Source organism: Thermobia domestica, chromosome 18 (assembly GCF_964235325.1).
Source record: "Thermobia domestica chromosome 18, izTheDome1.hap1.1, whole genome shotgun sequence".
Classification (NCBI taxonomy): domain Eukaryota; kingdom Metazoa; phylum Arthropoda; class Insecta; order Zygentoma; family Lepismatidae; genus Thermobia; species Thermobia domestica.
Genome location: NC_137471.1, coordinates 180,471,871 through 180,543,959, shown reverse-complemented (window position 1 = coordinate 180,543,959; position 72,089 = coordinate 180,471,871). Strand labels below are relative to the sequence as shown.

At 36.1% G+C, this 72,089-nt stretch overlaps 1 protein-coding gene across 7 annotated transcripts; it reads left to right on the top strand.

Annotated features, from left to right (window-relative positions):
* The first annotated feature begins 22,725 nt into the window (after positions 1-22,725).
* On the top strand, positions 22,726-59,933 carry LOC145675770 (uncharacterized). 7 transcript variants are annotated; one of them, XM_081746449.1, is made up of 4 exons: positions 23,051-23,870; positions 45,224-45,390; positions 45,550-45,661; positions 51,670-59,933. In XM_081746449.1, exons 2-4 carry the CDS (start codon positions 45,237-45,239, stop codon positions 53,678-53,680), a joined length of 2,277 nt encoding a protein of 758 aa, XP_081602575.1. In that variant the 5' UTR covers positions 23,051-23,870; positions 45,224-45,236; the 3' UTR covers positions 53,681-59,933. The 7 variants fall into 7 exon arrangements, with proteins under 7 accessions (XP_081602574.1, XP_081602570.1, XP_081602572.1 ...); XM_081746448.1 differs by lacking the exon at positions 23,051-23,870 and adding an exon at positions 22,726-22,887 and having other exon boundaries at positions 45,224-45,661; XM_081746444.1 differs by lacking the exon at positions 23,051-23,870 and adding an exon at positions 22,726-22,898 and having other exon boundaries at positions 45,224-45,661.
* The last annotated feature ends 12,156 nt before the right edge of the window (positions 59,934-72,089 follow it).

The following is a 72,089-nucleotide window of genomic DNA, read 5'->3' as shown; positions in this document are numbered from 1 at the left end:
CGACAATATAGCAGTAGGAAATAAATAAAATTTATTCATTCGTACCTTACTTTAAAGGGGATGCGGCACAGGATCGACACGGCATACGACCGACAATTCAGCTCAGAAACCTGTTTCGGTCCTGTGCCGTGTCGATCCTGTGCCGTTTCGGTCCTATGCCGTGTCGATCCTATGCCGTTTCGGTCCTGTGCTGTTTTGCTCTCACGCCGCTGCTCTGAAATAATTTAACTTTTAATCATGTGACTAAAAAAAATAATATTTTTATTATCTGTTTAATCTTTGCTCTTACAAATTATAAACTTCTGTCGATTCTATGCCTGTGCAAGTTATATGCATAGAATACGTGCGATCGAAACGGCATAGAGCCGACACGGCATAGGACCGAAACGGCACAGGATCGACACGGCATAGGACCGAAACGGCACAGGATCGACACGGCGCAGGACCGAAACGGCATAGGACCGAAACGACGCACGATCATCGCCACTGCGTAGGATCTATAAAACCAAAGATTTATTTCTCATAAAATCAATCAGAGCCCTGTCAATTGATTTTAAAATATAAGAATTATACGATATTTACTATGTGAATATTAATAATTCTGAGTGACAAAAGAATGATAGTGCTAAATGGACAAAATATAATTTCTTGTGTGCTTGGTCAAAAGCATTTCTATATGTATGGAATACTTATATTTATTATTATTATTATTATTATTATTATTATTATTATTATTATTATTATTATTATTATTATTATTATTATTACGTTTTAACTCGTTTTGAAATCATGACCTGATTACACTAGAAAGCGAAAGCCATGAGAAATGTAAGCTAAGTAGTAATATGGAATACTTTTAATGTTGCTCACTAGAGGAAACACTGCTCGCATGTCTTCTCGTCTCGATATCGAGACCACAAGAGATTTTTTAATAAGAAGCTCAGTTGGGAAGTAATAACTGAGCCGATGGCTCGAGCCGGCTCGCTTGGGGTGAACCATCGGCTCGAGCTGGCTTGGTTGGGATGAGCCATCTGCTCGGTTCGGCTCATCTGGGCCGAAGGCTCTAGCTGACTCGGTTCGGTGAGCTGTTGGCTCGGCTCACTTCTCGGTTCGGGTCGATAGTCAGTGCGCTGTGAGCCGAGCTGCTCAAGTTGTTGACAATTGTAAACTCGGGGCGAACAATTTTGAAGATATTTGGCCAGTGCCCTATAACTTTTAACAATGTTTGGCTCGAGCCCGAATACTCAACCTAAACCCTCAACCCAAATTCACAAGCTCGTGAACAATATCATTGACTCCTAGAATTCACGACTACCGAGGTTAGTAATCAACTAGTTTTTTTGTATTCAAATACAGATCGCGTATCTTTCATGTTTAATCACAGTGTTGTTATAATTATAATTATAATTATTATTTATTAATAATAATAATAATAATAAAAGTTGTACTAGTAGTAGTACTAGTATCATTGATAACCTATATTGTCTATGCAAGATACTTGAAGAGAATACTCAAAACTACACACCAGATTTGGCTCGACTCTAGTGATGCGTTCGAGTCGAGTCGAGTCGAGATTTAAGCCTGTCTCGACTCGTCTCGAGAAAATGTCTCGACTCGTGTCTCGACTCGAAAATATGTTGCTGTCTCGACTCGTATCTCGACTCGAGAGTCTCTGTCTCGACTCGACTCGAATTCGAGTCGAGACGTCTCGAAATTCGAGTCGAGACAAAATATACGAGTTAAAATATACACACACATCAGCCAGACCGTTATGACTACCTACCTAATTGTTAGTATGTCCACCCTTTGACACGAATAACAACGGCAACACGTCTTGGTATGGTCGCAATGTTCCTCGGTGGGTCGCTGGAGAGAGTTGGCACCACATATGCACACAAAGGTCATCTAATTCCCGTAAATTCCGGGGAGGGGGTGATGCGCCCTCACGTCACGTTCAATCACAACCCAGATGTGATCGATTGGGATCAGATCCGGAGAGTTTGGGGGCCAACACATCACTTGGAACTCGCTCCTACGTTCCTCGAACCACAGCATCACACTCCTGGCCTTGTGACCTGGTGCATTATCTTGTCGAAAAATGCCACTACCGATGGGAAACATGGCCGTCATGAAGGGGTGTACGTAGTCTGCAAGCAGCGTGCGACGCCTCGGCCGTCATGGTGCCTTGCTCGAGCTCCACTAGACATATGGATGCTCACCTGAATGTTCCCCAGATAATAATTAAGCCGCAGCCAGTTTGTCTCCGTCCCGCAGTACAGATGTCAAGGAGCTGTTCCCTTTGAACACGATGGATTCGCACCCTCACATCGTCATGATGAAGAAGATATCGGGATTCATCAGGAAATGCAACGCTCTGGTATTGTGCCAAGGTCTGGTGGCGATGGTCACGTGTTCATTTCAGTTATAGTTGCCGATGTCATAGTGTTAACATTCGCCATCGTTAGAAGTGTTCGGTGCACTGTGTGTTCAGACTAGTGTTGTGAAGGCCTGTGAAAAAAACGGAAATTTTGGATAAAAAAGTTTTTTTTACTGTTTTGCCGAGCTGGGGAAAAAACGGAAAATTTGGGTATTATCAGAATCATCATTTTAGTTAATCACAGAATCATTTTAGGTAATATGTTAAATCAAACATATATTTCATAGAGATATCTTTATTGTTCTATGTAAAATTCCGGAAATTTTGAAACCATTAGGAAAAAATCATTTGTTACGGAAATATTGGCAAAAACAGGAAAATGTAGTTTAAAAACTATTTGTTGGCCTGATGTTAGTTAGTATACAGTGGGAAGTCGAAAATCGGAACTAATTGGGACCACAGGTATTCGGATTTTCAAATTGTTCGGATTTTCGAAAATGACCAAGAAAATGCCATTTAGGCTTACATATACTGTACGGTATGTTCTTCTATCGATACAGTGGTTATTCAGTACATACAGTAATTACAATACCGTACGTAAGGCTACTTACATTTAATGTTTCTGAAGAACTTGCTTGTACTCTAAATAACACTGTTCTTGTAAGTCACACTTAAAACTTATAGGCCTAAGAAAAAATAAAAATAAAAATACATGACAAACAATTACATATAAATGAACTTCTGTAAAAACACTAACTTCACATAACGTCGATGGACACGCTATTGTTTGTTTATCGCTAGCGTTAAGACAAAATGTAAAAAGCTTCTAGGGACCGCGTTCGGATTTTTGACGTTAGGATTATCGACGTCCTACTGTATATACAATGTACAGTATTTCGCTAACGGGAAAATACTTAAAGCAACAGGTTTTAATTCTACTTTACACACATATACCGTAAATTTGAGTAAATTTGAACAGCGGGAAATATATTAAGTGAAACTTCCGTTAGTTATTATTACAGACTAGCAGAATATCCGTTCTTCGCACTGGGAGAATACGTTTCATTTTGGACACAAAAGGCACCGAAACTGTAACCAATGAACTTGTGGAGCCCCAAAACTATGAATTCGACATTGATATCGATAATTTTCAATTATCTTTACATGTCACCATCCTCCTTAGAGTACTAATGGGGCTGAATTTGTGAATTTAAACGGCATATTCTGTTCATCTCAGCGAGTATATATATATATATATATATATATATATATATATATATATATATATATATATATATATATATAGAGAGAGAGAGAGAGAGAGAGAGAGAGAGAGAGAGAGAGGCGGATCCAAGGGGGCTATAGCCTCTCCCCTTCACACTCAAGTATACACTGCATAAAATGGGCTTCAATCCTGCTTTACGCTGGATAAAACTGCAAACTATGGTTTAGCCCCTCCCTTGATCATATCCTGGATCCGCCACTCAAAAAAAATAGGGGTTCAGCTGAAATATCACACAAGACCTTAAGATAGTGTATGAATAAGCTTGTGTTTGACTCACATATATCATACAAGAAGGAATGCTTTAAGATACCCTAGAAAAATGGGGCACCTACTGGTGTTGGGGCACGGAAAACCTTGTTCACATGGCTTATGACACAAGACGGTTATGTGTGCACCTCTCGAACTGCTCACAAACAGGCAAGGCAACAACACTGATTGTTCCTTAATATGTCATATGATCACTTCGAATAGCCAACAGAGCCTCGCACCTGCGTGGCATGGATTCAATCAGATTATCGATGAGTTCTTGGGGGATGTTGTGCCACTCATCCAGAAGAACTACTTTCAGCTCTGGAGTGGTTGTTGGATTTACTGGCCTAGCGGCAATTCGTCTGCCAAGCATATCCCAGACATGCTCAACTGGAACGAGATCCGGAGAGCATGCTGACCACTTCATCCGAGCGATACCCTCAGCATCCAGCATCTCATCCACTAACCGAGCTCTGTGAGGACGAGTATTGTCATCCATAAAAAGGAACGAATCACCAATGGCACCAGCATAAGGGAGAACAAGAGTTTTCATGATCTTATCCCTATATCTGAGAGCCGTCAAAGAGCCATTTCGGATGATGTGGAGCTCAGTACGCCCACCAATGCTGATTCCTGCCTACACCATAAGTCCACCACCATGATACTAGGATCTTTCTCGCACAAACATGGGATTGTGTCGTCTTCCACACTCTCTCCAGATGATAACACGTCAATTATCAGGCTCTACACTGAATCGAGACTCGTCGGAGAACAAAACATTGCCCCATTCATTGCGTCCCCACCCACGATGTTCCTCCGCCTACGCTCTTCGACCAACACGGTGTCGTGCAGTTGATGGGACACAAACCATAGGCCTACGTGCGTAGAGACCACCTTCTCGAAGGCGATTGCGGACCGTTTGGGTAGATATTATGCGTCCTGTTGTTGTTCGGAAGGCTCGCGGGAGCAGAGTTGAATTCTGACGCCGGTTTCGACGGGCTGTTAACAAGAGATAACGATCGTCTCTGACTTTGGTTGTTAGTGGACGGCCCTGTCCTTGTCTTCTTCGAACACTTCCAGTTGTTTGAAATCGATTCCACAATCGGGAAATCACACTTTGTGCCACTCCTATGGCATGTGCCACCTTCCGCCATGACTGACCAGCTTCCAACCTGCCGACAGCTCGCCATGCCAACGATTCTGGCAAATCAGGTTGTTGCGCAATTTCACTACATAGATTTGTGACGCACTAAACACAATGAGAACAAAGGTATCCTGAAGCTGGAATGTGTTGGCAGCGCCACACTACAAAATGATATCTGGTAGCACCACGTCACTGATCACGTGCACAGATGTTCCAAACGGTTCGTTTGCACGTTGGGCCTTCATGATTTTAATCTGAACTGGACAAGATACAGTGTTCTCACATTATTCGGAAGAAGTTTTACATGTGTTTTCATCTGATTTCATAATTTTTTGATCAGTATATATATATATATATATATATATATATTAGCTAAATATACCCATTCTTCGCATGGAAGTCAAGGCCTGTGGAAGTATTACCCTCATTTCCGCGACCGCGAAAACTATGGATCGGAGACTAAATCCATCATTTTGGATTACTTTTAGATGTCTCGGTATCCTCCCCCCCCCCCGCTGACTCTTGGCCCGCATACAATGGTAGCTGAATTTGCAAGTGATCGCTAATGGAAGTGTCACCATTCATCTCAGCGACCTCAAAATTATGGATCTGACACTAATATCGGTCATTTTGGATTACTTTTACTTGTCTTAACACCCCCACCCCCCGCTGACTTCCGGCCCACAAACATTGTAGCTAAATTTGCAAATCATCGCTAATGGAAGTGCCACTAGTGATCTCAACGACCGCGAAAACTATGGATTTGACACTAATATCGGTCATTGTGGATTGCTTTTATATGTCTCGATATCTCAACTCCCGCCCCCCTCCCGGTGACCCCCAGCCCGGTGCTGCATAGCATGAATTTGGAAGTTAATGCGATCGGAGTTTCACCATTGATTTCAGTGACCGCGAAAACTATTAATTCAACACTAATATCGGTTATTTTCTACTACTTTTACATGTCCCAGTAAACGACCCCTGAGACCCCCAGGTTCGAATTTTGATAAAATCGTTTAACTCTGGTCTCGAGCCTGGACCAAGGTATTCGTGACTAAAATTAGGTAACTCTCGGTCAATTTGTCTGGTTCCCAAACCGGTTCCGGTAAACGCCCCCCTGAGACTCCACTGGTTCGAAATTTGAAAACAACTTTTCGTCTTGATTGAGGCCTAGACCAAGGTACCCCTGAGCAAAATATGGTAACTCTCGGTCGACTCGTCTGGTCCCCAGGCCGCAGACAGACAGACAAACACACAAACAAAGTCTTTTATTTTGTTTATATTAGACAGCTGAATATACCCATTCTTCGCATGGGGGCAGTATTTGGAAGACAACGCCTGTTAAAGTATTACCATTCATTTCTGCGACCGCAAAAACTATGAATCTGACACTAATATCGATCATTTTGGATTTCTTTTACATGTCTCGGAATCCAACCAGGGGGTCTCAGGGGGCGTTTACAGGGACATGTAAAAGTGGTAGGAAATGGCCGATATTACTGTCGAATTCATAGTTTTCACGGTCGCTGAAATCAATGGTGAAACTGTCATCGCATTAACTCCCAAATTCACCCTATTCGGGCCGGCGGTCACTGGGGGGCGGATACCGTCCCCCTGAGACCCCGTTAACTCCCGGCCCGCATACAATTGTAGCTGAATTTGCAAGTCCTCGCTATTGAAAGTGTCACCAGGACCCCTTTCTCAAAAAAATTGCTGGGGAAACACTTGTAGAAACTTCAGTTTTCGTGCCGGACGATTACCGAGACCTGGTGAACAAAAAAACAAACAAAAAAAAAAACCTTTAGCGATCGAATTAAAAATAATAGTTCTCCTCAGGTTAGTATTCACTGAGAATATTGTTATAAAATTTAAATTTTATAGGTAAATCAGTAGACTAAATACATCCACATCGTATCCAATGAGTTGCGAAATTGTGTGCCTCCAGACATGGGCGGCAGAAGAAAATTTTCTAGGAGGGCATCTTCAATGTTTGCTATATTAGTCTGGCATTTAATGTGCATGGTTTGTTATATTACGTATACATTTTCGTGAGCCAGGGAGGTTCATTCTTATCAAACACGGAGATTATGAAGGAGCAGATCTACTGTACAAAATATAATAAAATCAACTCTTTCGGATTTCTATCATCCCGCAGTCCAACCCCGAGACGGAAACATAAGAGATAGGCTTTTTGTTTTTAAACAAGATAACGTGTCTAGCGAATGTTTTACATTGTGAAGATTATATTAGTGAAAATTAAACGAATATAATTTTACAACTTAATATACATATCACTAAATGTTGAGCTCCCCGTTGCTATGTTGTTAGCGTGTGCGCATTTCTCGAACGAGGTTTGATTCATGGTAGGAGCTTATGTGTTTCAAATCCGACGTTAAACTATACTTTCACGTCTTGTAGAGCTTTGCTCCTGAAAACGACGCTAAACTATAATCTAATTTAATATTACTAAATATTAGAAAATAATGACTTACCAAGGTGACGTCAATTTGGCAGTCATCAAATCCATTTTATACTTTCACTTAATCCAGTGGATATTAATATAACAATTACAAGACACACGCGCATATAAATACTCAGAAACAAGCACATACACACGTACACATACACAAATATGAACACTTCAAATCTATTTACATGTGGTGGACTGCGCTGCATCAAGCACTGTTATTTTCATCATCATCTTCTCATCTATCTGCATTATTTGATTCATCCACAGATTTGTTATTTTTGTACGTATCATTCATTTTTGCATTTTCGGGAGGGTTCATGGTTCTTTCTTCATTTAAAGAGTCGGTTCTCTGTATTGGAAAGAGAATCAGGGGAGGAAGGGGGAATTTATACTTTATAAATGGATAACATTTCAAAGAAATATATGCAAAACATGCCGCGCTTCCGACGCAGCACTGAAGCATTTCTTTTAGCGGTCATACCCCCTCCCCTCTCAAGTTGTAAAGTGAGAAGGGACAGAATCATCCCAGACACTCAGGGTTCAGTTGACAATAATAAAACTATGGGTAAGTAAACATCTTGTACAGAGTCACGTTTTGGTTATTTTTGAACATTTCTGTGAATTCAACAACACAACAGCGGAATTACTAACTGGTTTTATTACTCCAACCATCGCTTCAACTAAGGGATAATTCCCAACGGTCAGTAGGCCATCTAAATTTTCGTTCTTTTTCTGTTCTCCAGAGGAAAGAATGAGATTTTGCCAAGATGCTAAACTCGTAGGGTATGATGCTTTACTTTTTCAAAAATTTAATTACTTCTAGTGAAATGAAATCTTTAGATTTACGTTTCACGGTTATGCCGGTTAGGCTAAAGGAGACGGTGATGATGAGAAATGAATGAAATGGTGGAATCAAGAAAGTGGAAGGAAACGGGAGAACCCCGAGAAAACTAACGAGCATGGTGTTTGTCCACCACAAAGTCCACACGGCGCGATCTGGGATCGAACCAGGGACCCCAAGCACCGGAGGTGAACGCCCTACCACTGAGCCACCGCGCCCAAACAGTACTTCTTGTGTACCCCTATAAATGTAATAAAGAACTAATGGCCATTTTTTAAAATAAAAATATTCAATTAGAACTGGACAATTTACATAAAATTTGGAATCGACAAATGAAAACGGCATGTTTCTAGCACTTGTGGTTTCGAGATCTCATTGTTGAAAGGATTGGAGACAAACATAGAAACTTTTATGTGAGGAGAAACATTTACGCGTAAATCTAGTATTTTAATATATAGATAATAATTGGAATAGTTTTATTTTCGAGTGCTGTTGTTTAATATTCGCAATATTGAAATTTTTGAACTTACATTTTTCGCGTGTTTGAAAAAAAAAGAGATAATATTACTAGTAAAATTAACCTAATACAAACATATTCATTTTTTCCAATTTTTCCGGAAAATCGAAAAAAAAACGTTTTTCTTAAAAAAAATAGGTTCAAAATTTCCGGAAATTTGACAACACTAGTTCAGACGCACTTGTACTTTGCCCAGCATTAAACTCTGATCTTAGTTCCGACGCAGTTCGACGCCTGTTCTGTTTTACCAGTCTGCCCAGCCTACGACATTCGACATCTGTAATGAGGTGCGGGCACAAAACCCCTCGACATTTGGACGTCTTTTCCTCTTGGTTTCGTCATTTGCTGAAGACAAACACCACAGCACTCCTCGAACACCTGACAAGTCCTGCAGTTTCCGAAATTCTCGTGCCGGGTGTTTCTGAGTGAGCACTTTCTTCAAAATAATATTAAAAATTATAGAAAAATTTTCGAGACATTCGAGTCGAGTCGAGATTTTTACCAGCTGTCTCGACTGGACTCGAGTCTCGACTCGAAAATTCGAGTCGAGACATACGTTTGTCTCGACTCGTCTCGAATTTTACAAAGTGTGTCTCGACTCGAATCTCGACTCGAATTCGAGTCGAGTCGAGTCGAGATTCGAGCCATGTCTCGACTCGTGCGCATCCCTACTCGACTCGACCCTAACGCTGGTATAAATCTATGTCCCGCCTGCACACTTGATTATAAAGAATTCTCCACATGACCCAGGGATTCCAAATACTGTGTGAATACATATGGGGCAAAAGTAAGCTGCATTAAACGGTTTCCTCCTCGTAATATGTAATTCCGTGGAATATGGTACTTCTGTGCACAGAAGCAACAAAAGTGGAGAAACAAGGGATGTTGTACACGTTGCATAAGGATACCAAGAAGTGCGCTGGAACAGTATACTTGATCTTCTCCCAGGAATACTTTTGATGGCGTTTTCCCCTTCCTTCGAGTTGGCAAACCTCAACTTTTCCCTGAGCTATGAAAAACTTCATTGCTATTGTGAATATACCAAAATACTATCCTAGTGTAGACCACTTACATTTTGATTTTGTCATTGCTGGAGAAATTTTCTAAAAGGAAGCTCGTTGAAAGTACATTTTTAAAAAAGGATAGTCGTTTTTCGACATTCTAATGTACAGATGGTGATCAGAAAAATGGAAACACCTGTAGTTGGCAACACGTCAGATGTATGGGTTGGCAGTGGTGTCGTGCGTCCGCAGCGCCGGACCGCTGGTGGTGGTGTGTTAGGTTGGTCTCCATACTACATCAGGCGCAGTGGAACAGCAGTGTCAAGTGGCTGCAGAGGACGGAGGTAGTGTAAAATGTGAGACCTCTCAGATTTTCAAAGAGGCCAAATTATTGGTGCGCCGTTATGTTTAGTGAGTATGACGGCAGTGGCTACTGTGTTAGGTGTGTCGCGTGGGACAGTGTCGAAGGTGATGACGGCCTACACAACACACGGGAAAACCACATCGGGTAGGGATGGTATCGAGACGAGACTTTGTACAGTCTCGGTCTCGTCTCGGTAGATAAGTAGCTCCAACGTACGTGATTTTTTTAAATTTCACATATTATATCTAAAATTTTTATAGGGGTTGATTCGGCGCCTATTAGTCTCATGCGTGCTTTTGAACCAAGTTACAGACCTGTGTCAAAATTTTATCTTGGTACTGCGTGGCGACATATGGTCTATGCTGTGATTTTGACAAATTCGCAGAGATTATTTTCCACTCGGATTCTATTCAATGTGTTCAGACTTTATTATTTTTCTCAATTTCACAAAAAGATGCTAAAAGCTGTTTTGTTCTTCTTTCTTGGGCTCTCGCTGGGTCCTCTGTTGTGTGTGGTCTTCTACGCATGAGACTAATGTTTAGGCAACGGTATTAAGAGACAATAGAAGGGTCTTTCAACTGTCCTCGCCGCGACGACAGGTATACAGAATAAAAAAAAAAAAATCTTACTCTCGGAGAGTGAAGGAAAATAAAGAATGTTCTTTGCTTCTTTAAACACTCAAAAATGAAAATAACAATGATGTTTACTAACGTTGTTCATAATTATATGCAAAATTGAATTAAAAAGATTTATTTAAAAATTAAATAAAATGGTGATGATGCAACTGTCACAACATATTCCAAGTATTTTTTCCTATCTTTTGCCCCTTTTTCTCCCGATTATTTCGCCCCCTTATTTCGGCGCCAGAGGTCGTCGCCCCGCTTGCTCCCGCCCACGGCATGGCCCTGGTGTGGAGTAGGGATGGCCGATTCCGAATCTCGGATTTCGGATCTGGATCCGGATCTGGAATCTCGGATCTGGATCCCGATCTTGGATTTCGGATCTGGATCCGGATCTTGAATCTCGGATATGGATCCGGATCTCGGATATGGATCCCGATCTCGGATTTCGGATCTTGATCCGGATCTCGCATTTCGGATCTTGATCCGGATCTCGAATCTCGGATATGGATGCGGATCTCGGATCTGGGTCCCAAATTCGGATCTGGATCCGAAATCCGGATCTCAGATCTTGATTCTTATCCAAACCCACATCCCACCCAAATTGTGATAAACTTGAATATCTAAAATTCGCCGAAAGTAATTTCACGAAGTCTTGACAGTGAAGAAGAAAGAAGAAAATTAAGACGAATATTGACAAGTCTATTTGTTTCCTTCATTCTACACTAAAGATCAAATGCTTGCCTTACTAAAAAATAATCTGATTTGATCCGGATGGGAGTTCGAATGTCGAATCTAGGTCCACCCGGTTGCAGGACCGAGATGGAATACACACATATTTATATTTGAAACCGGAATACAAATTTCGAATATTTAAAATTCCTCAATACGCCTATTTCATTGACAGTTAAGAAAACAAACAGTTAAGATAAGTATTGACTAGTTTTTACGTATATTTATCTTGCTTAGTCTGCTCAAAATATCAAATGTATACCTTACAATTAGATTTAATAATTATTTAGTAAATCACAATATGAGCACCGAGATAAACTATGAATTTTGGTGCCCCTTATCTAGATTTGAAATTTCGGATTCATACATAGAATTGGGCTGAAAGATAAATATTTGAGATCTGTAAACCGAAACATGTGCTAGTACCAAGATCGTAGCCGTTTGTACCTAGGTAATGCGAGTGGAAGGCACTTACACTAATTCCGCATGTACTTTGGGGAATACGAGAAACTAAAAACAGATAAATATTCTTTTTTCAGGGGTAAGTCGCGCTTTAACATGACTTTTCATGAGTGTTGTGTTCAAATACGAAAACTGTAATGGTGACTTGTTTAAAATAAATGCCTTTTCCTTTTTAGCAATAAAGTTAGGTACTTTCACATTGAATAAAAATTAGCAAAACACATTTCGCTGATTAGAGTGCTGGCCCTTATGGAAGCTTTCACACTGAACCGAAGATTTCCTCATGTGGGTATCGGATTGCCACAATTCACCTTGCTGAAAGACGTGGTTTATCAGGAATCGGCCAAGATTCTTTTGGACTTAGCCTGTATACTGCTTCTGGTCTCAATTATTCCCATGTAACAAGACTAACCATATATAAAGTTGGTTCGAAATGATTTAAAATATCACTAATTGACCTTAAGAAGATAATCGCGATTTAAAAATTTATAAATCAGAAGAGATGTAAAAGTTAAGCGTTAAAATAAATCCGATAATTCCTAATGCAACCGAATGATAGCAATAAAACTCCTTATGTAACATTTTCAAAGCTAAGATTGTCATACTTGATCAAATGATGATCAAACAATGGACACAATAAAGAATTGAATCTTGGGTGCATGGGAACTAGTTCCTCCTTTTCTAATCTTTAGTAAAGTTGATCAAACATTGCGAATTGTTGATCACACCTGGTCAAATGAAGATAAATTAATTAGCATCGAAAAATTTTGAATCTGCCGTAGAGAAGGGGGGGAGCGTAGTTGGCCTTCCTACTAAATATAGCTTCATAAAGCTATATGAATATAAGAGTTATTTATGTTCGTAAAGCTGATCAAACGTTAGAAATTATGGATCGTACCTGACCAAACGATTAACACGAAAATAATTTTAAATTTAGCGTGAAGAGGCTAACTGCACGTAGGCTTTTTGATTACATTCCTATGGTTACTTGGGTGCTACTTGAGATATGGCGTGCCGCCGTTTTCATTTGAAATTTTGAATTTTTATTCAAGATGTTTATCACAGTCACCACGTACTCCACAAGTGATTTTCTCTACTACCATCTCCCATTAACAGTTTTGCCAATATTCTCTGCTTTCAAAATAAAAAGGTGCCTCGAACCTTTTAATTCAATCTGTATAACTTCCTACAGATATTACTGTTTTTTGCCCTATTCTAAAATATGGAGGTGTGTAAATTTTAGTTGTATATCTTCAAAGTAAACGATTAAAAGCAAATTAAAGGATTGGAAACTACTGTTCTATACAACATGTTTTCCTCAGATTTTCCCACATTCCATAAACTTACACCCCGGCTGTAGTGTTCCCGAGTTCATTCTGTCAACTAGAATTAATCTATCAATGATTTGACAATTTTAGTTCCACTTTTCATCTACTTAGAATATTTTAAGTAAGAGAAAATTATAAGTTCTACCGTATAAATATAAGATAATGTACCATGTGTACCTAAATTTAATAATAATACATAGAATAATTAAATTGTACTTACGATCACAGTACTTCTTAGATTTCTTCTCCATTCTTTGGAACTATTTCTCAACGTTCTGTTTACAGCGTATCTTCTGATGTATCATCACTACATATTTCGAGATTATTTTCCACTAATAATCTTGATAGAGCTCACAAAATATATACGGTATAACAAAAGCCACAGGCCAGATCAAATCGAAAATATATAAATTTACCTTTCCCAAGGGAAAGAGTTGACCACTAGAGTCACTAGTATTATTTCTATGACGTTATTATCTTACTTAAGCTTTGGAAGAAAAATTAAACGCAATAACCGAAATTAATCAAAATTGCAAAGACTGTAAGATATGAGTATAATTGTTGCCAACAAAATTAACTAGTGGCAACCTTTGTCGGTGACAATCCAACAATCAACCACAGAAGTAATAAATATTAAGGTGAATAACAATATACTCCGTACATGTTAATACAATTTGAAATATATTTTATAATAAATTTTGATTTGGAGGGAAACAAATTAAATTTTGAGGAATTATCAACCTCCTCGTACGGATAAGTTGAATAGTTCAGAGTTTCCATGTAGTTCTCCACTGTTATTCCTCCCTTGATTCAAAGTAGTCACCAGAGATATAGAATTAGATTCACGAAGAAGCGGTAGTAAGTGTATATATTTTGTAAATATGATTCTATGTCTTTTTGTACCTGATTTACATTTTAGCGCACCTTGAAACTCATATATGTAATACATATGTCCCTTGTCTTTGATATAAGGCAAGTCGTTCTGATTTTGGAGCGTAATCACAGGACATATAGAATTAGATTCACGAAAGAGCGATAATAAGTTTATATATTTTGTGACTATGATTCTATGATCTTTTGTATCTGACTCACTATCGAGCGCACTTTGATACTCATATATGTGGTAGATATGTGCCTTCTTTTTCAAATAAGTCATCCAGTTCTTAATATGAAGGGGGGTCACCGGAGATATAGAATGAGACTCACGAGGAAATGATAATAAATGTATGTAAATTATGATTAGGATTCTGCGACTTTTTCTACCTGATGCACTATCGAGCGCACTTTGGTACTCATATATGTGGTAGATACGTGCTATGTCTTTCAAATAAGACATGTAGTTCTTAAATGGGAGGGGGGTCACCGGAGATATAGAATGAGATTCACGAAGAAATGTTACTAAATACATGTAAATTATGATTAGGATTCTGTGACTTTTTGTACCTGATGCACTATCGAGCGCACTTTGGTGCTCATATATGTGGTAGATACGTGCTACGTCTTTCAAATAAGGCATGTAGTTCTTAAATGGGAGGGGGGTCACTGGAGATATAGAGTGAAATTCACGCAGAAATGTTAATAATTATATACGTAAATTATGACTAGGATTCTATGACTTTTTCTACTTGACGCACTATCGAGCGCACTTTGTTGCTCATATATGTGGTAAATACTTGCTATGTCCTTCAAATAAGGCATGCAGTTCTTAAATGGGAGGGGGGTCACTGGAGATATAGAGTGAGTTTCACGAGGAGATGTTACTAAGTATATGTAAATTATGATTAGGATTCTATGACTTTTTCTACCTGATGCACTATCGACCGCACTTTGGTGCTCATATATGTGTTAAATAATTGCTATGTCTTTCAAATAAGGCATGCAGTTCTTATATGGTAGGGGGTCACTGGAGATATAGAGTAAGATTCACAAATAAATGTTACTAAATACATGTAAACTATATTAAGATTCTATGACTTTTTCTACCTGATGCACTATCGAACGCACTTTGGTGCTCATATATGTGGTAGATACGTGCTATGTCTTTCAATAAGGCATGCAGTTCTTAAATGGTAGGGGGTCACTGGAAATATAGAGTGAGATTCACGAGGAAATATTACTAAATATATATGTAAATTATGATTAGGATTCTATGACTTTTTCTACCTGATGCGCTATCGAGCGCACTTTTGTACTCATATATGTGGCAGATACGTGCTATGTCTTTCAAATAAGGCATGCAGTTCTTAAATGGGAGGGGGGTCACCGGAGATATAGAATGAGATTCACGAAGAAATGTTAATAAATGTATGTAAATTATGATTATGATTCTGTGACTTTTTGCACCTGATGCACTATCGAGCGCACTTTGGTGCTCATATATGTGGTAGATACGTGTTATGTCTTTCAAATAAGGCATGCAGTTCTTAAATGGTAGGGGGTCACCGGAGATATAGAATGAGATTCACGAAGAAATGTTAATAAATGTATGTAAATTATGATTAGGATTCTGTGACTTTTTGTACCTGATGCACTATCGAGCGCACTTTGGTGCTCACATATGTGGTAGATACGTGCTATGTCTTTCAAATAAGGCATGTAGTTCTTAAATGGGAGGGGGGTCACTGGAGATATAGAGTGAGATTCACAAATTAATGTTACTAAATACATGTAAATTATGATTAGGATTCTATGACTTTTTGTACCTGATGCACTATCGAGCGCACTTTGATACTCATATATGTGGTAGATATGTGCCTTCTATTTCAAATAAGTCATCCAGTTCTTAATATGAAGGGGGGTCACCGAATATATAAAGTGAGATTCACGAAGAAATGTTACTAAATATATGTAAATTATGATTAGAATTCTATGACTTTTTCTACCTGATGCACTATCGAGCGCACTTTGGTGCTGATATATGTGGTAGATACGTGCTGTGTCTTTCAAATAAGGCTTGTAGTTCTTAAATGGGAGGGGGGTCACCGGAAATATAGAGTGAGATTCACGAGGAGATGTTACTAAGTATATGTAAATTATGATTAGGATTCTGTGACTTTTTCTACCTGATGCACTATCGAGCGCACTTTGGTGCTCATATATGTGGTAGATAGTGCTATGTCTTTCAAATAAGTCATCCAGTTCTTAATATGAAGTGGGGTCACCGGAGATATAGAATGAGACTCACGAGGAAATGATAATAAATGTATGTAAATTATGATTAGGATTCTGTGACTTTTTCTACCAGATGCACTATCGAGCGCACTTTGGTGCTCATATATGTGGTAGATACGTGCTATGTCTTTCAAATAAGGCATGCAGTTCATAAATGGGAAGGGGGTCCCCGGTGATATAGAATGAGATTCACGAAGAAATGTTAATAAATGTATGTAAATTATGATTAGGATTCTGTGACTTTTTCTACCTGATGCACTATCGAGCACACTTTGGTGCTCATATATGTGGTAGATACGTGCTATGTCTTTCAAATAAGGCATGTAGATCTTAAATGGGAGGGGGGTCACTGGAGATATAGACTGAGATTCACGAAGAAATGTTACTAAATATATGTAAGTTTGATTAGAATTCTATGACTTTTTCTACCTGATGTACTATCGAGCGCAATTTGGTACTCATATATGTGGTAGATACGTGCTATATCTTTCAAATAAGGCATGCAGTTCTTAAATGGTAAGGGGTCACTGGAGATATAGAGTGAGATTCACAAATTAATGTTACTAAATACATGTAAATTATGATTAGGATTCTATGACTTTTTCTACCTGATGCACTATCGAGCGCCCTTTGATACTCATATATGTGGTAGATATGTGCCTTCTATTTCAAATAAGTCATCCAGTTCTTAATATGAAGGAAGGTCACCGGATATATAAAGTGAGATTCACGAAGAAATGTTACTAAATACATGTAAATTATGATTAGAATTCTATGACTTTTTCTACCTGATGCACTATCGAGCGCACTTTGGTGCTCATATATGTGGTAGATACTTGCTTTGTCTTTCAAATAAGGCATGTAGTTCTTAAATGGGGGGGTCACCGGAGATATAGAGTGAGATTCACGAAGAAATTTTACTAAATATATGTAAATTATGATTAGGGTTCTATGACTTTTTCTACTTGATGCGCTATCGAGCGTACTTTTATACTCATACATGTGGTAGATATTTGCTGTGTCTTTCAAATAAGGCATGTATTTTTTAAATGGGAGGGGGTCACCGGAAATATAGAGTGAGATTCACGAGGAGATGTTACTAAGTATATGTAAATTATGATTAGGATTCTATGACTTTTTCTACCTGATGGACTATTGAGCGCAATTTGGTACTCATATATGTGGCAGATACGTGCTATGTCTTTCAAATAAGGCATGCAGTTCTTAAATGGGAGGGGGGTCACCGGAGATATAGAATGAGATTCACGAAGAAATGTTAATAAATGTATGTAAATTATGATTAGGATTCTGTGACTTTTTGTACCTGATGCACTATCGAGCGCACTTTGGTGCTCATATATGTGGTAGATACGTGTTATGTCTTTCAAATAAGGCATGCAGTTCTTAAATGGGAGGGGGGTCACCGGAGATATAGAATGGATTCACGAAGAAATTTTAATAAATGTATGTAAATTATGATTAGGATTCTGTGACTTTTTGTACCTGATGACTATCGAGCGCACTTTGGTGCTCATATATGTGGTAGATACGTGCTATGTCTTTCAAATAAGGCATGTAGTTCTTAAATGGGAGGGGGGTCACTGGAGATATAGAGTGAGATTCACAAATTAATGTTACTAAATACATGTAAATTATGATTAGGATTCTGTGACTTTTTGTACCTGATGCACTATCGAGCGCACTTTGGTGCTCATATATGTGGTAGATATGTGCTATGTCTTTCAAATAAGTCATCCAGTTCTTAATATGAAGGGGGGTCACCGGAGATATAGAATGAGACTCACGAGGAAATGATAATAAATGTATGTAAATTATGATTAGGATTCTGTGACTTTTTCTACCAGATGCACTATCGAGCGCACTTTGGTGCTCATATATGTGGTACATACGTGCTATGTCTTTCAAATAAGGCATGCAGTTCATAAATGGGAGGGGGGTCACCGGAGATATAGAATGAGACTCACGAGGAAATGATAATAAATGTATGTAAATTATGATTAGGATTCTGTGACTTTTTCTACCAGATGCACTATCGAGCGCACTTTGGTGCTCATATATGTGGTACATACGTGCTATGTCTTTCAAATAAGGCATGCAGTTCATAAATGGGAGGGGGGTCCCCGGTGATATAGAATGATATTCACGAAGAAATGTTAATAAATGTATGTAAATTATGATTAGGATTCTGTGACTTTTTCTACCTGATGCACTATCGAGCACACTTTGGTGCTCATATATGTGGTAGATACGTGCTATGTCTTTCAAATAAGGCATGTAGATCTTAAATGGGAGGGGGTCACTGGAGATATAGCTTGAGATTCACGAAGAAATGTTAATAAATATATGTAAATTATGATTAGAATTCTATGACTTTTGCTACCTGGTGTACTATCGAGCGCACTTTGTTGCTCATATATGTGGTAGATACGTGCTATGTCTTTCAAATAAGGCATGCAGTTCTTAAATGGTAGGGGGTCACCGGAGATATAGAGTGAGATTCACAAATTAATGTTACTAAATACATGTAAATTATGATTCGGATTCTATGACTTTTTCTACCTGATGCACTATCGAGCGCACTTTGATACTCATATATATGGTAGATATGTGCCTTCTATTTCAAATAAGTCATCCAGTTCTTAATATGAAGGGGGGTCACCGGATATATAAAGTGAGATTCACGAAGAAATGTTACTAAGTATATGTAAATTATGATTAGAATTCTATGACTTTTTCTACCTGATGCACTATCGAGCGCACTTTGGTGCTCATATATGTGGTAGATACTTGCTTTGTCTTTCAAATAAAGCATGTAGTTCTTAAATGGGGGGGGTTACCGGAGATATAGAGTGAGATTCACGAAGAAATTTTACTAAATACATGTAAATTATGATTAGGGTTCTATGACTTTTTCTACTTGATGCGCTATCGAGCGCACTTTTATACTCATATATGTGGTAGATATTTGCTGTGTCTTTCAAATAAGGCATGTATTTTTTAAATGGGAGGGGGGTCACCGGAAATATAGAGTGAGATTCAGGAGGAGATGTTACTAAGTATATGTAAATTATGATTAGGATTCTATGACTTTTTCTACCTGATGCACTATCGAGCGCACTTTGGTACTCATATATGTGGTAGATACGTGTTATGTCTTTCAAATAAGGCATGCAGTTCTTAAATGGGAGGGGGGTCACTGGAGATATAGAATGAGATTCACGAAGAAATTTTAATAAATGTATGTAAATTATGATTAGGGTTTTGTGACTTTTTGTACCTGATGCACTATCGAGCGCACTTTGGTGCTCATATATGTGGTAGATACGTGCAATGTCTTTCAAATAAGGCATGTAGTTCTTAAATGGGAGGGGGTCGCTGGTGATATAGAGTGAGATTCACAAATTAATGTCACTAAATACATGTAAATTATGATTAGGATTCTATGACTTTTTCTACCTGATGCACTATCGAGCGCACTTTGATACTCATATATGTGGTAGATATGTGCTTTCTATTTCAAATAAGTCATCCAGTTCTTAATATGAAGTGGGGTCACCGAATATATAAGGTGAGATTCACGAAGAAATGTTACTAAATACATGTAAATTATGATTAGAATTCTATGACTTTTTCTACCTCATGCACTGTCGAGCGCACTTTGGTGCTCATATATGTGGTAGATACTTGCTTTGTCTTTTAAATAAGGCATGTAGTTCTTAAATGGGGGGGTCACCGGAGATATAGAGTGAGATTCACGAAGAAATTTTACTAAATATATGTAAATCATGATTAGGGTTCTATGACTTTTTCTACTTGATGCGCTATCGAGCGCACTTTTGTACTCATATATGTGGTAGATATTTGCTGTGTCTTTCAAATAAGGCATGTATTTTTTAAATGGGATTGGGGTCACCGGAAATATAGAGTGAGATTCACGAGGAGATGTTACTAAGTATATGTAAATTATGATTAGGATTCTATGACTTTTTCTACCTGATGCACTATCGAGCGCACTTCTATACTCATATATGTGGTAGATACGTGCTATGTCTTTCAAATAAGGCCTGCAGTTCTTAAATGAAAGGGGGGTCACCGGAGATATAGAATGAGATTCACGAAGAAATGTTAATAAATGTATGTAAATTATGATTAGGATTCTGTGACTTTTTGTACCTGATGCACTATCGAACGCACTTTGGTGCTCATATATGTGGTAGATACGTGTTATGTCTTTCAAATAAGGCATGCAGTTCTTAAATGGGAGGGGGTCACCGGAGATATAGAATGAGATTCACGAAGAAATTTTAATAAATGTATGTAAATTATGATTAGGATTCTGTGACTTTTTCTACCTGATGCACTATCGAGCGCACTTTGGTGCTCATATATGTGGTAGATACGTGCTATGTCTTTCAAATAAGGCATGTAGTTCTTAAAATGGAGGGGGGTCACTGGAGATATAGAGTGAGATTCACAAATTAATGTTACTAAATACATGTAAATTATGATTAGGATTCTATGACTTTTTCTACCTGATGCACTATCGAGCGCACTTTGATACTCATATATGTGGTAGATATGTGCCTTCTATTTCAAATAAGTCATCCAGTTCTTAATATGAAGTGGGGTCACCGAATATATAAAGTGAGATTCACGAAGAAATGTTACTAAATATGTGTAAATTATGATTAGAATTCTATGACTTTTTGTACCTGATGCACTATCGAGCGCACTTTGGTGCTCAAATATGTGGTAGATACTTGCTCTGTCTTTCAAATAAGGCATGTAGTTCTTAAATGGGAGGGGGGTCACCGGAGATGTAGAGTGAGATTCACGAAGAAATTTTACTAAATATATGTAAATTATGATTAGGATTCTATGACTTTTTCTACTTGATGCGCTATCGAGCGCACTTTCATACTCATATATATGTGGTAGATATTTGCTGTGTCTTTCAAGTAAGGCATGTATTTTTTAAATGGGAGGGGGGTCACCGGAAATATAGAGTGAGATTCACGAGGAGATGTTACTAAATATATGTAAATTATGATTAGGATTCTATGACTTTTTCTACCTGATGCGCTATCGAGCGCACTTTGGTACTCATATATGTGGCAGATACGTGCGATGTCTTTTAAATAAGGCATGCAGTTCTTAAATGGGGGGGGGGGTGTCACCGGAGATATAGAATGAGATTCACGAAGAAATGTTACTAAATATATGTAAATTATGATTAGGATTCTATGACTTTTTCTACCTGATGCGCTATCGAGCGCACTTTGGTACTCATATATGTGGCAGATACGTGCCATGTCTTTCAAATAAGGCATGCAGTTCTTAAATGGGAGAGGGGTCACCGGAGATATAGAATGAGATTCACGAAGAAATGTTAATATATGTATGTAAATTATGATTAGGATTCTGTGACTTTTTGTACCTGATGCACTATCGAGCGCACTTTGGTGCTCGTATATGTGGTACATACGTGCTATGTCTTTCAAACAAGGCATGCAGTTCTTAAATGGGAGGGGGGTCACCGGAGATATAGAATGAGATTCACGAAGAAATGTTAATAAATGTATGTAAATTATGCTTAGGATTCTGTGACTTTTTCTACCTGATGCACTATCGAGCGTACTTTGGTGCTCAAATATGTGGTAGATACGTGCTATGTCTTTCAAATATAGCATACAGTTCTTAAATGGGAGGGGGTCATTGGAGATATAGAGTGAGATTCACCAAGAAATGTTACTAAATATATGTAAATTATGATTAGGATTCTATGACTTTTTCTACTTGATGCGCTATCGAGCGCACTTTCATACTCATATATGTGGTAGATATTTGCTGTGTCTTTCAAGTAAGGCATGTATTTTTTAAATGGGAGGGTGGTCACCGGAGATATAGAGTGAGATTCACGAGGAGATGTTACTAAATATATGTAAATTATGATTAGGATTCTATGACTTTTTCTACTTGATGTACTATCGAGCGCACTTTGTTACTCATGTATTTGATAGATATGTTCTCTGTCTATGAAGATAGCCATCTAGGCACCGCCCATGATTGTATTTATTTTTATGTAAAAATTTTTTTGGTGTACTGTCAACCCTGAATTTATTGGTTAGAAAAGTTTGCAGACATCTGCTAAGATCCCTTCGGTGCAGAGAACTAAACTTGCCGCTCGACTCGGGCGGAAAGGAAAAACTATACCGTCGCAGGGAGTTAAGTTTTTACTGTTGCCATGTTTTCAAAGTTAAAGATAGAAGTTTTCTTACTGTGTGCTTTTTTAAAATCTAAAACTGGTAATGCCTAGGTTTGTTTCTCCTCTAGGTTTGTTCAAATTTTGATGTTTGTAAGTTTAATAATGAAGAAAATAGTGAAAACCTTTTCTATGCTTTTTAAATGGGCCAAGTTTCAAGGTTATTAGGTGTACCAGATCACCTTAAGGGTACTGCCTAAAATTGAACTTGAGGTATACTGCGTAGGCATAGGTTTTCTGACATTAATGGCAGGTCACTTTCTGCAACTGACAAAACTCCATCTCTACGGTATTCCAGTTACTTCTTCGTCTTCACGTACGTGAATATGCCATGAAGACGACGAATTTGAGAAAACTAATATTTGTACTTTAATTGTGAGTCTGGTGGGAATTCTCCATTGGTTATGTTCGTATTACTATGGGTTAAATTAGTACCTCAATATAATTCCTACCTATATCAATATTGAATCTTTTTCATGGCAGTTTCAAAAATACATGTATTTCAACAATTCACTGAAAAGTTTATATCTAACAGAGTAACCTGGTTTTAGTACTTTCCCAGCAGCTAGAAAGAAATTTAACCCCTAAAAGGAAACATGCTTTAAAATTCACCCGGATAAAATTTATTTTTATTTTTTAGCTGCAGACTGGCAATCCTGCTTTGACCTTTGTTTTCGATGTTGTTTCTGAAGATACGCATACTCCCGATCAACTCCAGACCAACTCGGTATTTATCAAAGCCCTTAAACATCGTTCTCCGTTTGGGCCCTTGTACTTGAAGTCCGCCTCTGGCTCTAAATACCGATCGTTTGTGGTTATGTGAATAAATATATTGAAGTACAGTTTTCAGCAATCTGTGTGTCACTGGCTACTTAAGAAATTTGTCCAACCTTGAGAAGTGTTTTGCTGAGAAAAAAAGGCGACTCCTTTCCTCCATGTTTTGGGGGGTTATTTCGCTGGATAGTACCTACGTAAGCGGATTTGTGTATAATTATATCAGTCTGCTCATTTTTTCTTAGTAACCAGGTTAGTAATTCATGATGATAATACACACGTTAGTAAACTGCCAAACTGGAGATTTCGGAATGATTCGGGAGATATTACAAATCTAGCGAAGTGCCTGCTTAAATACTGTCCTACAAATAGTGCGTTCCTCCGTAATGTACAGTACAATTGATGGTAATGAGACCTTGATAATGAGATAGATTTATATTTTCGGTGCATTTTATTATACGGATCCATAGTATAAGTTTCATAGTAAAACTGTACCTATAATTTCTTCTTATGTTATTTCGTAAATATCTTCATCACCTACATAAGTATAAACCTATTTCTTAAAAATTACTCTGTATTCCTTTATGGATTAAACTGACATTACACCTGTTATTATTGGTATTACTAATTGCTTTGAAATTTATATTCATTTAGAAATATAATTATTCGATCATTCTCATTACCATCAACGGCGCAAATCTGTCTTCCACATTGGGGGAAAAAGATAATACCGTCCATTTTTTTTAAAGTGATGTTCAAAATATTTATTAAGTTGAAAAACAATGCTGTGAAGGATCAGAGAAGCAGAGTTGTCTTCAAAATTGGGAGGCTGGCACATTTGACGCTTAAACTGAGGAGGGGGGGAAACTCAAATTACTTTAAGTGAATCTGATTGCTGAGATTAACCTGTTGTATATTATATATCAGGCAATGTAGATGAAGCGGCAGTCGGAGAGAAATCATAATTTTCCCCAAAACACAAATTTCAAATCAAACTATTGGGGTGATAGTCCCCCCCCCCAGTCCAAGATTACGAGGACATGTACCCTTTATCTTGCAGGATTAGCACACTGATTACTGTGTATGTCTAATTTTGCTTAGTATATATGTGGATACCAAGTACGGATGTTTAGCTACATCTTCCATACCACGTGAATACAGTTTTATGCAGGCCACACTTACCACAGTTGTACGAAACATTACAATTGCTGGTCAGTTTGAACCGTTTGGAAGCCACTGGTTGCGGATGAAGTTGAGATATAGTGTGTAGTCATACTTAATTTTGACATTATTGGCAGGTCATTTGCTGCAACTGTTAGGCTTCCTTGATCTACGGTATTCCGCTAACTTCTTCGTCTTTACGTGCTATAAGGACGAGAAGTTTCAGGAAAGTGACATTTGTACCTTAATTTTGAGTCTGATGGAAATTCTCCATTGATTATGTTCGTATTCCTATGGGTTAAATGAGGTGACAAATATAATTTCTACCTATTTCAATATCGAATGTTCTTAATGGCAGTTTTAAAAATACACGGCAGTTTAAAAATTTAGTTTAAAGTCTATCTTCATATCTTACATAGTAACATGCTCTTAGTACTTTTCGAGCAGCGCGAAACAGATTTAGTCCCTAAAAGGAAACATGCTTTAAAGTTCACCCGAATAAAATTTATTTCTGTTTAGCTGTAGACTGGCAACCTTGCTTGATCTTTGTTGTCGATGCTGTTTCTGAAGATAGACATTCTCCACATGAACTTCAGTCCAAACTCCAGACCAACTCGGTGTTCATCAAGGTCCTTAAACATCGTTCTCCGATTGGGCCCTTGTACTTCCAATCTGCCTCTGGCTCTAAACACCGATCGTTTCTGGTTAGGTGAATAAATATATTGAAGTGCAGTTTTCCACAATTTGTGTGTCACTGCCAACTTAAGAAATTTCTGCAACCTTGAGAAGTGTTTTGTTGAGAAAAAGGCGACTCCTTTCCTCCATCCGTCTCCTTTGGCCTGACCGGTGTAAGCGTGGGACGTAAAACTCAAAGATTTCATTTTTTTTCGTTTCCTCCATTTTTTGGGGGGCTATTTTGCTGGATACTACCTACGTAAGAGGATTCGTGGATAATTACACATTCTGCTCATTTTTTCTTAGTAACAAGGTTAGTAATTCATGATGATAATACACACGTTAGTAAACTGCCAAACTGGAGTTCTCGAAATGATTCGGGAGATATTACAAATCTAGCGAAGTGCCTGCTTAAATACTGTCCTACAAATAGTGCATTCCTCCGTAATGTACAGTCACGAACATTAATAAATTGAGGTTGGAGCCTTAAGAAATAATGACCAGCCTCCATTTATTAATGTACACGACTGTAGAATGGATGGTAAAGAAACCTTGATAATTACTTATAGATTTATATATTCGGTGCAGTTTTATTATACGGATCCATAGTATAAGTTTTATAGTAAAGCTGTACCGATAATTTCTTCTTAGTTAATATTTCGCTTATATCTTCAGCACCTGCATAAGTATATACCTATTTCTTAAAAATTACTCTGTATTCCTTTATGGATTAAACTGACATTACACCTGTTATTATTGGTATTACTAATTTCTTGAATTTTATATTTATTTAGAGATATAATTACTCGATGATTCTCATTACCGTCAGCGGCGCAAATCTGTCTTCCACATTGGGGGAAACAGATAATACCGTCCATTTTTTTAAAGCGATGTTCCAAATATTTATTAAGTTGAAAAACAATGCTGTGGAAGATCAGAGAAGCAGAGTTGTCTTCAAAATTGGGAGGCTGGCACATTTGACGCTTAAACTGGCGGTGGGGAAAGAAGAGACTCATATTGAGTTAAATGAATCTCATTTCTGAGGTTAACCTGTTGTATATTATATATCAGGCAATGTAGATGAAACGGCAGTCGGAGAGAAATCATCATTTCACCCAAAAACAAAATTTTCAAATCAAACAATTGGGGGGATAGTCCCCCCAGTTCCAAGATTACGAGGACATGTACCCTTTATCTTGCAGGATTAGCACACTGATTATTGTGTATGTCTAATTTTGCTTAGTATATTTGTGGATAAGAAGTACGGATGCTTAGCTACATCGTCCATACCACGTGAATACAATTTTATGCAGGCCACACTTACCACAGTTGTACGAAACATTAAAATTGTTGGTCAGTTTGAACCGTTTGGAAGCCACTGGTTACGGATGAACTTGAGATATAGTGTGTAGTCATACTTAATTTTGATATTATTGGCAGGTCACTTGCTGCAGCTGTTAGACTTCTTTGCTCCACGGTATTCCGCTAGGGCGGCGGTAATTTCGTCACCGGAAAGTTCGTCACGGTAATTGCGTCACCGGTAATTTTGTCACCAAAATATTACCATATAGGTAATTTCGTCACCGAAAATTTTGTCATGATAATTTCATCACCAGTGTCTTTAGAACAAAATACAAGTACAGTGAATAAATTGAAAAAGTTTTTGAAATTGCTTTCTTTAATCTTCAACGGAAGGAAATCGAAATATAAAATATTATTATTATTATTATTATTATTAAATAAATGGTCACATATTTTGTATATCGTATTTGAGACAAGAGATAAAAGTTTTTAGTGATTCTGTCAGAAATATTATCAAATAGGCAATTTTGTCATGGTTATTTTTTCATCTTTCTTGAACTAAGTAGAGACAGAGTAAATGACCTAAACAGCTTACGTTATTTTAATCTAACTTGGAAAAGAATTCGGTTGGTGTTGAACTCTGCAAAATTTAAGTTCCGGGTACTCGACGCAGGAGCGAGCACCAGTACTAGAAAATAGTGCCATCTTCGGCAAATGTTAAAAGCAAAGGCAACGTGGGGAACTATTGGGTTTATAACTATTTACTAATATTGAGCTTCGCCAATATAAAAATTTCAGAACAGAAAATTGCAAACAAATATGGGAAGATATGCCAATCCGTTCATTTTCCCGCAAACTAGACGGAAATTTGCATCATTCTTTTACCGTTCTCTGAGCCCAAACTTTTGGACCTTCATCTACATTAACTGAGTCATGTGAAAAGAGTGATCTTTCTTTTTAGGAGCTATTATATTTCAACTTTGATTAAACATTGACAAATTGTTATTGGATATATATGTAAAGAAAACAAATTTATATAAAGGAAGAAAAAAATATACTGTAAATAGACAGGGGAAAAGAATGGCGGCGCTTGCAGTGGTGGGTGTAACAGACGGTCCTCAAAACAACAAAAATTTGGTAGAAATTCAACAAGTTAGTAATGGTAAAATATCTCATGGTGAGTCAAGAAACAGTTCTCTAAGTAGAAACTGTAAATACAGTAATAGTATACCCGAAATTAATAACATTACATTAGCAAAGTGTAGTTACTGCAAAACTCGTATCAGTGAGGTGAAAACAAATGACGACCAAACGTGCTGGGAGAAATCTTCGCAGAGTAAACTAATAACTGAACTAATTGAAGAAATACATTCGCTGCGTGAGATTATTTCAGTGTTAACAGGTGAAAAATGTGAAGATATTCCTAGACAAAAGCAACAACATGGATTACCGGTAATTAGTGCAAGAAATGGTTCACCGCTTTATAGTGAGGTAATAGTGCACAATAACAAAATAAGTGCACAACAACCTACAAATTGCAGCAAACGAACCTGTTACAAGCATAAAGAAACATCAAAGAGTGATCTTCCAATTAGTAACAAGAAAATACATTTTCAGAAACACAGTAACAACAATATCAGTCAGCATGGTGTATTACAGGAAATACCCACACAAAACAGGTTCACAGTTCTATCCGATCTAGCAGATGTGAATAGTAAAAGTGCAGTTAGTGAAAATTGTATAAGCAATGTACACAAAAGTTCAGGTAATGTCACTGTAAATGGAAACTTAGATGCTACAAGCAGGTGTAAGAAACTAAATAAAAGGACTACAAATAGTAGTTATCACACAAACGTTCATGATGGAAGCAGTGGCAAAACTGAGAGTGCAAAGTTGCATAGTTTGACAGCAAGTAGTGAAGTAAGGACAAGAAATGCAAGTGTAAAATATGGTAGTAATAATTTGAGGGGGAAGTCGAAAGTAAGTTCAACAGAAATAAACAAGCGGAAAGTAGTGATATATGGTGACAGCCATGCAAAGGGATTGGCCGGTATTTTAAACTTCAAATTGGTAGATAAACAAATTACTAGTTTAGTTAAACCGGGAGCAAGAATAGGTAACGTAGTTGAGCCAGTGGCTTTAAATAGTAATAATCTAACCAAGAACGATGTACTTGTTATTATCGGAGGGACCAACGATATTGCTAGAAATGAAGCTGATGTGGGTATAAGAAATCTGTGCTCTTTATTACCAAATCTAGCTCATACAAATGTGATAGTTGTAGGTGCTCCACATCGCCATGATCTTATTAGCTCTTCTTGTGTAAACCAAGCGGTAAAAAACTTCAATAAGAAAATTAATACATTAAGAAAACGTTATAGTCATGTGCACCACCTAACTGTTGAGGATTTTCCTCGTAGATTATTCACAAGACATGGTATGCACTTAAGCAATACAGGTAAAAAAGAAATATGCGAGAAACTTAGCGTAATGATGGGAGAGCTTTCAACAAAAATTAGTGTAAATAAAACACCCATAATTATTGATACAAAGGGTACAGTACGCGAAAACTTTGACATAAATTGCAAAAGTAGTAAAATTCCATGTCAAGAAAATTGTTTCATACCATCTAATGAAGACGGTATCAGGGTAGAATCGAATATTGAAAATATGCATGTTTCAAATGGCATTGTCTCTCCTCAAGAAATTACGTCATATCAGGACAATGTATATAGGAAATCAAAAAGAGAAAGAAAGCCTCCAACACACCGTCCGGATTATTTTTTATGGTAGGATCATCAACCAAACATAAATACATCCATAAAGATAATTGGAGTTCTGATAAACGTCTAATTGACAATAAATTAAAACTAAGGTATATTGAGAGTAATGCTGTTAAAGTGCAGACATGTTATCAAAGTATACAGTCTGACAACTTAAGTTACAAACACAATAGAAACAATATAGTTATTTTCCATCAAAATGTACAAGGGTTTTCGTTATATAAAAAAAGCATGTTGGAAGAACTACTTTTGGACAAATTGTTGGGAGTAAATTTAATATGTATAACAGAACACTGGTTACAATCAGGCTGCTTAGAATACCTAAGCATTCCTGAATTTCAGCTAAGAGCAGGATACTACAGAAGTAATAGAGATAGAGGGGGAGCCTGTATATATGCAAAGAGGGGTCTAAAAACGAAAGAATGCATTAGGTTTAAGTATTTAAATGTAGAAAAACACTTTGAAAGTTGTGCATTAGAAATAGTAGATTATAACCTTGTAATTGTATGTGTATATAGAACTCCTGACAGTGATATAGAAATTTTTATAAATAGGATGGATACGATACTAAATTATTTTATGAAAATCAAGAAGACCGTCGTAATTGTTGGCGATATCAACATAGACATTTTACAGCATATAAAACACGAGGTAGAACTTCTTCTAGATTCATTTAATATGGACGCAATTGTTAAAGTTCCCACACGAATTACAAAATACTTGAAAAGTGCAATTGACCAGTTCATAGTGAGCAAACTACAACACAGTAGACGTCTTCAACAGTGGTTTTTCAGACCACCTTGCCCAAGTACTCGACATACATGTAACTCCTAATAAAAATTTTTGTAATGCAAAAGCAAGTAGTGTAACGTACAAAAGAAAATTTAATGACGAAAATATACAATATTTTAATCACCTTCTCAGGGAAGAAAATTGGAACGAGCTTTATATACATAATCAGGTTAATGAAGCTTTCAGTTATTTCATTGACACTATAAGATTCTATTTCGATCTAGCATTCCCTGTTGTAAAATGTGTAACTTCAACAAAACAATCAAAACCCTGGGTAACACAAGGGATCAGAATAGCAAGCAAAAAAATGAGACTTCTTAACAAAGCTAAAACACACGGAAATCTATCACCACATACAGAGACATATTACAAAAGATACAAGAACATATACAAACGGGTTCTGAAAGCAGCAAAAAAATTACACAATGACACAATCATTAAAAAATCAGATAATAAGTCGAAGGCGTTGTGGAAACTAGTGAAGAGGGAGTTAAGTTTAAACACTCGTAATGATGACGGTAATTTAGAGGTAATTAAAAATGGCAACATAATAAATGACCCTCGTATAATTGCTGACGTATTTAATAACTATTACACCAACTTATCACATACGTACAATAATGATCCAGCATTGTCCACTTCGAAAATATTCTCAAAAATTTGCAACAATACAATGTATCTACATCCAGCTACTAATGCAGAAATAATAAAGGTGGTAAAGAAAATGAAAAGTAAATGGTCAGCTGGCGTAGACGGCATACCGCCAAGTATTGTAAAGAAAAGCATTAAATATATTGCTGACCCTCTGTGTTTCCTCATAAATCTGTCGTTTTCAAGTGGAGAATTCCCTAGTATATTAAAAATTGCAAAAGTAAAACCAATATATAAAAAAGGCGACAAATCAGCGCTTGAAAATTATAGGCCTATTTCGCTTCTCTCAATTTTCTCAAAAATCTTAGAAACCACAATGAGTGTCCGGCTAGCATCCTTTTTACTTAAACATGATCTAATAACACACGAGCAACATGGCTTCCTTCAAGGGAAATCAACGGAAACCGCAATATATAACTTCGTGGAAAGTGTACATAAAAGTTTAGATAGTAAGGAGAAATGTATAGGTGTTTTTCTGGATCTTTCGAAAGCATTTGACTTAGTGTCACATAGAAATCTTCTCTCAAAGCTACAAGATTACGGAATAAGAGGCATTGCATCCAAATGGTTTCAATCGTATCTGAAAAATCGGCAGCAAGTAGTAGAAATTACATACAATAACAGGGATACAAACCAAGCTACACACTACATATCAGAGAAACAAGAAATAACATGTGGAGTACCACAAGGATCCGTATTAGGGCCGCTATTATTTTTGATATATATTAACGACCTACCAAGTAATATTGCTCCAGCAGAAGCATCCCTTTATGCAGATGACGCTAATATTATAGTAAAAGGTAAAACAAATGAGGTTGTTGAAGGTAGTGCAAACGAAATCCTTTGTAAGATCTCTCACTGGGTTAAAGAAAATAAGCTTAAATTAAATATTGAAAAGACACAAGCAATCAATTTTCATCACATGCGCAACAAACATGCACAGCCTAGGAACATTATAATTCAAAATAATGAAATAGAATATGTAAACTCAACTAAGTTCTTAGGAATTTGGATAGATAAAAATCTTTCTTGGGATGTGCAAATAACTAAGCTTAGTAAAAAATTAAACCAAATATATTTCGCAATTAAAGTTCTTAAAAATGTTTTAAGAGAGTCTACTTTAAAAACTATTTACTTTGGATTATTCCAATCGAATTTAACATATGGTATTATATTTTGGGGAAATACACACAAGGCCAAAGTAATCTTTACGATACAGAAACGAATAATAAGATTGATGGCAACTGCTAAACCAAAAGATCATTGCAAACCAATATTTAAAAAACTTCGTATACTTCCAGTACCCTGTTTGTATATTTTAAATCTATTGATATTTGTAAAGAAACACCTACAAGGTATCCTTACGCGAGTAGAACAGCAACATGATCATGACACAAGAAACAAAGAAAACTTTTCTATTGTAGAACACAGAACAGTATTATATGAAAAAGGATGTAAATACGCGGGTATCATGCTTTACAATAAACTTCCGAAAGAAATAAAAACTCAGGACTCTGTTGCTAAATTTAAAAAAGAACTCCAGAAATATTTATTACAACATTGCTTTTACTCGGTAGAGGAATACATGAACTGCTAAGTAAATAGAAACGTTACAGGATGTACAGTAAATCAATGTCATTACTTGCTTTTAGCATTACATATTTGTTGGAGGGTTTCTAAATACACTGCAAGTAATAATATCTAAGTTTATTTTTAACAATGATGTCATGTAAAATGTATAGTGTAATAAGATGTAAGAAGTAAGGCTCAATTACTAACCTAGTGTATGTAATTTTCACTATTATTGTTTCTTTTACTTTTGTATTCATATATAAATGACGTGTCCGCTTCATATGCATTGTATTACAGTGCTAAATGTATGAAAAAAGGACGAAATAAATACAATACAATACAATACAATACAATTTCTAACAATTTCCTTTAAATATAGCCTTATGGAGGTATTGAGAAGTGTAAAATGGATGGTGGACTGAATATTCTTCAATGGCTCCTAAAAAAAACGTAGGCCCTATATGTTATTTGAAGTGAGACTTCCTTTACTAGGTGTATGCCCTAATGCAGAGCGAGACACAACATTCATATGAAGAACTGTTTTGTGCGGTGGTGCATCAGTGCAGTGAATTTAGTTAATACCCCTACCCTGTAACTATGGTTATGGATTTCGAGATAGAGGAAATGCAGACTTTAAAGGAAAGTTTCGGAAACTCAACTCGTGTACAGCATTGCTTTTTTTCACCTTACTCACCAAACGTGGAGGAAGGTCCAAGAGATTGGATTCACAGAACGGTACAAGAACAATGAAAATTTTCGTCTATTATGCGAGAAAATGAGTGGATTCGCATTTCTTCCCGTAGAAGATGTGCATCAGGAATTCCAGAGGCTTCGGAGAAAGAGCTGGAAATTCTGGATTAGTTTGATAGTATTTAATTCAACAAGTTGACGCAGCGGTTTCAACTGCGCTACCTCAGGATGCTGTGGGTCAGCCACCAAAAAAGAAAAACTAGAAGAGTGTTTCAGATTTTGTAGAAACGGCTCCAGTTTTTGTCCGCAACGTGTAACACTGGAACTAAATGTTTGAAAAAAAATGCTTGTTGTTTCCTATCATGTTATGAATAGTAGAAATTCAACATGTAAAACACTTATTGCATTATAACAAGTTATATTTTTTCTATTATCTGTTCTGAAATTCTGAAAACTTAATATTTTAAATAGTGATATATAAATCCATTAGCGGCCCATTTTGCCTGTGCTTTTAACATTTGCTGAAGCTGACATTATGTTCTTTTATTATTGTTTGTTCTTGCGTCGAGTATCCGAAACTTCGATTTTCCAGAGTCGAACACCAACTGAATTATTTTTCAAGTTTGATTATGATAAGATTAGCTGTATTGGTCGTTTTCTTTGTCTCTACTTACTTCAACAAAGGTGGAAAAATGACCATGACAAAATTTCCTACATTCAAATATTTTGGTAACAAAATTACAGGTGACGAAATTACTATGTCAAAACTTCCGCTAATATTTTGGTGACAAATTACCGGTGATGAAATTACCGTGACGAAAATTCCGGTGACTAAACTACCTAAGTTTATTCCGCTAACTTCTTCGTCTTTACGTGTTATAAGGACGAGAAATTTCAGGAAAGTGATATTTCTACCTTAATTGTGAGTCTGATGGAAATTCTCCAAGTGGGTCACGCAAGGAATAAAAATTTCAAAGCAAAAGCTTGTATATTATCATAAACTTAAGAAAACCTGTGTTAATTTACCAGATAAAGTTATTTCCCATATAAAAACATACAAAAGAATATATCAGAATGTTATTCGAACAGCCAAAAGAATCCACAATGACACTATAATACACGGATATAAAAACAAAATGAAAGGTGCGTGAAACGTAATAAACAATTCATCAAAGACTGTTCCAATGCGCGAAATATCACAAGTTAATTATAGAAACAATTCTTTCGCTGATCCTGCTGCCATTACTGAAGTCTTTAATCAGTATTTTCTTGATACGAATTTACCACCTGGAAAGTCGGATCTCGCTGTAGAGCCAAATATTGCATGCAACAAACATAGTATGTATGTAACTCCGGTAACTGAAGAAGAATTGTTGGACTGTATCAAAAGGCTTTCTAGTACCCGTTCTGCAGGTATAGATGAAGTTCCATCCCTAATTATAAAAAAGAGTGCGCATTTAATAGTGAAACAACTATGCTTTCTTGTAAATGTATCATTTGAATCAGGCATTTTCCCCGACAGATTGAAGACTGCAAAAGTTATACCTTTGCACAAAAAAGGAAATACTTATGATGTTCAAAACTATAGGCCTGTTTCTATTTTGTCTGTTTTCTCGAAGATTTTTGAATCACTAATGTTATCGCGCTTGAGAAATTTTATATCCTGCCATAACCTAATCTCATCTTCTCAACATGGTTTCCAAAAAAACAAATCAATTGATACAGCGTTGTTTAACTTTATTAAAGAGGTTTCTATAGTACTTGATAAGGGAAAATATGCAGTAGGTTTATTTGTTGATTTCTCCAAGGCATTCGACAGTGTTCAACATTCACTTCTACTGGCAAAACTCCAGAAATATGGTATTAGGGGTGTAGTACATGAATGGTTTCGCTCGTACCTGACAAACAGAAAACAAGTAGTAAAAATACAAAAAATAATTAACAATAAGCAAGTCACATTTTCATCCAAAACTGCTACTATCTCTGCTGGTGTTCCTCAAGGCTCAATTCTTGGGCCAATTCTTTTTTTATTTTACATAAATGATCTTGTTCAATATATGTATCCCCAACATATTGTACTATATGCTGACGATGTAAATGTCCTTGTAACAGCGGACAATACAGTTGAACTAGAAAGTAAATTAAAACAAACTGTGGAGCGTTTGATAAAATGGACATCTCAGAATCAACTGCTGATAAATGCAAAGAAAACAAAAGCACTAAATTTTCATTACTCATGTACACCTCGAACAGTACCTCCCATTGTGATAAATTCAACTGATGTAAACTATTCAAAATCCACTAAATTTTTAGGTGTAACAATAAGCAATAGGCTTACATGGGATGCACATATTACTGAGCTAAACAGCAAATTAAGCTGTATCTGTTTTGTCATTTATAGACTACGTGGTTCAGTGTCGAAAGAAACTTTGCTGTTATTGTACTATGGTAAGTTTCAATCCTTGTTAAATTACGGAATAATTTTCTGGGGAGCCTCCTATTCCAGTGTTACTACTTTTCGTCTACAGAAAAAGGCAATAAGATCTATTTTTAATCTATCACCAAGGTCCACATGCAAAAGGATCTTTCAGTCAAATAAAATTTTAACTGTGCCTTGTCTGTACATATACAAAAGTATCATATATGTAAAGAGAAATGAAAGTAGCTTTCTTCATGTTGACGATGTACATTCATACAACACACGACAAAAGAACAACATATTCACAGCATACCAAAACTATGCGTGCACCAAAAGAAGTGTTCTTCCTATGTCCGCTAAGTTGTTTAATAAGCTCCCAAGTTATTTAAAGGATATCAAAAACATACGCAACTTCAAAAATGAACTATTTAATTTTTTGTGTAACAAGATGTATTATCATATTAATGAATACTTGGATGATAGTTTGTAAAATAATGTAGTATCAATTATATTGAAATGCCTTCTTATTATTTGACAAGTCCTATGTACTGGTCTCTGACCAATAATGTACGACATGGATGAATAAAGAATGAATGAATTCTTATGGGTTAAACGAGGTGACAAATATAATTTCTACCTATTTCAATATCGAATGTTCTTAATGGCAGTTTTAAAAATACATGTAGTTTAAAAATTTAGTTTAAAGTCTATCTTCATATCTTAAATAGTAACATGCTTTTAGTACTTTTCCATCAGCTCAAAACAAATTTAACCCCTAAAAAGAAACATGGCTAAAAAATCACCCAGATGAAATTTATTTTTATTTTTCTTAGATGCGTGTAACCGTTTAGGGTTCGATTCTTGTACATCCTTGTTCGGGAAGCCATTTTTGTGACCGGTCGGGGTTCGATTCTCTTATATTCCTGTTCGGGATGCCATTATTCATAATCGTTGTGCTTCGGATTCATTTCGGTGTGCTATATTTCCACATTGGGATTCGAAACAAAACAATGAACTACTTAGTGATCAGTTCCTTCAATAGGGCGCGAACAGACTGGAAAACACCATGTGAATGATTGTAGGAATTTCCGGTACGATTTTCATTCAGTTATTCACATTGAAGCATAAACATTACTAATTTAGCATGCAGATAGCTTAAAACTAACCATGTAAATAAATAGAAACACCTTCATTAAACAAAATAAATTTAGTTTAACATATATATTTTCGAACTATCTTAGTGACTTTGTTTTACTGCCCTCTTTACTGTTCACAAATACTTACATGTTTTATATCTCACTAGATTATAGATTGAACTTTATAACATTAATTTCCAATTCAAACCTGTATTATATGAATAGAAGTTGTTAGCCCATATTACAATACACCGACGCAACACGCACACGGACGATTACGATAACCAGGGGCGTACGCAGGGGGATGTCCTGGGGGTCCGGACCCTCCGAAATTTCGACTTTTGTGTAAATTTAGCCTAATTTTAGGGGCAATTTTATTAATTTTAATATAAAGTGCCCTCATATTTAGTTTGGACCCCCCCCCCCTGAAATAAATTCCTGGGTACGCTACTGACAATAACGACGCGAAATTCTCACTGTTTATTATTAGTTTACTATTCAATAGACTTAAGTGATCACTATAAAAGTACAAACAAGTTTAGTATTAACTTGTTATAATATTTTCTTTTAACTACTTTTACATAATGCCTGCAGTACTTTCGTACATTTTCTCCTCCTGTTTTGCCCGTAATTTTTAGAATGAGCGTATGAGCAGGATTTATTCGACTGCATTTCTCCGCCACTGCTAAACTGCCACATCATATATTATTTACATGTGATATAACTAATTCACAAATTATAAGTATTTCTTCAAATTTGATGAATTAATATTAAAGATAAAGGTAGCTAATTTTAATATTTTGATAGTTATATTCCGATGATTGATGATATTTATAAGAACTACTTTTTATAGGTCATTCTAGTCCTTCGCAAGTCTAATCATTGTTCCTTGCTGCATAGTCTGCCTATATTAGGATGCAATTTTGCACCGGAAGATCTACTCTCACTAATACAAATTCACAGAAGTTCAGCCACAGATTACTCGAAACAGACAATCTTGCAGTTCACCAGAAGATGTCCCTTTTCCTTAATGGTTTACGATTTTGTTTTTTTGTATATACAAGCTTGCACATTTATATGCGGACTGGCAATCCTGCTTTGATCTTTGTTCTCCATTCTGTTACTCCGTTTGTAGTAGCTTTATGATCGTGGTGCAAACCTGTTTATACTGCTTTGTGTTAACGCTGTATACGTAATTTTTAGGTAAATTTTCACCCGTTTTCCCTCACGTGACTTTTTGGAGTGAGTTATTTCCGTGAACATCGGAATGTTATTAGCAAAGATTGCACTTCTTAATCAAAACTTGTAGGTATTCCCTCACTAATTTGAAGGTGAACAGTAAATAAAGTTCTCTCTTGATGAGCATTAGCTTTTTCCTACAATTACTTTTGAAACATTTATACAGCTGTTTAATACATCAAAAATTTATTATGCAAAAATCTTTCTAATTTCTGTATTTAATTTTTCAACATTTTTCTTAATTTTATTAAGTTAAAATATATTCGTAATTACTTCATAAATTCATAAGGAAATGCTTCAAAGTATACGTTAAATAATGTAACATTAATATATGATGGGTGAAAATTCACCCATGTTTTCTTTGGCGTATGAAAAAAAAATATTTCCTGTTAGTTGTTAAACCTAATGGAATATATATTTTTGTTAATCATACTAAGCTAGCCACTTAGCACATACATGATAAAATCATAATCAAACTCAGAATTCTCCATCTGGAAAATGCAATCAGATTGACGTGTTTTTTTTTACGTGAGGGAGTATACATGTGAATGTATTTTGTGTAGGGCGAAAGGAGTCACGTATGGTCTGGAAAATGCAATCAGATGGACGTGTTTTATTACGTGACTGGCTGGACTTTTTTTTAAAAAAAGAAAGGAGACAGAGATTAAGTATCTGATTTCGTTCTTAAAGCTAAACAATCTACAAAGACCTTGGACAACACGCGATATGAGCTTGTCTTGTTACTCTTAATATTGCTGGATTCGAATCAACATCCATCAGTTCCAATAGGTTCGTTCCCATGGTTTCACTATTAGCCCTACTTTCTTGTTTCCCCTTTTTTTTCAATTTTTTTTTCTCGCTCGAATATTAAAGATTTTCTTCTGGATTTGTGTCCCAGTCGTAGATGTAATTTATATTTCGTTGCATTTCACTGTAATTGCATTCAAAGCTTCCTCTTTCCTTCGTTTACTTTCTGGTAACTGTGACTTTGAAAGTACCACTGGAAACTCTTCTATCCAAAAATACACTTCGATTGAAACTGTCGTGCTACCTGCCCCTTCTATGGCTTTTAGGATACTGCTTCATACGTTACCCACAACGAAATAACCGCGCAGCGGACGGGAGAAATGAGTAATCATTCCTTTTTTTGATACGACTCACTGCTACACGCAGAGGAAACGCGAGTGAACGTTCATAAATCTAAAGCAGTCTAGTCATGAGTAGTGGCTTGTTTTATTGATACGAAACTGAAGGAGGATATATCTGCAGGTGTAGTTATTCCGATTCTCGAAGGGGACTTTTCAGGAGTAGTTACATATTTTTATTGATATCACCCAATGAATATTTGATATTCAAGTAGAAATTATATTGGAGTATCCGTTTAACCCATTGTGATAACATCATAATGATGTGCAGAATTCTCACCAGACTAACAATTAAGGCACATATTTATATTAGTTTTGTCATTTTTTCTCTTCATAGCATAGACACGAAGTCCAAATCCATAAGAAAATATTTTCATGTCATAAAAAATATAGTTTCCCATATCTCGGTTATTATGTTCAATATTGATTGAAGTTTTCACTGTACTACACGTCTTGACGTGCTCTTTAAATTGCCCGAAGAAAAGCTAAAGCTGAACTAGTCTCTCGATAGAAATTGTTCTGAGGTACTCGTTTAACCCATAGGAATACTATCATTTTTAATTTTTTTGTTTGTTTTACGAAATTGTAACAACTAATACACTTTTATTTCACGTACTTCATGGCGTCTCTAGCCGTTACTCCTCAAGAGTTGTCGTTTTCGATAAGAACATATATGTAACACTTTAAAAATATGAAGATATATTTTCTAAAGCTTTTAAAATTTAACATAGGTAAACCCAAAGATATTGTAAGTCAACCATGTATAGAGATGCAAGGGCTTCGAAAAAATAGTTTCTACTAAAAGAAACTTGTTCTTCTATGCTTCTGCATTTTTCCTGGGGAAGTTTTGTGTTGTGTTCAAAAACCCTGCTTTAAATTGATAACAAAATAACAATATAAAAAGTAGAAGTACAAGTCTTTTTGTAAGCTTCTGATGCACTATGTGTCAACTAGGCTAGCTGAGGATTGAGAAATGACTGCTAGAAATTCAACTTACTTTATATCTGGGTTGCTAAAAATCGGTACTGTCCCGAATTTTCTATTCATTTATCACATAATAATACTCAATTGCCACCTATCAGGTGGTTCGATCTGCAAAATTGGTGAAGTCCCGAATTATGTAATGCACTGACTGTTGCCTAATTATGTTTAGAATCAAGAAATTAAAGAATTTTCTCTTCGTGGATCATATGCATAATCGACCTCTCATCTGGGCATATTTTTTTCCAAATCTCTAGAATATATAACCACAATCACAGATTACCCAGTCTTGAAAATTTCTGAATTTTTAAAAATAGGAATTCAACACATCGACACACAACTGTACCTTTCAAAAAAAGACTCACGGAACACATCTGTCATGCAAATCAAACGTGAGTGAGTGGCTACATTTTGCTCTTCTATCGTGAAGTCCAGGGTTCAATCCCGCATTCGATCAATCTGAATAATTGTTGTAAAATCCATCTATAAATGTAGAGAAAGGGCAGAGAGTGTGAGTGCTGGCCGATTTCCTTCTTTATTGTTTCTAATTGCATTAATAACAGACAGTGACAAATTTGCGAAAGGGTGTGCTGTTTACGGACTGAAGCAAGTTCCGTGTAATTACGGAATTTCTACACCAAACGAAATATTTATAATGCCTTTACTCATAAATTCAAGCTCCCCGCAAATAAAAATTAGGCATTTTCTGAAAAATAAACATTAGTAAAATCTCTCGCAAATACTTTTCTAAATCAGCCTCTGACTAATAGTATAAAATGAACTTCAAAGTTGTATGCGGAAGATTGTGGATCAGCATACAAACGACGCGAAATATTAGTTATGCCTGTACTCATAAACTTTATGCTCCTCCCAAATAAAAATTAGGAATTCTTGGAGAAAACAACAATCAGCAAATTCCCTCTTAAAATACATTGCTAATTCTACTACTGATTATTTGTATAAAATGGTATTGAAGGTTGTATCCGGAAGATTATTGCTTAATCATCGCATATCTACGATATAGCAGAAATGTGGAAGTACGCTCGGACAGATACAGTGGAAAACGTACACTGATGGATACATTGAAAAACATAAATTTATCTTATATGCTGGAAGCTAGGTTAATAAGTTCTACGAAATGGAACATGATGAATAAAATCGATATGGTCTAGAAAAAAATGTCGATAACTCAGAATTTAAATAACTTCTAAAATGGCTTTCAAATACTACGTTGTTTATGTTTCCTTTACTTCATAAAATATGTGCTCCATCCATTATGATGGTGGGTTCCAGAGAAAAACGTAGAGTTTAGGTTTTGAGATTTTATTTTACTTCAGAGTAGTGATTCTGGGTAGCGTAGTCGCTAACGCTCTCGCCATCGGTGCGTGCCATTCTGGGTTCGATCTCTGGTAGGGCATGGAAAAATTGTAAAACACTTACCAATTCAGCCATCCTGAATGAGGTTTTCCTGGGTTTCCCTCATTCACACCAGGCAGACGCCGGGATGTTACTTAACTTATAGGTCCCAGACCGCTTCGTTTGATTGATGATTGGTACTTGAAAGGAGGCAAAGGAAAAATGAAAAAAAAAAAAAAAACCGGCGGAAAGTGAAGCGAAAGTTTAACTTTTGCGTATTTATATCCGATAAAATTGAGCTTATTCAAGAAGCATATAGTACCTAAATAATGCCTGTTCAGAGCCTATTTATGCAGTTTTAACACTAGAGATGAATATACAGATACGTACAAATATAAAACTAGAAACTAATTTTTATTTTTTAAATGAGCGAAACCTCAAAACAGTGGTCTAAATCAAGTTTATCTAGAAACCTCGAAGATTTATGTGAACTTAGTGCCATAAATAATACCTTTCCTACGTTTGTTATTATCAATACTCCAATAATAATATAGCCTATTTAACGCACAAATTTTAAATAACAGTAACCTTAAATATTAACTGCACAAGTGTAAAATACAGGAGACAGCAATTTAAACTTTTGCTGATATTTCAAGAACATGAGAACGTTCCTTGTCTGATATAGCATCGCTGAAGAAAAAAAAAAACACTAATCTGATAATCGGACCATGCAAATCCCGTTTCATCAACATAGTACAATGAACAAAGTTCTATTTGAATGTACTGCGTTTAAAATTTTAGACTGACATGACTTAATATCATAAAGAAACTGAGAAACTTCATTATTGTGTAGTGTATTGAAATAAATAGTTTGTAACTATAGTACACGCAATTGCTAATTGATATTCATAATCAGTGCATATAAAATTTTGACTTAGTTTTTCATTTAGATAATATTAGAGCTTGTAACACAGGGTTGCAAAGCGACTATGTAAATTGTTCTGCACGAATCAATTAAGATCTTGTAATGTGTGCCTTGTGACACTCTCACTTTCGTAAAAGCTAAAGGTACAAAACAATGAGAGGGAGCGACAAGGATGTGTGTGAACAAGTTTATTGATATGAACGTTTGGTATTTCAAGGTATATCAGCTGTGTTATGCAAGAGTATATCTTAATTGGTTTGTACAGATACGTTTGGTTTCATCAGAATTTATTGCACAGTTTCACACCAACCCAATTCAATCATTATCCAAATTAACAAAAAGTGTATTTGTGAATGTTCAAAACATAGATATATGCAGCATGCTATATATGCAGATATATGCAGCAGCATGCTTCCAGAGGTCTCTCAAATGTTTATAGGAACCTCGACTTTGCGTAGTGAAAATTATTTTCCTACGTGACACGAAGAAGTTGAATAAAAGGGGCGAGCATGTTTGCTAGTCAGTTTTGGCTCATAGACATCATTTTGGTAGCTTAACAAGAGAAACATCGTCATGAAATTCGAAAGACGATATGTGAGGTTATGCCCAGAAGTTTAATTTGCCATCAGCTTATTTCAGGTGCTCGGGTATAATTCCCAACAAGGCAGTGTCATGAAGGATAATTGTGATACACCACAGCCAATGATAGTAGCGGACAACCGATCCATTGTGAAACGTACATGATGTTACCGGAGTCAAATAACGGAGTGATAGCAAGATTATCAAACAGGAATAAGTCGCTCAGTGTCCCACTCCAGGTGAATGAAGTGATTTCTTTGCTTTACGGCCAATTAGTTGTGTGTGTTAAGTAGATACTCCTGACTTACACTCGTTCTAGAAGAGGAGGAAGAACGTGATGAATCCTGTATCATTGTCAAAATTAAACATTTTGGTTCCCGATGTTCTTGTGTCTCTAGGTATAATGTTGCATGGACATGCCGAGCTCCCATTTTTTAAATCCCAGTACACTCACTTGCCAATATTGTTGTTAACTTATCCTTTTCCATATGCGTCTTTTAGAAATGTAGTCGACCATAACTTCCTCATTATGAATGATAATGTGCGACCGCAACGAATAGTGCAAATGACGGAGCTCTTTGAACGATAGAATATTCAGTAAATGAATTGGTCTGTTTTTCCCCTGCTTTACTTCTATCGAGTGCGTTTGCGATGCTATGGGTAAAAGGATTACTTAGATGCACCAAGGTTTATGAAACAGTTAACAATAGTACTTTTAAAGTAATGAAACTCTATAACACATTTCCAGCAACTTCGGGAGCCGCACGGGTCACATTGGACAGCATGCGTTACTACCAGTGATTATCACTTATCCTTTTGAGGGCAGCTTAACTCCATTTGTATTGTCAGTGCGAGCAACATGATTCTCATTGCATTTGGCGTACAATATATTCTTTATATAAAAAAGGTACAGTGAAACCTCTCTAAAGCTGACAGTCCTGGGGAATCAATAATTGTCCGCTATAGAGAGGTGTCTGCCTTAAAGATGTTTCATAAACCTCTTTATAAAAATATTTTCTCAAGTACAGTAAACAAGGTAATAAAGAATTGTAAAAATATTTTTGCATGAATCATATATTTATATTACAAAAATGTTTCTGTACCTGCATTATCCTCCGCCATCCAATACTCTATGTTCTAGAAACAACATGGAAATAAGATGTTATAGCTCTCTGCACTTTACACTTATCATTACTTTACACTTACAGTCCAGAAGTTTTTTTTTTTTTTTTTTTTTTTTTTTTTTGAGACAATACGCGTACCCACGGGCAGAAAATACGAAACTTGTGTTCTGCTTAGTTAGAGATTCCGGCGGGACAGTAAAAATAACGTCATCCCAAACAGCGGGCAATTGTCAATCACTTTTGTGTCTAAAACAGCTTGGATGATAGTAGGGTGCAAGCAAAGGACATGAGAGTGTTATTAAACAGAGAAGCTTCGTCTGGGTTGCTGAGCAGACAGTTGAAGCAAAATGTTTCACAATTCTTCCTTGGTGACACATGTATGAATTACTAAAAATGTATTTTTACTATATTTTTCAATTTGTTTCTAGAAAAAGTGTCCGTAATACGGAGGTAAATAATACTTATAAAAGATAGAAAAGACTGTCCGTGTCCGTACTAGAGAGTGTTCGCTTCAGAGAGGTTTGTCAATGTGTTTTTTCTATTACAGTGTTGGGGGTTTACAAAATATGTCCGTTACGTGAGGTGTCCGCTTCATAGAGGTGTCCCTTAGTAGAGGTTTCACTGTACTTTTCATTCTAATAACATTCGTTTTGTCGTTTTTTCATAGTGTTGAATTACATCATATGTATGGTTAAAATTTCACCACTTTATGCAAGTTGGGAGAGAGAGAGCGTACAATAATTACTTTTGAACCTTATTCTTTGTACACATGCTTATAAAGCAGAGTGAAGTTAAGACTAAAGTGAATCATATATTTTTATTCAAAATGATTGTCTACCGTTTAATCTAAGTAAACACCTTTCTTCAAGTAGCCTTTTTTAGTGTTGTATTATTTGTTTCTATAACAAGATTTTAGTCGCTCTTTTAGCAACGGTATGTGTAACTTGACGTTTAATATTCTAAGCTTTTTAACGTTTTTTCCTTAAATATAATAGCTACAGTTTGTATGTTTTAAGTCTTATTTCTTTGAACAGAACGCTATATAATCATGAATAATAATTTTAATTTTTTTCAGAATTGTTAGTTAAATGGATTCCAATTATCTAAATATCCCTCCAATTGAAGTTGAAATGAAACCGAAAAATGAATCCCATGAAGATTGGAATTATAAACTGTATAATAAAAATATTGCTTTTGAAGATGAAGATCCTCTTCAGCCAAGTTCTGTAACATATTTGGAAGGTAAGGAAGAAGAAAATGTACAAACAAAAGGAGAGAATGACATTAAACTCTGCACGTTAAGCGAAACTGTGGTTCCGACTGTAACGTCTGATTTTCTTGAAAATGGCGTACCTTCACAGAGCGTAACATTTGTTGATTCAAATTTATGCGATTTTGCAGGAAGTGCTGAACCCTCACGCAATTACATGTCTGACATCATTGGACATAAGAAGGAAAGAAGGGATGAAGAATGTAATTTCCTGGAGTTACAAAACATTTCTCAAGAACCAAGGTACAGTTACATTATTCTTTTGTTCAGACTCAGTTTCTATATAAATATTTCTTTCCAGAACGTGCAATGCAGAAGTTATCCACGATAAATGAGCTTATAGATGACAAGCCAATTTCATCTATGAAACGAGATTTTTCAATAGTGAGCATTTTAATAACTTAGATACAATAGGCCCAACAGAGTCGTTCTGACGCCATACTAAAGAGTTCGTATGACATATGTTTTCTGCAGTCGTCAGGCCTTTAGTATGACGCTAATCATATGCCAAAACGACTCTGCATAAGGCCCAATGTATTGAAATGAAAATGATCAGAACGTTCACGCATTCTAGTGTCAAATTGTTAAAGTAAAGATTAATCGTTTTTGCCGCTTGAAAGAGTGTTTATTTTCCAATTCAAAAAGTACTATAACTATAACTATAACAAACAACGAAAAATGGAGCTATTCCATTTAACTTCTGAACGGCTGAAATATGCTCGATTTTGAATAACGAGGTAAGTAAGCTTCCATGCTGTTCTAGCAATTGTGGCCGAGATGATGGAGAAGAACTGAAACGATCATCCAGCAGTATAGTTTCCAGTGTACTGAAATCCCGAGTAGAATCAGAAGGAAAATATGTAGTCATATTGAACTGGCAACTTTCCGAAAACTCTGCAACGTGCGTGGATTGCTTTAGGGAACTGCATGTTTAAGGTGTTCCATGGTATTCCTCATTTATTAAGACGCGTTGACTTTTGTTTTTTAAGGTATTTCGATGACTGAAGGCATTTCTCGACTTTAGTATTCCGCCATCAGCAAAAACCCCTTGAAAAGTTTCCCTTATACTGCAGCACAAAATCAATTGTTTTTCGTGTATTTAATGTTTTCAAATGGACCGAACTCTTTTGACCTCAACTATTTACAACCATATCTTATACACTGTACAAATCCAGTTCTTCTTCCTTGTGTGAGGTATGTCTCATAAAGTTTTCTGGGTTTCTAGAACTTGCACTTTAACCCTTATCCGGGCAACCGGGGCCTTCCAGGCCCAGTAGCTTAATATTTTTTTCGGATTTCTCAATAACCATAAATATTTCGATGTCAGAAAATTCTGAATTCTTCTATCTTTAGTTGAAGTTAGTCATGAACACATCGAGTTGGTAAGGCTAATAGAGTTGGTAAGACGCAAGTTGCCGTCTACGTTACAAAAATAGCTTGCCCGGATAAGGGTTAAATAGCAGTTTGTGTTGCTTAGTGACATCTGCCAGTACGAAATTCTTCGTGACGATGTTGAAAACTGTGTAGTTTGACATACAATGTCATATTTCAAACCTGTCTTCATTGGGGGATTGTATAGTACCACTGCTCTCCTAATCGCATGCAGAGTCTTGAAGCTTTAACGGACTGAATGCGTGTTCTCTCCCAATATCCAGCCGACCACGTACCGCAGGGACATATTGGATATATTTTCGGACATTAGATGTACACAAGTTTAAACTTATTTTGTACATTTTTCCATTATTGCTAACTGGCTATGAGGGTGGGTGGCGGAAAATTACAAACGAACTTCGTCTAGGAAGCTTTCACTTTTATCTTAATTCTTCCACGGATCGTAACCAGCCTTGTACCTGTGCATAACACCAATTTAACGTTTGTTTTATATGTATGTTCCAGCCATACCACCGTTATTCCCAAAAAGCATTTAACCAAAAGGAAAGAATTTCTGTCGCTAGCTGTAGACGTTAAATATACGTTGAATTTAACATACCAAAGTTTAATCACATGTGCAAAGTCTTTCAGATTTAAAGGGTCTAAGCTAATTCATATTTCACATTCCTAATTTCAGCTAACTTTAGCAAATCAAATTTCGTGGAAGTGGGAAGATTAAGTTAATTTTATTTCTAACATTTCTTCCATTTTATTTCTACAATAAAAAAAAAAAAGAAAACTTTCTCAAAAGCGTGCAAACTTGACCTGTGAAAAATGGTTTAAATTTCAACAACCAAATTTGTTGGATTTGTATCCAATTTCCGGCATCATATTTCATGGACTTAAGCTGCATTAATAAAAATTTTCCAATATTCCAATGTAAAGTGATTCATTGGAAATGAATGTATTTGTTAGTTAGTCCTGTTCCGCTTTCGTTACCCTCTTCACTAAGGTAGAGTAGAATTTATGGTATAAAAATTTGTTGCTACTACAATATTTTGTTGTTAATTTTTTTATATCCAGGAGTCAGGTAAATAATTACACTCGAGCGGGGTCGCCTAGAGACGTAGAGGCCATAATCGGAACATCCACTTTATACATCTGATATAAAAAATTAATCTAAGAAACATTTTAAATATATCTATAGATATATATATATGTATATTCAAATAATACTTAATGAACTCGCATTTTCGGTACCTTCTGGTTCATTTTTTACAACTCTCAAGCACAAATTTTCTCAGTTATAAAGCATACTTAAGAACAGCATTTAATGGATTGATTATTTGTTTTCTCTCGCTCGTCAAGGAGCTAAATTTTGTATCCATCCCTTTGGTATCTCCCTCGAAAATTTTTCTGTGAAGAAAAAATTTATGGATTTTATGCAGTAACTTTAGCTTCAAAGAATTTAGAAAATCAGCCTACTGCAATATTTTTATACTTGATTTGCTAAAATTACTCCATTCCAGCTGAAAGCTAGTTGTGTTTAAACAAGCACAGTTTTGTTGTGTTCCACATATTTCTGTTTGACGCCACTAGTTCCTTTAGCCTACATGTTATAACAGTACCCAATATTAATCTACCGAATTATGGGAACTGCTTTCTACGAATATTCACAATTGAGGAATGTATTTCCAAAACATGTTAAATCCAAAAATGTCGGATTCTGAATTAAATATTGAAGAGTATACTATGGAACATCTGACATTAAATTTTGTAATTATTATCTGTCAAAATACATTATTTTCTGTAGTAACATATTTATGAAATATCACTCTAGTGTCAAAACGTGATAAATACGAAAACAATGTATTTCCTAAATATGCTATATCCAATTTTATGGCATAACATGTAAATTCCATGTTTTGTAGAATTTACGTTATCTAGTTTGTAGCAAATGATGCTAAATCCACTGCTCGTCGATGTGCAACCAAACCGAAGGAGAAAATAACGTTTTTCAATATTATTCATAGAACTTGGAAGATTGATAACAATGAACTAAAAACGGATAACATTGCACAATTACGTTAGAAAGCAGACACCAATCATGATTTTCACATGCGCTAAGTGTGATGGAAAACACGCAGCGGTTCTTGCTGTGCAATCACAGGATGTGATGGAGCTGTACTCTTTACAAAAAAATTATCTTGCAATTGACGATTTGAAATGGAACACGAACTACGCAATGTTATGTATGTTGATGCGCTTCAGTCAGAAGAAAATTTTAGAGTATGAATTGTACTTTCCAATGAGGAGTCATTCTTACATGCCCACTGATATGGCGTTCGGGCTAGTTGAAACACGCTTAAGAGTTGAAACAATAGTACAATTCGCAGAATATGTTAATTTTATCAGAAATTGGTACCCTTCATATTGTTGGGAAAACCGCAACAGTGGAAAGATTGTGCACATAAAGTTCTGACAAGGCCTTCAACATCACAACTGCAAAAGTAGTGTTGTTCGATGATCCATCGGAGAATCTAATTAACTTCATACCCTTGTATGCTATCCCAAGTACTCAACATAAAATTGAATCAGAACTATATAAAAATAATCACTTCATTTGAAACTAGTAACACGCGACACACTTGCGACTGAACAAAAAATTTGGCATGAAAAGTTTTTTTTTAATTCAATGCCTGAACGAACTTATTATATTACCAAACTTGTTTCATAATATTATGTTACTGAGTGTTTATATAAAGGAAATTTTCTTAATAATTATCATTTAAATGATACGAACATTGATGTGAAAAAGTCAGATAATCTTGTTCCACAGAAGAGAGGAAAATCTAACTACAATAAACGACTTTTTTTGTATGCATTCTATACATCAAGAATCAGTCTTTGTGAAAACATAGTTGAATACTTCGCCTCTTTAGTGTCAAAATATACTAAACCCTCAAATTATGTTTTCAAAACATGCTAAAGGCCAAGTTTGTTGCCAAAATATGCTCTGCACCACCTAAACCTTTTCATTAACCTAACTTCAAAATATTTGACAGGTTTAAAATTTTACCAGCATAATCCTCTTTCTAGAGTTTCTAAGAGTTTTTTCGAATAATTGAGATAGTGTTTCTACATAAAAAAAGATATAATTTTTTGTCCTTCCTCAAAAATTCCACCAAAAGGATTTGGCATGTGTTGGAATTACAGTCCTCAATTAAGGAATATTTGATGTAGTCTTCTAAATGCAAATAAGCCATGTCAAAAAAAATAAATTTTTGGGACATCTCTCAGTTGCAAATTGGAAGTAGTACCACTGACATTGAAGTTAAATTGCAGAGGGCGAACAAAACTGAAAATAAAATCTATCACCAAGTCCGTATCATAACATTTTTTCGTTATATTTTTCTTTCGCTAAAGGAATATAACGCAGGGTATAACCAACTTTGAGCCATTGTAAGTCTGTGTTCCTTAAGATACAAATTGACGAATATACAAATTCGTAGCAACCGACCTAAAGAAAGATTTCTGTCGAATCAGTAAATGTTTTTTGAACTGGCACAATAATCGTTGAGTTGGTTTAAGATCCTTGAAACTGTGGAATTTTCAGCCTATATATTGCTGAGTTCGTTACTATAAGAGAATGTGTGCAAGATAAATATCTTTTAGCCCAATTTATCATTTAATGTAAATTAACTTTTATATTTTAGTTTAATCAATTCTTGCTAATGTAAGATTTGTTTCGATCGTGTTTGGTGGGAATCCGCAAATTACATTGGAATTAATTATTTTTAATAAGAGTAACGGAATAAAAAAAATATAAGCTTAATATTACCAGTTACAGCGAATAATTTAGCAATGAAAATATCAAATCACATATCATCAATTTTTCGCTCTGCGTGTAGACTTTTGGAAGTAGAAGTAGAAGAATAGTCGTTATTTAATACCGGGAAATATCTGTATCTCACCTGAGATAGAATCCAGTACAACTACAATGCTCATTGATTTCTCATGCTACTAATTATTGAGAACAGTGTATATAACAGACAATTCTTACACTCTATTGTTTTCTTTTAATACTTAGAGCAATTTAGTCAACGTCTTTGTGTTTGTGCATGGTTCTATTTGAACCCCAATCTACCTTGGATACTACAAGTATTTGCCGTTCAGAAGTCCAAGCATATACCTTCTCCATCTCTCCGTCTTCTAGAATCATATCGGATCTCCGGACATTGTTCTTCCATTACTATCGTAATAGAATCTCGCCAAGGATAAATGTGCCCACAATAATCATTACCTTTAGAATTTCAACGAAATATTTTAATATAGACCAACACCAAGTTCAATACAAGCCATAAACCATAATTCTCCTAACCGTCGTAAATGGTGTATTAAATCCAATATCGATGCAATCGATACCAGAAATACTAATTTAGAGTACATTTTAATGTTCACCAAGTTGCGCAATAGTTTGATATATCCATCTTTTTTCTTGTTTTTTTTTTTTTTTTTTTTTTTTTTTACATATAACGTAATTAGGGAATCATTTTAGCAGTAATTTTAAAAAATGATGAAACCTATAAGTTTGTATATACGCTGGCGAACAAAGATACATTTAGTAATACCTAATGGTTTCCTATTTAGTTCCTGTTTTATATAATAACAAAACAATGGCTTGTTTATGTGAATATATATATATAAGCATACTAGTGAATTATTTCAAATATTGAATAACAGCTGAAGCAGAAGAACAATCTGGAATACCTATATATATATATATACGTGTGTGTGTGTGTATTTATGTATACAGTCCATCAGTTGGATTAGCCTGTAAAATATAATGTCGCTTATTTCTAATATGTTTCATATTTCAGCTGCAGTAAGAACATGCAATTGATAGTTACGAAATCAGTCACTTCACAGCATGAAATAATGTTCCCGATGTTGGAAGAATTTCCTAATTCTGATTTCCGTGGGGAAAGATTTAATAAAATATCAGGTTTCGGAAGCCACAATTTAAGTCAAACAGATAAAAGTGCTCAAACATATAGAAAGAGTGGAAAAGGAATCGATCGAAAAGAAAATTTAAGAAGCCCCATATTGACTCAAGCAAACGCAAGTGAAAAATATCATAGTTGCCAAGAATGTGGAAAGAGCTTCGCACAACTTGGGTATTTAAGACAACACATGTTAACACATACAGGTGAGAAACCTCATATTTGTCCACAATGTGGAAATAAATTTACTCAAAAAAGTAGTCTAAAAGTACATATGCTAATCCATACCGGTATAAAGCCTTACATCTGCGACGCATGTGGAAAAGGCTTTAAAGAGAAAAACAAAATAAGAAATCACATGTCTATACATATAGGTGAGAAGCCTTATATTTGTGGAGATTGCGGAAAGAGATTTAGACTCAAGTCAATCTTACGTCGACATGTGTTAGGACATTCAGGTGAGAAATCTCATATCTGCGAATATTGTGGCATGTGCTTCATTTCTAAATCAAGTTTTAGAAACCACATTATTAAACACGAAGACACACATATTTGTCAAGAATGCGGAAAGACTTTTACGAAAGAAGAATATCTAATAAAGCACATGTTTATACATAAAAGTGAGAAGCCTTACATATGTGCAGATTGCGGAGCAAGATTTAGAATAAAGTCAACCTTGGGACATCACATTATGAAGCACACTGGTGCAAAACCTTATGAATGTGCCAAGTGTGGTCGCGGATTCTTTGAAAAGTCAAAGCTAAAAAGACACAAATTAATGCATGCTGGTAATAAACCAAATATATCTGGAGATTGTGGAATGGGATTCATTGGTAAATCAGCTTCGAGCCAAGAAATAGGAAAACGTGCAGGTAAAAAGATTCATATCTGTCCGCGCTGTGGAAAGGGCTTAAAAAGTTTAAGCTATCTTTCAAGGCACCTACTATCACATACAGGGGAAAAACCACATACTTGTAATCAATGCGGAAAGTGTTTTTCTTCAGTTTGGTCATTAAGACGGCACGAACTCTTACATTCAGGGTACAAACCTCATGGCTGTCAATATTGTGACATGAAATTCATTGAAAAAAGTAAATTAGCAAAACATATTTTAACACATACCGGCGAAATGCCTCTTACGTGTGATGAGTGTGGCAGAGGATTCATTAACAAGTCAAGTTTAAGAAACCACATATTGAGACATACAGGTGCAGAACTTCATGCCTGTCCTGAATGTAGTAAGGCGTTTACTAGAATAGACAGTTTAAAAAATCACGTGTTGTCACATAAAGATACAAGATCTCACACTTGTACGCAGTGTGGAAAGATGTTTGCTTTCAAAAGCAGTTTCAAATTGCACATGTTGAAACATAGAAAAGAATATTCATATACTTGCCAGGAATGTGGAAAGAGATTCTCCGGAAAGTCGTATTTGAAAAAGCACATGCAAGTACATACAGGTGAGGTAAAATATATATGTGACGATTGTGGAAAGAGATTCAGCGAAAAATTAAAACTATCATACCACATTTTCAAACATATAGGGGAAAAACATAGTTGCGAGCAATGCGGGAAGGGATTTACCATCAAATCAAGCTTAATAGAGCACATATTAAGACATACACATGAGAAATCTCACATATGTGAAGAGTGTGGAAAAAAGTTTTCTCATAAAAGAAATCTAAGTAGGCACTTCCTAAAACATGCGGGCGAAAAACGTCTTATATGTAACGATTGTGGTAAGAGATTCACTCATAGATCATCATTAACATACCACGTTTTAAGACATACAGATGAGTTGCCTTATGCTTGTCCGGAATGTGGTAAAAAATTATATTCAAAATCAAGATTAACACACCACCAAGTAGAACATAAGGCCAAGAATTAAGAGTTGTTGGAAATGTGAATATCTGCAAAATCTAATTTAAGACAGCACATGTTAAGCATATAGGGAAAGTGTCTCGTACGTGTGAAGAATGTAATAGGGAGTTTACTGTAAACACTTCGTAATTAATCATTTGGTGAAATAACGGGCAAGAAGTCTTTCTGTTGTGATGATTTTAGCTTTGAGATTCATTGCGAAATCAGAATTAAGATACCACGTGTAAACACATAGAAGTGCGGTTTTATTAAAAAGGTGCAAAGGAATTCTATACAAAATCGAATTAACCAACATACTCACACACTTGGAATTAAAATTCTGCAAGTGACAGAACGTTAAAAGTACCCTCTTCGAAACAAGTTTCAAGAACGAATGTATTTAGATAGGCATGCAAAACTCCTACGATCCTTAGTGATTGAATAAATCAGATCGCATCATCCCTTAGGAGCTTTCAGTGGAATATAGGGTTTAAAGTTTTCTTTACATTACCCTCTATTAGTTCTTAGCACTTAAAAAAATGTCGGTGTTTTGCTTAACAAAATATCACCTTTACTAGTTCCCTGCCAGTTGATTCTTTCCTTTACCTCTAATATAGCTCGAATTATTTAAAGTAGTGTAGTTATGTAATAAATATATTTCCATTAGCTCATGAACGGTGTAAAAGAGACTTATAATTTCTGGTTTGGAACGTATAGGTATGTATTACTTTCTGTCGTCAAATGATAGTTTCGAACAAAGTATTCACAAACATTTTTATTTTGCATAATTTAAAGATTTTTATTCGTAGATATTTTCTAGTTGATTTCAGTATATTCAAATAAAGTAACTTACCATTTTTTTTATGTTTTCCACATTATTCTACAATGAACAAAGATATTTGTAAAAAGAAGGTATCCATACAAACGACATAACTCAAAGCTAACGTATTGAATACTTTAAACGAAAATTAGATCAAAGCTCGTGCAAACTATATTCTGGAAACAGATAGGAAATTCTTTGAACATTTCATTGGATTAACTTCGGGAAATGGGAAAAAAAAGGGAGCCACGGCGCCCATACACCTAATAGAATCTTTTTGTATTTAGCGTGATCGATGGCTCATTGCTCGTAATGCGGCGGTTCCCTCTGCCAATGCATATAAATAGGTCTGTATATAACTAGTTTTTAAAAGGAAAATGCGAGAAAATATTTCCAATTATATTCAGTTTGAAACTTCCACAACACTATTAGCTAAGTTCTCGTTCTTCCCATAGACAATATAGTGATAAGGAATATTTTAACCTCCTTTGCAATATAGGATACACAGTTCAATGAAAATGTATTCACACAAGTAAGTAAAATACTCTAATTGCGGCATATAGTTTGAAACATCGGTACGTCAGCGCTTCAATACGCCTTTTATTCGGAATTACCTTAAAAACCCGATTTGAGAAACCAAAATCATGGTTATTACTTTCCTGAAGTGACATGGGGACAACAGTTTGCACATTTTTTCACTTCGTCGCACTCTCCATAGGAACAGTAACTGAAAACAGAGTTGAGGAAAAGGCACCGCGAATGTCACAAATAAAAGCTGTGACCTCGAAAACAGTGGATTCTACGCTATCATTGGCCCTTCTCGTTTATTTTCTTATATTACCGCTTCCATTCCCCGATCTTAATACTGATTGAGGTGTCTTAGCCCCACAATACCTTTCCCAGACTGTAAGTAGTACGTAAAGCAAGTTGAGTTGAAATAGCTCGAGGCATTCCGGAGTAATCTCAAAAAATTCTTTAACACACAAGCAGAAAAATATATTTTTATATGAGCGGCTCTGGGAAAAATGATAGTATGTCACATCTATCTTTCGAGTAAAGTAAAATGAAGGGAACTATATACAAAACTATCAATGTAAAGTACTGAATGAAAGACTCTATTTTCACTCACAGTGATCCAGAAGCCGTCGAGATATATCTACAGAACTACTGTGGTATTTTCTATTGAAATAGTGATGCTCCTTATCAAACTGAGTCTTCTTCTTCTGACCAGTTGTCTAAGAGGCAGACAAAATATAAGCTCAACACATTACTGCGAAGTCTATAGTGAATTAGTGGTACCCAGTAAATGACCTTGGTCTCATTTTTCAGATCCAGTGACACAGAAGCACACAAAATATTAGCATCGTACCAATACTGCAGAATGTATTCAAAATCTATTGGTGTCCAATACTCAACGTTGTTCTCGTTTTACACATCTCGTGACGCCGAAATATCTGTCATATCAAAACTACAGCGACCGCAATAGTTTTAGCTAGAGTGTTCAATTCTGGCACGTGGATGCCATCGTTCGAAACCAGCTCGTGCCAAGTGGACTTCGTGGTGGACAGCGTGGGCTTACTCGCGGATCTCCTGTTTCCTATCATATCACTTTCTTGAAACCATTTTCCTCATTTTTCATCATTATAGTCTGCTTTAGCTCAAGCGGGATTCCCATTGTCCGTAAAAGTTAGTTTTCATTTCATTTTTATATCTAATCTGCAGCGTTAATGCAGAATTCATAATGGATTGATGATAAAGAATACTGTATATGTCTCAATTTCCAGAACCAGTGACTCTGAGTTGGCCAAAATATTAGCACTGGAGCATTACTATTGACCTTGTAGAATAAAATAGAACAAAGAACTTTTGTTACTCGTTCTGCGTCTCGCTTTTTAGTACTGGTACTCAGAAGCAACCGAAATATCAACTTAGAATATTACTGCAGAATTCGTTGCTGGTTATTTGTACTCAATCTCTGTCTCGCTTTCCACGGTCGATGAAAAAAATATCAAATGAAGTATCAGCTCGGCAGCATTAGGTGGAGGGTACTGTATCTACGGGCGCTTGTACCTACGGCCAGTGTTCATTAAAAGTCGTGTGTTGTCGGGAAAGATCGACAAGAGGGCAGACAAGGCTCTGTTTTTTACGTGTTCGTGTTCCTAGAACTTGGTCTGGTGAATAGCTGTTTGTTTTATTTTATTTTATTTTATTTATTTATAAATTTTTTGTTTTTTGTTTTCAGCTGTCCAAAGTAAAAAAAATGTGGACACAAACATTATTTTTTTCCCCCGTATAAGTGAACGGAAAGATACCAAAAATTCTTTCTAACTATTGGTACGGATTCATTGATTGATTCCCAATTTCTATTTCGATCAAGCCACGTAGAGTTCGTCACCCACAACCAGTACAATAAAAATGGCGGAGTGCTATACCTACGGACATTGGATCAGTTGTACCTACGTCAACAACACAGGGTGGTTGTAGGTAAGATGTTACCTGTACTACTTGTTACTCTTAAATTTTTGAGTCTATTTAAATCAAAGGTAGAGATAACTGAGTTTCCATGTTTGTTAATTAATCAATGTGTTATACTTAAGCAGGACCATTCACTAGAAAAAGTGAGAAACAGAATCTAGAGCCAGCAAGTGGTATAAATCAGCAAAAGCCCCATCTCGAAAGCCATCATCACACTTGGAGATCAATTGGCACCCTCGTTGATACCATCAGTAGTTCAAGGATTCTGACAAGCTAAGCATATATTAAGAAACTATGAAAAGCCTACCAGCAAAAACAATAAAAGCTTCAGAAGAGACCTACCAAACCAGTACCAGCGAAAGCACCAAAACGGGCCTTGAAATTCACGAGCTATTCCGAAGAGTCAGGGAATCAAATTTCAATTTATACTTCCTCGGATGGCGAGTTCTGTTTTGATGACTCTTCTTCAGACGAACTGGCAAAAGATGTTGATATCACCGTTGGTGATTATGTTTACAAAGGGAAAAGTCAACAAAGAACTTCATTACCAAAACACGGTAACTCACGTTGTTGACCCTAGAGCTTACAATGATAAATTTCCTGAAATTATTTTTCATAAAAAAATGATCACCAAGAATTTACTTATGGCGAGGAACGAGAACTTGAAGTATTAGCTGTTGATATCTTAAGTAAGCTGCCACAACCAAAAGTTGGATTCACTGCCCGTCAATCTCATATTTTCTCATTTTCAGTTCTTTGAGCAGTTTCAACTTGGTTAAGAATGAATTACATTTTCTGGACAAGTGTGTGGGATTAACGCGCAGAACTCTTGATAACTTTTGCCCAAAGATTTCTTTCCTTTACAACCTGTTTATTAAGAAAAACAATACTTTATTCGTGGCTATTTTTGACTATTTTTCAAAATTCAATCTGTTCATGGGTACAAGAAAATAGATGGCTGTACGGCCAAAAAAAAAAAAAAGTTCTTAAAAAGTTAAAAATAATTTGTAATTTAACGCCAAAATTTTAAACTAGACACACATTTTGTGTATTCAGGAGAAACTGACACTGTGTATTCAGAAATTTTAACACCTCATTCTTAAACACCTTTATGTTGATGTTTTTCAAATGCTAGGGTAAGTGATTATACAAACTTGTACACATAGAGTACACACTATTTCCACTTGAGCTATAATTTTGTTGCGTAACACAAACATCCCTACCTTGCCTTGTATTATCTGAATGTATAGTAGATGTAACTGTAACAGAATGCCAATTTCTCTTAGTAAAGATAATGCTTTTGTATATGTACAAAGATGGGAGCTTTACAATTCTATGGAGCTTAAATATTTCTCTATAAGATGATCTTGGTTTCAAATTAAAAATAATACGTATCGCTTTTTTTCTGATTGCGGAAGGTGGATAGGGCAAAGTGCGATGCTTCCCAAAAAATAGTTCCAAAACTAAGAATTGAATATATCTTACCGTAGTATAGTAAGAGCAAAGTATGTCGATAGACGGTGCCTTGTAATCTATATAAATCAAAATTTAGAATGCCTAGTTTATTGTTCAAGTTTAAAATATGTTCTTCCCAGATATTCTATCTTGAAGAATTAACCCTAGAAATTTTGCTGAAGACAAATAACTTTAAAAATAGAGAATCGTTCTTTATTGATGGAGTTTTCAGCAGTCTGGGTGAAAGATCAAAATAAAGTACCTTAGTTTTGTCCACATTTATCTCTAAGTTTTTACTGGATGCCCAAGTTGTCAGTCTTTCAACAATTAGTTTAAAATTATTTTCTAGCTGCGACATTGTACCTCCGTTCACTAAAATATTTACATTGTCTGCAAATAAGACTATATCAGGGAAGTTCAGAAATTTTTGCAAGTCGTTTATATAAATTAAGAAAAGAATAGGTCCAAAAATAGACGCTTGAGAAACACCCTTGTTAATAATACCCGGAGATGACTCGTACCTTGTAAGTAGGCAGTTTTGAGATATCGAAATTTGAACAAGCTGTTTCCTGTTGAACAAATAAGTAAAAGAGTTGTAGACTCTACTCCTTATGCCATAAGTGTAAAGTTTGTGTAGTAAGGCCTCGTGATTCATGTTATCAAAAACTTTAGAAAAATCTATGAATAAGCCTATTGCATATTCCTTATCATTTAATGTATTGGAGACTTTCGCCAAGAAATAGAAAACTGCAGTGTCTGTTGATTTAGATTTTTGAAACTGTGTTGAAGGGGCGAGATAAAACTGTGGGACAGCAGAAAGTTATTCAATCGCGATAGTGCTGCATATTCAAAATTTTTCGGGAATACAGAGAGAACAGGTATCAGCCGTTCATTTTTCACATAATGAGTATTGCCCTTTTTGTGAAGCGGCATTTGGTTTATCAGGAAATGTGCCACTTTCGAATGAGTAGTTTATTATATAACACAATGGCTGCAAAAAAAAGCTGAATACACTTTTTTAATAACAGACGATGGGATTTCATCTCCACCTGTGGATCGCGAATCTGAAAGATTTTTAAAAAAAAAAAAAAAAAAAAAAGATAGCCGTTCACTAGCTGTAACTGGTCTTAAGAACATACTTAGGTTGTTTGACTTGGTTGCTGGCGTTAAAGAAAGAGACGTATGAAATACAATGTAGGAGAGAGTAGCTTGGAAAAATGATAATTAAATATCTTGCCATTTGCTTAGGCTCATTTCCTATTATGAGATAGTCGTCTTATCTGATTAGTTCGTATCCCTCTTATATAGCCCTACGTTGATTACTCGCCACGCAGCTTTCCTTTTGTTTGTTGAGTTTCTGATTTCATTATTGTTATGAAGCATTTTTGCCGCTTGTATAACTTTTCTGTATGTTCTTTTATATGTGTCAATATAAGAAGTTATGTCAGTAGATAAACACGTATTGATCTTTAAAAGCTTATTTTAATTAATTATCTTACGTTTGGATATTTTGATTCCTGTTGTTATCTATTTCTTGTATAACCTAAAGTTTTTTTATAACCTTGTAAAGTATAACCTTGTAAAGTTTTTTTCTTTTTTGCGGAAATACCATGGTTGTTTTCTTTAGTGGTAGCGTAGAAGGCCGTGAAAACGTTTCGAAACACAGTGAAACAAACGCAGATGTTATCATTAGTATCAAGTTGGCCCCACCACTTTTGGACGGAAAAAAATAAATAATGCTATTCGTTTGTGCTACGTTAGTGCTGGTTAGTGCCCAAATTTCAGCGTTTGTGCAATCAAGAGTACCAAGTTATGCACAATTTAAATTTCAGGGCCAACTTGACGTCAAGTTGGCCCCACTTTCTTCCCTAATTGACATAGAATGAATTTTCTATCGTCAAACGTTTGTGTTACGTTACTGCTGGTTAGTGTCCAAATTTCACCGTTAGTGCTGTTCAAATAACGCCGTTATAACGAAATTAATTAGCGTCAAGTTGGCCCCGCTCTTTTCCCTAATTGAGATAGAATTGATTTGCTAATGTCAAACGTTAGTGCTAGTTAGTGCCCAAATTTGAGTGTTAGTCCTGTTTAAACAACGCCGTTATAATGAATTAATTAGCGTCAAGTTGCCCCGCCTTTTTTCCCTAATTAAGATAGAAATGATTTCCTAATGCCAAACGTTAGTGCTGGTTAGTGCCCAAATTTCGACGTTAATGCTCTTCAAATAACGCCGTTATAACGAATTAATTAGAGTCAAGTTGGCCCCGCCTTTTCCCTAATTGAGATAGAATTGATTTTCTAATATCAAACGTTAGTACTGATTAGTGCCCAAATTTTGCTGTTAGTGATGCTCAAATAACGCCGTTATAACGAATTGATTAGAGTCAAGTTGGACACGCCTTTTTTCCCTAATTAAGATAGAATTGATTTTTTAATGTCAAATGTTAGTGCTACCTTAGTGCTGGTTAGTGCCCAAATTTCACCGTTTGTGCTCTTCAAATAACGCGGTTATAACGAATTAGTTAGCGTCAAGCTGGCCCCGCTTTTTTTAATTGAGATAAAATGGATTTTCTAATGCCACACATTTGCACTTCATTAGTGCTGGTCAGTGCTCAAATTTAACCGTTAGTGCTGTTCAAATAACGCCGTTACAATGAATTTATTAACGTCACGTTGGCCCCGCCTTTTTCCCTAATTGAGATAGAATTGATTTTCTAATAACAAACGTTAGTGCTACGTTAGTGTTGGTTAGTGCCCAAATTTTGCTGTTAGTGCTGGTCAAATAACGCCGTTAGAACGAATTAATTAGCGTCAACTTGGCCCCGTCTTTTATCCTAATTACGATAGAATGGATTTTCTAATGCCAAACGTTAGTGCTATGATAGTGCTGGTTAGTGCCCAAATTTCTCCGTTTGTGCTCTTCAAATAACGCCGTTATAACGAATTAGTTAGCGTCAAGTTCGCCTAGCTTTATCCCTAATTGAGATAGAATGGATTTTCTAATGCCAAACGTTTGCGCTTCGTTAGTGCTGGTTAGTGCTCATATTTCGCTGTTAGTGCTGTTCAAACAAGGCCGTTACAACGAATTAATTAGTGTCAAGTTGGCCCCGCCTTTTTTACGTAATTGCGATAGAATAGAATGGATTTTTTAATGTCAAACATCTGTGCTGCATAGTGGTCAAATTTCACCGTTAGTGCTTTCCAAATGACGCCGTTATAACGAATTAATTAACGAAAAGGTGGCCTAGCATTTTTCCCTAATTGAAATAGAATTGACTTTATAATATCAAACGTTAGTGCTACGTTGGTGCTGGTTAGTGCCCAAATTTCGCTGTTTGTGCTCTTCAAATAACGCGGTTATAACAAATTAATCAGTGTCAAGTTGGCCCCGCCTCTTTTCCCTAATTACGATAATATAGATTTTCTAATCCAAAACGTTAGTGCTGGTTAGTGGCCAAATTTCACTGTTTGTGCTCTTCAAATAACGCGGTTATAACGTATTAATTAGCGTCAAGTTGGCCCAGCTTTTTTCCCTTATATTGATAAAATGGATTTTCAAATGCCAAGCGTTTGCGCTTTGTTAGTGCTGGTTAGTGCTCAAGTTTCGCCGTTAGTGCTGAAGTTTCGCCGTTAGTGCTCTTCAAATAATGCCGTTACAATGAATTAATTAGCGTCAAGTTGGCCCCGCCTTTTTTCTCTAATTGCGATATAATAGAAAGGATTTTCTTATGTCAAACGTTCGTGCTGGTTAGTGCCCAAATTTCACCGTTATTGCTTTTCAAATAACGCCGTTATAACGAAATTAATTAGCGTCAAGTTGGCCCTGCTTTTTTCCCTAATTGAGATATAATTGATTTTCTAATGTCGAACGTAAGTGCTACGTTAGTGTTGGTTAGTGCTCAAATTTGAGTGTTAGTGCTGTTCAAATAACGCTGTTATAATGGATTAAGTAGCGTCAAGTTGGCCCCACCTTTCTTCCCTAATTGAGATAGAATGGATTTTCTAATGCCAAACGTTAGTACTGGTTAGTGCTCAAATTTCACCGTTAGTGCTCTTCAAATAACGCCGTTATACTGAAATAATTAGCGACAAGTTGGCCCACCTTTTTCCCCTGATTGAGATAAAATTGATTTTCTAATATCAAACGTTAGTGCTGATTAGTGCCCAAATTTTGCTGTTAGTGCTGCTCAAATTACGCCGTTATAACGAATTAATTAGCGTCAAGTTGGCCCCGACTTTTTTCCCTAATTGAGATATAATTGATTTTCTAATGTCGAACGTAAGTGTTACGTTAGTGTTGGTTAGTGCTCAAATTTGAGTGTTAGTGCTGTTCAAATAACGCTGTTATAATGAATTAGGTAGCGTCAAGTTTTCCCCACCTTTTTTCCCTATTTGAGATAGATTGGATTTTCTAATGCCAAACGTTAGTACTGGTTAGTGCTCAAATTTCACCGTTAGTGCTCTTCAAATAACGCCGTTATAATGAAATAATTAGCGACAAGTTCGCCCACCTTTTTCCCCTGATTGAGATAAAATTGATTTTCTAATATCAAACGTTAGTGCTACGTTAGTTCTGGTCAGTGCCAAAATTTCGCTGTTAATGTTCTTCAAATAACGCCGTTATAACGAAATTAATTAGCGTCAAGTTGGCCCCGACTTTTTCCCTAATTAAGATAGAATTGATTTTCTAATACCAAACGTTAGTGCAGATTAGTGCCCAAATTTTGCTGTTAGTGCTGCTCAAATAACGCCGTTATAACGAATTAATTAGCGTCAAGTTGGCCCCGACTTTTTTCCCTAATTGAGATATAATTGATTTTCTAATGTCGAACGTAAGTGCCACGTTAGTGTTGGTTAGTGCTCAAATTTGAGTGTTAGTGCTGTTCAAATAACGCTGTTATAATGAATTAAGTAGCGTCAAGTTTTCCCCGCCTCTTTTCCCTAATTACGATAGAATGGATTTTCTAATCCCAAACGTTAGTGCTGGTTAGTGGCCAAATTTCACTGTTTGTGCTCTTCAAATAATGCGGTTATAACGAACTAGTTAGCGTCAAGTTGGCCCAGCTTTTTTCCCTTATATTGATAAAATGAATTTTCTAATGCCAAGCGTTTGCGCTTCGTTAGTGCTGGTTAGTGCTCAAGTTTCGTCCTTAGTGCTGTTCAAATAACGCCGTTACAATGAATTAATTAGCGTCAAGTTGGCCCCGCCTTTTTTCTCTAATTGCGATATAATAGAATGGATTTTATGTCAAACGTTTGTGCTGGTTAGTGCCCAAATTTCACCGTTATTGCTTTTCAAATAACGCCGTTATAACGAAATTAATTAGCGTCAAGTTGGCCCTGCTTTTTTCCCTAATTGAGATATAATTGATTTTCTAATGTCGAACGTAAGTGCTACGTTAGTGTTGGTTAGTGCTCAAATTTGAGTTAGTGCTGTTGAAATAACGCCGTTATAATGAATTAAGTAGTGTCAAGTTGGCCCCACCTTTTTTCCCTAATTGAGATAGAATGGATTTTCTAATGCCAAACGTTAGTACTGGTTAGTGCTCAAATTTCACCGTTAGTGCTCGTCAAGTAACCCCGTTATAATGAAATAATTAGCGTCAGTTGGCCCAGCTATTTTTCCCTAATTGAAATAAAATTCATTTTCTAGTATGAAACGTTAGTGCTGATTAGTGCCCAAATTTTGCTCTTAGTGCTGCTCAAATAACGCCGTTATAACGAATTAATTGGCGTCAAATTGGCCCCGACTTTTTTCCCTAATTGCGATAGAATAGAATGGATTTTCTAATGTCAAACGTCTGTGCTGGATAGTGCTCAAATTTCACCGTTAGTGCTGTTCAAATAACGCAGTTATAACGAATTAATTAACGAAAAGTTGGCCTCGCCTTTTCCCTAATTGAAATATAATTGATTTTCTAATATCAAACGTTAGTGCTACGTTGGTGCTGGTTAGTGCCCAAATTTCGCTGTTTGTGCTCTTCAAATAACGCGGTTATAACGAATTAATTAGTGTCAAGTTGGCCCCGTCTCTTTTCCCTAATTACGATACAATGGATTTTCTAATCCCAAACGTTAGTGCTGGTTAGTGGCCAAATTTCATTGTTTGTGCTCTTCAAATAACGCGGTTATAACGAGTTAGTTAGCGTCAAGTTTGTCCAGCTTTTTTTCCCTTATTGTGATAAAATGGATTTTCTAATGCCAAGTGTTGCCCTTCGTTAGTGCTGGTTAGTGATCAAGTTTCGCCGTTAGTGCTGTTCAAATAACGCCGTTACAACGAATTAATTAGCGTCAAGTTGGCCCCGCTTTTTTTCTCTAATTGCGATAGAATAGAATGGATTTTCTAATGTCAAACGTTTGTGGGGGTTAGTGCTCAAATTTCACCGTTAGTGCTGTTCAAATAACGCCGTTATAACGAATTAACTACCGTCAAGTTGGCCCCGCTTTTCCCCCTTAATTGAGATAGAATGGATTTTCTAATGCCAAATATTTGCACTTCGTTAGTGCTGGTTAGTGTCCAAATTTCTCCGTTAGTGCTGTTCAAATAACGCCGTTATAATGAAATTAATTAGCGTCAAGTTAGCCCTGCTTTTTTCCCTAATTGAGATAGAATTGATTTTCTAATGTCGATCGTAAGTACTACGTTAGTGTTGGTTAGTGCTCAAATTTGAGTTAGTGCTGTTGAAATAACGCCGTTATAATGAATTAAGTAGTGTCAAGTTGGCCCCACCTTTTTTCCCTAATTTAGATAGAATTGATTTTCTAATGCCAGACGTTTGTGCTACGTTAGTGCTGGTTAGGGCCCAAATTTAATCGTTAGTGTTGTTCAAATAACGCCGTTATAACGAAATTAATTAGCGTTAAGTTGGCCGGTTTTCTTCCTTATTTCAGGTAGAATTTTTATAATGCCAAGCGTTTTTGTTACGTTAGAACTTGGTCGTGCCTTCATTTGTTCTATAGTTGTGTTGAAATTTCACGTCAGTTAACTTAGCCCCCACTTGAGGCATTAACAATGTAATTAGTGTCAATCTGTTACTAGTCATCTTAGTGCACAACCCCTAATGTTAGTTCTTCATTAGTGTAGGTTGTAGAAGTAAAGCACCTTTGGGGCTAGCGTCAATGTGGCCCCCATTTTATGAACTAACGAAGAAATTAATGACATTCGTTAGTGCATCGTTAGTGCTCCTAGAAAACTGATATTTTCGTTAGGGCTCACTATTAGTGAGGTTATGGCTAATTACATGTCACGAAACTTCCATAAGAAATACATGGGTAATTTCTGATTGCGTCAAACTTCCGCAAATTCGAGAGCACTAATGCTCTGTTCTAGTGGATCATTAGTACATTATTGTTGCATTTTGGTGCATCAACACCTAACGTTAGTTGTTCATTAGTGTAGGTGCTACAAGTAAAACATATTTGGAGGGCCAGTGTGAACTTAGCCCCCCATTTAAGCACTAACGAATAAATTATTGTCATTCGCTAGTGTATCGTTAATGTTTTTTGAAATCTCTGATAGTTTCGTTAGTACTGCATTATTAGTGTAGTTTTGGATAATTTCTGATTGTGACAAATTCCCGCCAAATTCAAGAGCGCTAATGATCTCTTTGTGTAATCGTTAGTGCTTTTTTGTACAGCAACCTCTAACGTTAGTGCTCATTAGTGTATGCAGGTGCTACAAGTAAAAAACCTTTGGGGATCAAGTTGATACTGCCCCCACTTCAAGCACTAACGAGAAAATACTGTCGTTTTGTAGTGCACCGTTAGTTAATTAATGCACCAACCACTAACGTAAGAGCTTATGAGTGTGAGCTCTAGGGTCAAAACAATAGTAGGGAGTAGTGGGCCAAAACATTCTGCCCCCATTTCTAGCACTAACAAAAAGGTAGTGCCATTCGTTAGTGGATTGTTCCTGCTTTTTAGTGCACAAACTCCTAGCGTTAGTGCTTCATTAGTGGAGGCTCTAAAGCCGAAACATGATAGTATATAATTACACTCTGGTCGCCACTTCAAACACTAACCAAAAAATTAGCACCATTCGTTATTGCATCGTTGGTGCTTCTAGGAAACACTAATAGTTTTGCTAGTACTTTACTATTAGTGTAGATATGGGCAATTACATGTCACGAAACTCCCATAAGAAATACATTGTGAATTTTTCAGTGGCTCAAATTTTGTCAAATTCAAAAGCACTGATGATCTTTTTTAGTGCAATTGTTATTGATTCGTTAGTGCTTCTCAGAGCACCAACTCCCAAAATCAGTGCTTCAATAGGTTGGACGCTAGAAGCAAAAAATCTTAGCCCTTAAGAAAGCACTAACGATAAAACCCAGTGAAATCGATAGTGCATCATTAGTATTTCTAGAAAACTCTAATAGTTTCATTAGTGCTTCGCTATTACTGTAGATATGGTCAATTTTCTGTCACGAAGCTCCCATAAGAAATACATGGTCAATTTTTCATTATCTCAAACTTACACCAAATTCAAATGCACTAATAATCTTCTAGTAAAATCGTTAGTGCTTCGTTAGTGCTTCTTGGAGCATTAACTCCCAACATTAATGGTTCATTAGTTTGAATGCCAGAAGTTAAAAAAACTTTGGGAGGTCTAAATGCATGTTAGTTTCCCGAGAAAGCACTAACGATGAAACCCAGTGCATCGGCCGTGCTTCTAGAAAACATTAATAGTTTCGTTAGTGCTTCACTAGTAGCTAGTGTAGATATGGCAAATTATATCATGAAACTCCGATAAAAAATGCATCAGGAATTTTTCATTGAGTCAAATTATCACCAAATTAAAAAGAAGTAATGATCTCTTCTAGTGCAATCGTTTGTGTTTGCTAGTGCACCAATTCCAAATACTAGTGGTTCTTGTCGTGAATGCTTTTGTGCGGAGGGGCTAGCCCTAGCGTGTAGTTAGCTTCCCCTAAGTTTCACCTTTTAGCATCCATACAATTGGAGCACTAATATTAGGAGGTGAGTTGAGTTGATTTTAGTTTAGAGTCCCTTTCAGCAGCCAGGCTATATGAGACGTGGACCTACTGATTAACGTGGAATCCGAACCACATGAGCTCCCGCCGGGAATCGAACCCGGGTCTCCCACGCCAAAGGCACGTACGCTAACCACTTAGCCACGAAGGAGCTCCACTAATATTAGGAGTTCTGCAATAAAACCTCCTCATGTAATAGTTACCATTACACTATATGTGTTCATTAGTGCTTTTAAATTTGGCGGGAATTTTACAAACTGGAAAATGCCACTTGTCTAAATTTAGATTTGCACGCATCTGAATTACTACCAAAACAGTTCACATGGTTAGTGCTTCGTTCACTAAACACTAACATTAGTGCTATGAGAGTTTAGGAGTTATTCGTGAATACCTCTCCTGGGACTAAATTGAAATTTATTGAATTCTACAATAATTGTCCTACAAAGGTGGGATAAACATCAAAAGTTAGTGCATAGTTAGACCTATTTCTTGCTGAAACATCAAGCACTAACGTTAGTGCTCTCATAGTTTAGGAGTTATAAGTGAATAACTCACTCGGGGCTAATTTATTTTTATCGAATTTTACAATAATCGTCCCACACAGGTGCAGTAAACGTCAAAGTTTAGTGCATCGTTAGTGCTCAAAAAGACACTAAAAATTACCGTTCCTGCTATCGTAGTTTACGAGTTATTAATGAACAACTCGGGCGGGGCTAACTTTAAATCTTTCAATTTTTATACAATTTTACACTAATTGTCAGACAGAAATGAGACAAAACCAGAGGTTAGTGCTCCATAAACTAAGCATTAAGTTAGTTCTATCTCAATTTAGCAGTTATTAATGAATAACTCGCGCGAGGCTAAATTTAAATTTATCGAATTTTACAATAATTGTCAATCAAAAGGTAGTGTAATCGCTAAATATTAGTGTTTTGTTAGTGCTCTAAAACATAGTAAGCACTGACGATAATGATATAATTTAGGAGTTATTAGTGAATAACTCGAACGAAACTAAAAAAAATTATTCAAGTTTACACTAATTGTGTAAAAGTTGAAAAACCTGATTTTGTCCCCGCCGAGTTATTTATTAATAACTCCTAAACAGTGATGGCACTGATGTTAGTAATTAGTGTATTATGGAGCACCAACAGTGCACTAAGCTTTGGTGGTTACCCACCTTTGTGAAACAATTAGAGTAAAATTCGATAAATTTAAATTCAGTCCTGCCTGAAGTATTCATGAAAATACAACGACAGGGCTTAGTGTTTTATAGAGCTCTAGCTATGCACTAAGCGCTGGTATTAGTCCCACTTTTGTGGGACAATTAGTGTAAAATTGTGTAAGTGAATAATCTAATGTGAATCAAAATTAGTGTAAAATGAATAGCCTCGCTTGAGTTCTTCATTAACAACCACTAAAATGAGATAGTACAACGTTAGTACCTAGTTTTTTTGTTTTTCTTTTTTGACTGCTAAGTATGCGCTAATCTTCAGTTTTTGTCCTACCTTTGTGAAACAATTAGAGTAAAATTCGATAGTTTTAAATTCTGTTATTCATTGGTAACTCGTAAACTATGATAGCACTAACGTTAGTGCTTTGAGTTTTATGTAGCACTAACAATGCACTAATCTTTAGAGTTTGTCCTATCTTTATGGGGAAATTAGTGTAAAATTCAGTAAGTTTCAATACTGTACCGTCCGTGTAATTCAATAATAATTCCTAAATTATGACAACACTAACGATAGTGGTTACTGTTTAATGGAGGTCCAACAATACACTGACTAATGCTGTTTATCTTGTTTCTATCTGACAATAAGTGTAAAATTCTACAAAAACTGAAAGACCTAAAGTTAGCCCCGCACGAGTTATTCATCAGTAACTCCCAAACTATGACAGCACTAACTTTGGAGCTTAAATAGCACTACCGTTAGAACTTTTTGAAATACTAACGATGCACAAAAATTCGGCGTTTATTCTACCTTTGCGAGACAATTATTGTAAAATTCGATAAATCTAAATTTAGTCCTGAGTGAGTTATGCACTTATAACTCCTAAATTATGCTAGCACTAATCTTAGGGCTTACTGTTTCATAGAGCTCTAACAATGCACTAACCGCTTGTGTTAGTTCCACTTTTGTGGCACAATTACTAAAAAATTGTGCGAAAGTTGAAAAATCTAAACTTAGAACTATCCGAGTTATTCATTAATAACTTTTAAAGTATCATGGTACTAAGGTAAGTGTTTAGTGCACTAATGTGCACTAAAGAATCTCTAAATATGTAAAAGATTTTAGTAGCATTTGAGAACCGTGCGGGGCTAACTTTACGAACGTAGCATTTTTCATTTTGTAAAATTAAGGCCAAATTTAATGCACTAATGACCACGTGTATTGTAATGGTTACTACTTCGTTAATAGGTCTTAATAAGCAGAACTCCCAACACTAGTGCTTTAACACTGGACGCTATAAAATAAAACTTAGGGGATGCTAACTACACGCTAGCTCTTCCCTACAAAAACATTCACGATGAGAAGCTCTCATGTTCGCACTTGGTGCACTAGCAACCACTAACGATTGCACTAGAAGAGATCATTACTGCTTTTGAACTTGGCGAGAATTTGAGCAGTAGAAAAATTAACATGTTTTTCTTTTGGGAGTTTCGTGACGTATAAATGGCTATATCTACAACAATAACGAAGTACTTACGAAATTATTAGCGATTTTAGAAGCACTAACGATGCACTAAGAAATTCCACAATTTTTTCGTTAGTGCTTAAAGTGGGGCTTATAGGGTAATTACTCCATATCATTGGTTTGGTTCTAGAGAATACACAAATGAAGCACTAACGTTGTTGGTTGGTTCACTAAGAAGCACTAACGATGCACTAACGATTACAATAAAAGATATCATTAGTGTTTTTGAATTTGGCAGCAATTTGACGCAATGAGAAAATTCTCCATGCATTTTATATTCGAGTTTTGGAACTTATAATTTGCTATATCTACACTAATAGTGAAGCATTCACGAAACAATCACAGTTTTCCTTAAGCACTAACGATGCAATGATGAAAAGCACTAATTTCTTCGTTACTGTTTAAAGTAGGGATCAAGATCACGCTGACCACAAAGGTTTTCAACTTGTTGCATCGACACTGATGAAGAACAAACGTTAGGGGATGGTGCACTAAGAAGCACTAACGATTGCACTAGAAGAAGTCATTAGTGCTTTTGAATTTGCCGGGAATTTCACGCAATGAAAAATTCCCCATGTGTTTCTTAAGGAAGTTTCGTGACATATAATGGCTATATCTACACGAATAGTAAAGCACTTACGAAACTATTAGTATTTTCTAAAAGCACTAACGATGCAGAAACGAATGGCAAGATTTTTTCATTAATGCATAGTGTGGAAAGATCAGCGAGGACCATTGCTTTGGCTCTAAAACCTACACTAATGAAACACTATCGTTAGTGGTTAGTGCAGTAAGAAGCACTGAGGATGCACTAACGAATAGCACTAATTATTTCTTTGCCCTTAAAATGGGGCCCAGGGCCAATTAGAAACCCTAAAGGTTTTTGACTTGTAGCATGCACACTAACAAAGCACTAACGATAGTGGTTGCTGCACTAAGTAGCACTAACGATGCAATAATGATTGACACTAATTTTATCGTTAATGTGTTAAGTGCAAACCAAAGTTCATGGACGTGTAATTTCAACACTACTAACGGACAAATTAAAGCACGACCAAGTACCAATGATCAAGCAAAAACTGTTAGCATTAAATATAAAATTCTACCTCAATTAAGTGAAAAAAAAGCGGGCCCAACTTGACGCTAATTAATTCGTTAAAACGACGTTATTTGAACAACACTAACAGTGAAATTTGGGCACTAACCAGAATTAACGTAGCACTAACGTTTGACATTACAAAATCAATTCTCTCTCAATTAGGGAAAAAGGCGGGGCCAACTTGACGCTAATTAATTCGTTATAACGGCGTCATTTAAACAGTACTAACGGCGAAATGTGGGCACTATCCAGCACTAACGTTTGCCCTTAGAAAATCCATTCTATCTCAATTAGGGAAAAAGGCGGGGTGAACTTGACGCTAATTAATTCGTTATAACGGCGTTATTGGAACAACATTAATGGTGAAATTTGGGAACTAACCAGCACTAACGTTTGGCATTAGAAAATCCATTCTATCGCAATTAAGCAAAAACAGCGGGACCAACTTGACGCTAGTTAATTAGTTATAACGGCATTATTTGAACAGCACTAACGGTGAAATTTGGGCGCTAGCCAGCACTAATGTAGCACTAACGTTTGGCATTAGAAAGTCAATTCTATCTCAATTAGGGGAGAAAAGGCGGGTCCAACTAAACGTTAGTTACTTAGTTATAACGGCGCTATTTGAACAGCACTAACGGTGAAATTTGGGAACTAACGTTTGCCATTAGAAAATCCACTCTATCGCAATTAGGGAAAAAGGCGGGGTGAACTTGACGCTAATTAATTCGTTATAACCGCGTTATTTGAACAGCATTAACGGTGAAATTTGGGCAATAGCAAGCACTAACGTTTGGCATTAGAAAATCCATTCTATCGCAATTAAGCAAAAACAGCGGGACCAACTTGACGCTAATTAATTAGTTATAACGGCATTATTTGAACAGCACTAACGGTAAAATTT

What these genes read in the sequence shown, in the direction of transcription:
- LOC145675770 (XM_081746448.1), top strand. Translation starts at nt 45,237, where the DNA reads ATGGATTCCAATTATCTAAATATCCCTCCAATTGAAGTTGAAATGAAA. An exon ending in AACATTTCTCAAGAACCAAG is followed by an intron (nt 45,662 to 51,669) that starts GTACAGTTACAT and finishes TTCATATTTCAG; the next exon opens with CTGCAGTAAGAACATGCAAT.